The sequence below is a fragment of the Anolis carolinensis genome, chromosome 5 (assembly GCF_035594765.1).
Source record: "Anolis carolinensis isolate JA03-04 chromosome 5, rAnoCar3.1.pri, whole genome shotgun sequence".
NCBI classification, from domain to species: Eukaryota; Metazoa; Chordata; class Lepidosauria; order Squamata; family Dactyloidae; genus Anolis; species Anolis carolinensis.
In genome coordinates, this window is record NC_085845.1 from 154,437,275 (window position 1) to 154,509,363 (window position 72,089).

Here is a 72,089-nt window from a genome sequence, read left to right on the forward strand (position 1 = left end):
CAAAAAAGTAAGTGATTTCTTGATGATAACAAAATGACATGTGGCATTTTAAAAGATAATAAATGCATTGTTGCAGAAGCTTTTAGGACATTTATTATAATATTTTAATGGAATACACATCTGACGAAGTGTGGACCATATTCCACAAAAGCTTGTGCCATAATAAATTTGTTAGTCTTTAAGGTACTGTAGGATTTTTCTTTTTTCATAATAACAGTAATTTGTGCTGCTAGGTATCTATAGACCAAAGATAAATCTTTTTTCCCATCTTATGCTGCCTTGGCAACCAGAAAAAAGGAGGGAGCTAGCTTTCAAGTGCTACTCATTAACTCATTAATCAAATTTTTAGTTATGTTTCTTAAAAATATTTTTTCTTTCTGGAAAGAAACAAACAATCAGGACTTTGCTCTCTCTTACATAAAGAAGGCTGTGACAAATTCCATGCAATGTTTATGTTCAAATTACAGGTTGAGTTTTACAAATTGGGAATAAGATCACTGATTCACATAAGAACTAACTCCATTGTTACATTGTTAACAATTCACAAACTGTGATTAAAATCCTCTTGGTGACTGTTGGACAAAATAGCTTTCTCCCAATCTAGAGATGCATTGTAACCATGAATCTCCATTCCAAAAAGAGAAGACTTCACACAGCAAGTGCAAACTCTTGTGATTTATTGTGTTTATCTTTTTGTCATTCCACTTCCTCTGAGCTTACACCCTGTTTAAAGATATAAACCCAGTTTATGTCCTGAAAAAAATCAGGTGCTCAGCAAATTCTGGCCTGGAATAACAACAACAACAACAACAACAACAACAACAACAACAACAACAACAAGTTATTTATATTCTTCCCTATCTCCCCAAGAGGACTCAGGGCAGTTCACAGTACACATACATGGCAAACATTCAATGCTATTTGGACAGACAGAACAGAGCAGAACAGACAGACAGACAGAATGAGGTAAGTTGTCTTGAAGTCCAGTTTTTTTGGTGCCTTGGAGATTGAGCTCAAATTCAGTCACAGAAGGGTGCTCTTGCTCCATTCTCTATGACAAAGAGCCACCAGGGCTTCCTCCAACCAACTCCCTTTTGGTCACCGCATTCTGGTCTTGTTCTTTATGGTGTCATAAAATACCTCCCCCACGATTTGCGGTACCTAATTTCTCCACTTATAGCAAGAAGTTGTTTTTGAACTGCTTAGGTAAACAGTAAGCTGGGCTTGACGGTTGGGTGCTCACCCGGACTGGGCTTCGAACTGGCCATGTTTCGGTTAGTAGATCTTATTACTGCTGGTGATTTACCAGCTATGCTACTGGAACAGGTCCCCAGTTGCAGTAAGAATGATTGGGATCAGACCTGCAAAAGAAGCAAGAGATACAGAAGCAGAGCAGCAAGTCCCCTCAAGATAATGATAGCTTTTTTAGGAATTGACTGTAAGAGATGTGCTGTTTTGCAGATCATAATGGATGTGAAGGTTTTTAATGCCTTTCCTTTCTATAGATTATTTAATTACATTTTGATGATTATTTTGAATGTGTGTTTTATTTTAACTTTATAATTTCAAATTGTTTTCATTATGTGCATTTTAACTTTTGTAAGCTGCCCTGAGTACTGAGGAAAAGGAAAGGTACAAATGAATTCATAGGAACAAAAGTAACAACAATCACAACCATACCAGCCTTAGTGAAGATAAATTCCTTTAGACTGTATGTGTAATCTGTTTCAGAACTAAACTACCATTGCACCCAGCTTCTAGAAACTGCCAGTCACGGTTCAATGCAAATCGATACTATATGAAGAGGAATATGACAGGCATTTATGGAATCAGTGGGATTCCAGCAATAATCAAATAACTTTGACTCATCTTATTTTCTTCTGATTGTCTACAGATTATATCTTCTGCTGCTTGCTGTTTAATTGTGTCCTTATGATTATTGGTTTGGGCTGGTTATGGCCCATTAATATTTGCACGATGAGATGAGGTTTTTAGCTTACATTAGCCATCCATTAACTACAAGATAAGGAATTATAATAGCTCATTCAGAACAACAAATCTCTTTTGTCAGTATTATATCAAATTTGTTACTGCCTAATCATCTCTTTTCTTATCTTCATTGTTGGTTATTGTGAAACACCATGTCAATTGCAGTAAAGAGCAAAGATAGAGTTTTACTGTATTGTCTCAGTGTACTAGCTGTTATTTCAAAGCACTTCAAAGAAAATGTAGATTACATAGAAAACTTATGTCTGAATTTACAAGCTGCTAACAATATTTTTATAGCAGTATTTGTCAGTTAGAATTTTTTTGTTGTATTTAAATGAGGGGATATGTTGATATAAAATCATGGATAGGGTTAGTTTAGTTTAAGCTTAAATTCATACTTAAATTCAACCCAATGTTGTTTTTGTGGTGACATTGTAATATAAAGTTTCTTCAAAGAAAGTTAGGCTAATTATCTTTAATAATATGTAATGATAGTCCCAAAGCATTATTATTTTAGCCAGAAATAAAAGATGTTGTAAAGCAATGGTTTTGGGTTGGAGAAATTAGCTGTTTACACGAAACATTGCCCAAGAGATGCACAACTGTATTTACTCAGTCTTCGAGGAGGCTCTTTCTGTGAAAACTTAAAAACAGACTTTGAAAAAGACTTTGAAACAGTTGAAAACAAACTTCCTAATGCTCTAAAAGATCTCTCCATCTACTACAAAGATAATCACCAGAAGCCTAACCCTGCCAAGACACATGGGTGTGCTTTCCACCTACGTAACCGTGAAGCCAACAGGAAATTGAAAGTTACCTGGGAAGGCCAAGAGCTCGAACACTGTTCCCATGCTAAATATCAGTGTCACCTTAGATCAAACACTAACATTTAGGAAACACTGTATGAACACCAAGCACAAAATAGCTGCACACCATAACATCCTGTGGAAACTTAACTGGTAGCGCATGGGTTGCAGACCCAAAATTAATAAGAACATCAGCCCTGGCCTTGTCTTACTCAACTGCTGAGTATGCCTGCCCCGTCTGGCATAAATCTGCCCATGCAAAGCAGGTGACTATAGCACTGAACAAAACATGTAGAATAATCACAGGATGCCTCAAATCTACACCTGTTGATAGACTCTATAAGCTAACTGGCATTGCCTCCCCACTGCGCGCTATGTGATGGGAAGTTGCTGCCAATTGTGAGAAAAATAAGGGTGAACACTGTGAAAGCCACTCACTGTATGGCTATCAGCCTCCTCCCAGTAGACTTGAATCAAGGAAAAGTTTCATGAGAACCACCACTCCTCTTAATGTGATTCCAGCAACAGCAAAAAATACCCCTGTGGGCAGAAAAAAAATCAGGCAATTCCAACTGGATGGCCCCCTATGAGGGTCTGCATCCAGGGGCAAACCAAGAATCAGTAACTTGGAAGTCCCTGAAAAGTCTCAGAAGTGAAGTTGGCAGATCAAAAGACAACCTGGAGAATGGCACTACCTAGAAGAATCCTCCACTTTGTGTGGGAGTGGAGCAGAACAAACAACTTAGCATCTGTATGCCTCCCCACAATGCCCTTCCTCATGCACAGAGGAAGAACTGTTTAAAACTACAGACAATGTGGGCACTGTTGCCCATTTTTGGTCTAAAATAATTTAACCACTTGTGTTCCCTCTATTTTATCAGCTGTATATTTGTTTATTTATGCAATGCTTCTGACACGAAATAAATAAATAAAGCAATAAAAATGTGGTACTACTCCATTATTCGAGCGGAGACCACAAGGGGGTGCTAGAGAGAGAAGGATGGTTCATTTTATGGGGTAGGGAAGGGGTTGAAGGAGTTTAACTATTTCCCCCTGTTTTCCTGTTGTTTCCCCCATCCATGTCCCCGACATCAAAACAACCATCACTTATGATATGGGAAAAGGGGGGGATAACCAGTGAAAATATGGAAAATAGCTTCCCTCTTTCAACTCCCATCCCATAAAATTGACTATCATTCCCTACCCAGTTATTTGAGTTTTGGTTAATTGAGAGTCTACTGATTGACAAATTGAAACTAGTAAAAAAAAATAACAGATATTAAAGTCTTGTGCAGTAATTTCTCAAAGGTCTGTTGGAATACAGAGGTTGTCTTCTGTCTTCAGAAAGAGATTAGGGAGGGTGCCACTCTAACCTCTCCAAAGCATGGGGGGAGTTCCAAAAACTGGGGCAGCGAACAAGAAGAACCTCTCCCATGTTCTGTTTAGATGCCCTTCTCTCTAGCTCACCGTAAGGTAAAGGTAAAGGTTTTCCCTTGACGTTAAGTCCAGTTGTGACCAACTCTGGAGGTTGGTGCTCATCTCCATTTCTAAGCTGAAGAGCCGGCGTTGTCCGTAGACACCTCCAAGGTCTTGTGGCCAGCATGACTGCATGGAGTGCCGTGCTCAAAGGTATATTTTACCATTTGAACATGCCTGAATTTTGAAATCTACTGGGGAGGCCCTTCTCTCACTACTTGTCTCACTACTCTCACAGGTACATACCTTTAAAAAACTTGGGCCTGAGCTGTATAGATATCTATAGGTCAAAATCAACACTTTGAATTGAACTCACAAACAAACAGGCAGCCAGTGTTGCTGCAATAATTATAGGTTTGTCATAAGTAATACTCCCTCATACCTACACAAAAAAAAAGCAATGACAAGCCTCTTCTTGCCAAGAAGCCCTCCTGATAGGGAACCCATAATTTAAAGTTGACCTGAAGGCACTTAATAACATCTGCCTTTCAGAGTGCTTCTCCAGATGAGTCAAATCTGCAGAGAAGTTGCTTGATGTTGAGTTATTTCTTGATGAGTTCTGTGCCTTTTCCCCTTGTCATGGATTATTTCCAGGCAGCTCCCAGCACCAGTTGCAACTTTGAATATCCACCCCAGCAGTTTTTTTAAAAAAATGGAGACATATCATAACAACAAAAATGAAATTTGTCTTCCAATGTCCTTGTCTTGTTATAGTGATTTCACATTGGATCAGTAGACAAGTGAAATGGCACTTCTAAACTATAATATTATACAACTATATATATTTTTTTTAAAAAAACCAGACAAAATTATTTTTAAAATCATAATAAATTACATTCACTCTTAAAAATATTTTGGAAGACTTCTAGTATACTCAAGAAATCACTATAATACCCCACAAAAAAAAGAACAAATGGACATAGAAGCATCAACAAAAGGCAAAACAAAAGGTAAAATAATAATTCTATTTTCTACCAAAAAATAAGCAGTTTTAGTTACTTTATAAGAGACTGTGCCTATTATTACTGGATGACAGAGAATCCCTCTTACTGATGGCATTAGTATTTTTGCTACAATATTTTTTCAATGTTAAGTAAACTCATTTAATGATTTTGGCTGGTAGGTGGATGAAAGTAGGATCACAGTGATCTCATTTTCTTGAGTAGGATGTGGAAAATGAATCTTCCTCAGTTAAATCATTCTTTGTACTTAGATTTGAGAAGATTTTAAAGTACTCCTATAAAGTGGAACCATGACTTACGAGCATCCCAAGTTGCAAGCTTTTTTAGTTATGAGCCATTGCTTGTCTGGTTTTTTTATTTGACATGCAAAACAGATCCAGGTGATGAGCCCCTTCTGAGATGGTGGCCGCACTGGGAGATTGAGGTGGAGAGAGAATGGCCAGAGCATCGACTTCTCCATCCACCCGCTGAGGGACTCTGCCATCACTTGGGCCTGGGCCAGGCCATAGAAGATGGGCAAGGGAGCTTGAGGTGAGCCTACGCGATGGCAGGTTGAGCTGGAGACAGCCCCAAAGGCAAGCCAAGCTCACAGGGAAGGAGGGAGGAAGGAAGGGAGGAAGGGAGGGAGGGACGGAGGGGTCTTGGCATGGGTGACTGGAGGCCTCCTTTCTCTCTGTCTCTGAAGGACAGATGGCGGCAGGGAGTCCAAGAAGGAGCCATTCAGGGAGGGAGGAAGAAATGTCTTGGCATGGGTGACTGGAGGCCTCCTTTCTCTCTGACTTTACATCTGAAGGGCAGATGGTGGTGGGAAGATTGAGAGAAGCCACTCAAGGAGGGAGGTAGGAAGGAAGGTAGGACTGGCTAAAGCCCCTGAATCCTGCAGAGCCTTGATAAATGGGCTTAATTTGTTCTGTGACTGAGCTCTGGAATGAATTAATAGCATTTTAATGCACCTCAAAGGGGAAATTTGCTTTGACATACAAGCAAATTGAGTTACGAGCTTGGTCATAGAACGAATTAAACTTGCATGTCAAGGTATTATTGTATTTGAGTAGGAAAGATGCTTCCTTTGTTGGGAAAAGTTTTGTATCATTGGTAGGAAAACATGTAGCCTGAACAAATGAAATTACTGGGGCTCTCCACTCTAAGCCCAAAACCCTTATTTAAAATCATCCCCTAAGCTAAAAGCAGCCAAGTTACCATGAATAGGGGCCACAACAGTGAAATGATACACTTCTTTCCCTTTTGCTTGTTTGAATTTCTATTTGCCAGGCAGATCATAATGAAAGGCTAGTACATGATTCTATTTCGCTTTGATGAAACATGAATTCTGAAGGACTCTTGCCTATTTGTCAATCTGTAGGAACACAAACAATACAGAGGAGTCTATTTTTTCCCTCTCACTTTCCCCTTCATTTCATCCTTAGAATAAGACAAAAGGGAAATGATTTATTTATAGTTAAGACAAATGCTTTGACTAATTCCCTGGAGTGTGTCATTCCTGGGAACAGAGCTAGTCTAAACTAAATTTTGAAAGTCTGACATTAAAGTTGATACATGAGAGCACTCTTGTCTCCATACATTTCTTCAGAAGTTTTCTTGGATCTACAAGTATTGATTATCCAACTAGTTTATTTTTATCTTCAACATTTCTTTATTTTAGTTTCAGGTAAGTAGCATGATCCAGTATGCAATTTACCATTCCATTTCCACTCAAAGAAAGGGGATTTTCTCAGCAGAAACCTTTCTATCTGTAACTAAGTAATAGTATCAAGTCTGTCAATCTCCTCTGACAAAGAAAAGTTTTCTTTATATTAGTTGTTTAACGGTTCTTTGTTTGTGTGATTGTTTGCAAGGGCAGAATTCCTCTTTTCATTCTGCAATGCACCAGGGTTTTAAATCAAATAATTCCACATTAACCCTAATGACATTTCATCTCCTACTTCTTGTTAAATGTTAACAGGAAAATGCAACACATCAAACTCTCAAGGCAGCTGATTAATTCACACCTAATCTACTTTTCTGTCTTTTTCGCTTTCTTATATGTTTCGTATCTAAAAACAATTACAAGCATTATTAAATCCTGATTTTACACCTGTAAAGATGGCCAAACTCTACTACTACTTCTACTTAAATTCATTTAAAATGTTTTCTTGCTTACTCCTGTAGACATTGCTTCACTTGACTACAATGATGTCAAGTCCAATACTGCATAATATGAGCTATTTGGTAAATATCAAACTAATGCTTTTAATGTTAAGAAACTTTAGAATTACACTTCTTTGAAAATGTTATTATACTTTGAAGCAGATAAAGAACTTTACAAGATGGTAAGACTGAAAAAAAATAGTTTCACAATTGTGAAACTACAGTATATATGTATAGTCAATTTTTGGCTTCTAGCATATCAGAAAGCAGATTAATGTTTCCTCCACAAGCATGTAATACTTCCTGTTGTAAACATTTTAACACTAAAGTGCTCATATGATGTTCTGCTCTTATGCACGTTACTCTGCAATACAGATGTTGCTTCATATTTCATTTATGTTGTTCAAATATGTGACCCCACATACCTATCTCCATCCTGTGTGCAATGCGGTTGGCTTCTGAAATTCAGTAGACTGAAGCATTGCATGAGTTCATGTTACACGGTTTCAGTTTTACATGAAAAGCCACTCCATCAATGCAGGTGAGGGCAGCAGAGGATCAGGTTGCTCCAAAACACAGCCTTCTTCCCAAATGCCAGATCTGGTGGAACACCCAGCTACACTTCCCAAACTCCTTCCTCTGCCAAGGGAAGCAACAGAAGCATGGTTGTGCTTCTCTTGGGAGAGGAAGGACACAAAACTGGCACCTGATAAAGCTAAGGCAGCCTGCACGCAAAGCATGAATCTTCCCCTCAGCTGCTTGCCTTGCTACAGAACAGAAGGTCAGCAAGGGAGGGGGATATTTTGACTATATGCAGTATTTTCAACTTTCAGTAGCATATATAGGGAAAAAGTAATGAGTGAAATTTCTACCTGAGAAAAATGGTTTCAGATTTTACATGAAAATTCTATTATGGCTGTAGAATGGAACCCTTGTGTAATACATAGGCGGCCGACTGTATTTTTATGATTAGCGAGTTTCTAGAATGAGTGCATTTGTTTTGTATGATAAACTAGCTGAATAAACAGAATTCATCTTTATTGATTACACTGATATCTATCTTTTTCATTTACGAGCTCCCTATATATATGGGTCTATTATCTAGGCAGCTTACAAGACAAGATCTGCATTGTGTACCATTATTTTCTATGTCATTCATAGAATGACATAGAGAAAGGCAAGTAATGAGAAGATAATCCACCCAAGCCTTTTTTTTAAAGACTGTGTAGAATATATTACAGATAGTCCCTGGGTTATGAACACGATAGGTTCTGTAGGTTTGTAAGTTGAATTTTTATATAAGTTTTTATATAATTTTTATACAGGTACATTTCACCACACTTTTTTGTCCCTGTGGCAATTAGATTTTGAAAATTTTGTGCTGTCGTGGAAGAAAGGATTGGTGATAAAGCTTCAGTGGAGACACCCTTTTCCCATGATAACTCTTCTAGGGGTGATTTTCCTTTCCTAGGGGTAGATTTCCTCTCCCCTCCTGTTGTCTCACCCCTGTTTGTACCTGTGAGTCATGTGTAAGTCTGATGTTTGCAACCTGGAAACTGTCTCTATTGAGTGGGATAAAAGGTTTCCTTCTACCACGTCTAGGTAATGGGGGAGAGTGATGTGAAGGTCAGAAACAAAAGCTTATAAATAAGTAAGATTTTGGACATCATCACACATAAGTGGCAAACCATAATATGATTATCAGAAGCAGGACCCCTCTTGCAAATCTTTGCCACAGTCTTGCTCATTAGTGGTGGCGAGTTTTAAAAAAATATCCTCCTTGTACCTTACGTAGATGCTGGATGGACCTCCTTCTCCTGATCTAACTGCTGGCTTTCAAGGTGGACTATCCAAAACTGCCAAAATAAAACTAAATAAAACTAAGAGTACTTCTTTTTATCTTAATACTGTTGTTTGTTTGCCAGCTTCATGATTCCTGACAAAGATTTCTCAAAAGTCAAAAGTGAAAGAAAAATCTCTCCCTGTTGTTTTCTGCTCCAAATATGTGCTTGTAACAGGAAAAAACAGAAAGAAGAAAATTGGCATGAAATAGAACAGACACTTGTTTGTGTATAAAACAACCTTGGGGACATCTGTTGCGAAATACTGTATATTGCTTTACTTGCCAGATTTGTCTCTGCAAGCAAAATTGCCATTTGTTTTCTACAACTAAGCTGTCCAAAGTATTTTTCAACACACCCATTTTGGTGTATCATAGAAAACAATTAAAACATGGCATGTGTCCTTGTAGTGACTCAAACCCAGCAAGTTCATTTTATCCAAAGTTGCACACACAGAGTATCATCAAATATAATATAAAACCACTCAGCTCTACAATTCTTGCCACATCTTGGTAAAATGGGATAATGATAGAAGAGCCTGAAGTAACAATTTCCTTGAAAGTTACATTTACATGGAACATTTTATATAATTTTATCTCCTCTTTTTTGAGATTCTAGTTTCTGTCTTTATCCCTGAAGGGTCTTGGAATTCAGCAGCTATTCAGGGTTGCAGTTAAGAAAGATCAGCAGTGAAAACTGAGTGTTTGTGTTTCAGCATAGTAAGATGCAGAGATGCAGAGATAAATCACACTCAAAGAGATAATGTTAGCTTTCCCCACATTTGGTTAGGATTCAGGGTCTAACCATGTACACTCAGTCTCCAAGTTACAAACAAGATAGGTTTTGTAGGTTTGTTCTTAAGTTGAATATGTTTGTAAGTCATAACAGGTAAATATACCCAGCCAAATTATCAAATTATCACTTTCTGTCCCTGTGATAATTGGATTTTGAAAATGTGGCTTGTTGTGGAAAAAAGTTTGGTGATAAAGCTTCAGTAGAGACATCTTTTCCACATGATAACTCTTTCAGGAGTGAATTTTGCTTTTGAGGGGTAGATTTCTCTCACCTCGGCCCTATTTTTAACTATAAATCACTTGTAAGTAAAATGTTTGTAACTCAGGACTGCCTGTACATCATCCTACGAACGTGCACAACCACAGTAAAATACGCATAAACATAACCACTGAATTACCCATGTAGCAACTCTGTATATTAGGAGCAGAGGTTCTGTGGGCTGCACACGGGTCATGAAAATCTTATGCAGCCCCCTAAATACAATAGAATCAAAACATAGCAAGCCTCCTGGAGGTATGATTCTTGCAAAGACTAATGTGCATCTTGTTTTAAAAGAAACTGAATCCATTGTTGAGTGGTCAGGGTCCCCTACCCAAGGGACAGGGTGTAACAGACCTCTGACCACTTAGAACAGCTCAGCTGGGTGGTTCTTTGCAGATGCAATGTTGTTGTTTTTCATTGCTGTAAAATAGGCTCTTAAATAATCTCTACACCATGCTCAGTCAGATTTGCTGCGAGTTTTCCACCAACATAGCTCTATTCTCTATTTCACTTGCTTCATCAACGCCAGCTCTCTAGAAAACCAGGGAGCTGACTTGGCTTTGCTTTGTGAAAGGAGACATTCAGGAGTAATTGTGTCAACCATTCTGGTTACCTCCCGATTCCAGAGGCTCACCAGAGCTTTGACAGAATTACCTAGTGAGGAGGCAGGAAAGTCCCCAAGAGACTTCAGAAATCCATAGGGATCCATAAGTTTCCTAGGGCAGATCATCCTAATGGGTCCTCTGCCCCTGCAGAGGTTTGGAGCCCCAGTAAATCTAAACTTGACCAGATAGTGATAAGTCCATGACAAAGGAACCGTGATTATTACCTCCACAATACCAATGCCATCATCTTGCTCAGACCAAATCAAAGGTCTATGGCACTATGGATAGGTCCAGAAACCAGTAGAGACAGGCCCATGTTTGTCATGAATACCATGAACTCCCAAGCTGCACCTGACATAAACTGGCCTCCAGTGGTATGTTGAAGTCACCCAGAAGCAAAAGTTCAGCAGCTCAGTGATTTATCACACTTTGCCACCAGGGCTCCCTGATCAGGTTAAGAGGGTCTTTATAGACCACAGCTTCCACCACCACACTTTCCCTCACCTACTCACTGACATAGTATTTGGCTGGGAGGGCCTGAGTCCAGGCTGGCTCACAATCATCTCCCAGCTAAGTTTCAGTGAAGCATGCTAGGTCAATAAAGAGAGTTCATGTTTTATTGATGAAGTAACGTACCCCCCCCCCCCAAATCATCACTACCTTTCTTTTCATGAAGGACCACATCATTTGAGTCTATTAGTTTCCTCATATCACATCATACTTACATTGTAGTAATATGAAATAATTGTTAGACTATTATTATAATGATTTACCCAGAATTTACCTGTCAGTGTTGTGGTTCAATAGGAGCTTAATTCAAGTTTCCACGTCATAGCCTATGATAAAAATTGGCCAAAATAAATTGGAATACAATGTTAGGCTTCCTTCTTTCATGAAAAATCCAACCAATTTTAATAAAACCAGGATAACATGTCCATAAGGTTTCATATTGGTTTATTGTAGTTTTCATCTATATATTTATTTATTATTTATTTGTTTCTATCATTTCTACCCCGCCCTTCTCACCCGAGGAGACTCAGGGTGGTTTACAGACTGGCAATTTATGCCGATACACCATAGTACAATAAAATAATCATTAAAACAGTTAAAACAGTTATAATATACAATATACAAAATAGTGCAAAGTGCTTATGCCATTCATCCACCAGACCTTGTACAAAACCTTATTCCAGACCAAGTCGAAGCCAGTAAAGACTTATTCTTTAAACGCTTGAGTGCATAGCCAGGTGTTCAATTTCTTTCTGAACCCCAGAAGAGATGGAGCCTGCCGGATGTCGCTGGGGAGAGAGTTCCACAGCCAAGGAGCCACCACTGAGAAGGCCCTGTCTCGAGAGCAGGGCCTCCCCAGATGATTTTAAAGTTCTCATAGGCTCGTAGGGGGAGATACATTCGGACAGGTAAGTTGGACCAGAACTGTTTAGGGCTCTGTAGGCCAAAACCAGCACTTTGAATTGGGCTCAGTAGCATATCGGCAGCCAGTGGAGCTGGCTTAACATGGGAGTAGTACGCTCCCTGTTAAATCAGCTCCACTGGCTGTCGATATGCTACCAAGCCCAATTCAAAGTGCTGGTTTTGGAGTGTATTGGAGTGTCATCTAATAGATGTCTGAAGATCAAGGTCCAGGTGTAGAATATTTGGTGAACAGTGAATTTGCATGTGGATGGTAGTGATGATGGTGCTCTTGGGATGATTTGAGAAAGAACTGGGAAGAAGCAGGAAGGATAGGGGTTTTAGAAGAAGACATTTAGAGTGATAGTTCTCTGGAGGAGCATTTGGTAAGAGAAAAGGAGAAAGACTGTACATGTAGATTATATTTATATGGTTAAGACTTAGATTAGTCAGGGAGTATTGGGTGGTATAAAGTTCTACAATTGGAAAGATGGGCAAGGGAAATAAAAAAGAAACATAAGAGAGATAGAGAACTTACAAAATTTGAGAAGATGATTAATCAAAGGGGGGAAGGGAAGAAAAAGAAAGAACTAAAGGTATAACAAGTGATATTTACAAATTGCTAATAGATAAAGAGCAGGAGCAGGATCTCCTTAGAGAAATGTGGGAGTTAGATTGCAATAAGGAAATACACCCTCAAATCTGGAAAGAAACGTGGAATATTAATGTGTATATTATATATACTATACACATATATATACGTGTATATTAAAAAACATGTCTATAAGAATAAAAGAGAATTATTATAAAGTGGTTTGGAGATGGTACCTCACATCAATTAGATTAAATCAAATTAGTAACAAATACTCTAAGCAGTGCTGGAGGGGCTGTCAGGAAATCGGTACATATATACATATGTGGTGGTCCTGTAAATATGTTCAAAAATTTTGGGAGAATGTTTTTAAAGAAATAAAGGGAATCACCAAAACAGAAATAATAGGAACGCCTGAAATAGCACTGTTGTCATTTATGGATAATATTCAAGTATCAAAAGAGTTAAAGGAACTAATCGCCAACTTGGTAACAGCAGCAAGATTGTTAATAGCCAAAAAATGGAAAGGGAGGGAGGAGTGCCTATTGGAAGAATGGTATAAGGAGATTTGGGATATTGCGATAAATGATAAATTGACATGTAATATTAAAATTAAAAGAGGTTCATTAAAAAAAGGATGATTTTGGGAAGATATGGGGAAAATTTATAGAGTTTGTATACGTAGAAGGAAAGGGGGAAACACCCATAAAAAAAACAATGGAATTTTGGAAATAAATATTGTAATTGGCTGGTCTGGGGTGAAGGGATAGCACTAGGTGAAGGGTAAGGTAAAGGGTAAAGGTTTCCCCTGACATTAAGTCCAGTCATGTCTGACTCTGGGGGTTGGTGCTCATCTCCATTTCTAAGCCGAAGAGCCGGCGTTGTCAGTAGACACCTCCAAGGTCATGTGGCCGGCATGACTGCATGGAGCACCGGAGGTGAAGGGTAACAAAAGGTAAATAATATGAGTATGTAATATAGTTAGAGAGTGAAAATACCATAGGAGCTATGATATACATAACTCTGTATTGCAAATTTGTTAAAGAATGTATAAGTTTTAAGTACTGAATATGTAAAATTCAAAAATTTTCAATAATTTAAATAAAAAACTGAAAAAAAGACTTAGATTAGTAATATTGCCTTCAGAAGAAATGACAACTGTAACCATAAATACAATATGACCCACACATCCACAGGATCAGTATCTGTGATTTCATTTATCTACGCCCAACAAAATATGGCCTGTCTAGGCATTTCCTAAATCCTTTTATATGATGTTATGGGTATTCTTGGGCCAAAAGTCCTTCATTTCAATAGAGTTTACTATTATCTGTGTTTTTGCATATCCATGCAAAGTCCAGGAATTCATTTCCACAGATACATGGGTCATAATGTATTTGTGTTCCTGTATCATAAAGAGAAATGAATATATATCACCATAAATTCTCTTCATTAAAATTTATGTTTATTACTGTTCATATTCATATTTAATACTGGTCTCTATTACCAGAACATTGGAGACCTTGAAGAGCAACCCTTGTATAGAGATAATAGTAGAAATTGATCTACCAAAGACCTTCATGGTGCCAGTAATTTAAAAAAATGCATTTGTGTAGAGCAAAGAAATGCTTTAATAGGACTTAATTTATATTTTCAGGGACATTTTTATATATGTTCTGATTTCAAACAAGGGGGTAAAAATGTTAGTAGTGAACATCTTACTCTGGCTTCCTTCCAAAATATAGTAAAACTTACATTGTTGGGTTAATGTCATTATTGTGCTACTTGGGAAATCATGTGCTGCTGCTGTAAAGCTTGTTCCATGCGAGAACAGTGTTTTCTGTTCTTACTTTGAATTGTGTTCATGATTCATTTGGATCCTGTGCTGGGAGAAAAGTGGGATTAAATAAATTAAGTAAAGAATAATAATAATAATAATAATAATAATAATAATAATAATAATAATAATAATAAAGACTCTGGCAGAAACCAGTACAGGTGGTCCCGGTGGTGATGGGCACATTGGGTGCCGTGCCAAAAGATCTCAGCTGGCATTTGGAAACAATAGACATTGACAAAATTACGATCTGCCAACTGCAAAAGGCCAGCCTGCTGGGATCTGCACGCATCATCCGAAAATACATCACACAGTCCTAGACACTTGGGAAGTGTTCGACTTGTGATTTTGTGATAAGAAATCCAGCATATCTATCTTGTTTGCTGTGTCATAATAAAATAATTTTTATTTATTACCCACTTCTCCTGATGGCTTGAGGCAGGGACAACAAAGTCAAAAATATTTGAACATGAAATATATACAATAAATTTCATAGATAAAAAAATCAAAAATATAAAAAAATTGCACCAAACATATATAAATAAAAATAAAATAAAATAAACATCTGTTGGATAGAGAAATGAAACCAAAGCATTACCAAAGAAAAAAGCTGATATGAAACCAACTGTAAATAATTTTAAAGTATGTTGTGGTTTGCTAGGGCAATATTCCACATGCCCCCCAATCCTATCAACACTTTAACATCTCTATAAAATTCATTGTATCTAGATGAATATGTTGAAAGGGAGCTTCATGAATGTAATGAGAATGTTAGGATTATATGTTTTTCGGGTATCTAGATGAACATTACAAATTTTACAAGCTATTTAAGATCCAGAGTGCAATGTGTCATGAGTTCATAAACCCCTGAATCTTGAGTACAGATTTTAAAAATCCCCCATCATGTTACTGTAAATCAGAAGATAAACAAAAGTAACCCCTTCCCACAATTATTATTAATGATTATTCAACTTGTCACAGCTTTCACAAAATGAGTTTGTTTTTAAAAGGAATTTTTGGTGCCCAATAATTCATTCTATGGCTTAGTGCAAATCTATCATGCTAATTTGGTTCATTGAAACTATGATCACTGAGTAATGATAGTGTGGAAATTGAAGATATGGCTTTAGCACCCAAAGTATAGAAATAATTGATGTAATTAATCCAAGCCTAGCACGGAAGAGCTATTAAATCAATAAGATTTTATGTCTTTCATATTGGCATATATATATTAGGGGATTAAAACTCGGGATTCTAAGCAGTATAGCTCCATTTCTTTGATTTTTCCCATCTCATTATTTTTTTTCTAAAATGTCTGGGCCCCTGCCTTTACGGGTGATATTGTACTGTGTGCCTAGTGGCAATCAGGACTATATTTGAGCAGCATTTCCACTGAAGCAGAGAGAGAGAGAGAGAGAGAAAGAAAGAAACGAAAGGATAAAGATACACACACAAAGAGAATCTTGTTTACCGATTTGCATTCCAACCAATAAAAATAGGTTGTAGTGTAAAAATCACTCCAAAAATTAGAGGCAAATGGATGAGATGGGGTTGAGAATTTGAGTTTCTTTTTAACCAGAATATTTTAGAAATTTCAAATTTTCTAAGTTCAGTCAAAAATATTGAGTGTGCATACATGTGTATTTCAAAATGTGTATTTAAAAATCAGGAATTTGGTGATAACACTGCTGATAAAGAGATGTCTTTGAGTGCTTCGTTGTTAAGATTCTGGCTTCAAATCTCTGTATAGATTTATGTTTGCAGTATTAAATTACATTTGCTAGGGTATTTTTTTTCCCTGATGTGGTTCTCATTTTAAAAAGCTGCATAACTAGATGTTGGCCATATAGTTATTCTGGAGGTCCTAGAGATTCCTATGACCTCATAAAACAGATGATCCCCACCCCCCGGTGCCATTTTGCCAGCCTCCGTGGCAAAACAGCGGGGACGCAGGGCATATCTGTCACCCCAAGACCATATTAATTAAATCTGTGAATTTTATAACACTCACCTTTAGACTGTAAGTAACTGATAGACTTGTGCTTTTGGGGAAAATCTTGACCCATTTTGTGCCCCAGCTTTCGTTGGGGGCCCCAATCTGTTTTTTGGGATCCTCCTGAAATTGGGAGGATATATATTTGTTTTCGGTTTGGGGGGGCTTCCCACCCACTGGCTCCCCTTCCCTGCACATATTAAGGAAGCTTCCATTCTTCTTACCTGGCACCTGATGTTTCTACTCTAGAGTAAGAGTTGCTTGGCTGCAGGCACTGCCAGCTGAACATGCTTTCCGGTCTTGCTGCCACGTCACTCATGTGTGTGTGTGGTGTGTGGTGTGGCGGCAGACCCAGAAAACGTGCACACCTGCTAGTGCCTGCAGCCAATCACCTCTTAGTCTAGTGTCAGAGGCGCTCAGCTGCAGCCATGCTCTGGGACTGGCTGGACACCCCACCACACACAAACTCTCCGGGGCATGCAGGTTGGGCAGGCCTGGAGCACGCCTGCAACCAAGCTCCGAGCCTGCCTGTGGCGGGGTGTGCAGGCAGGCACAGAGCTCAGCTGCAAGTGCGCTCCAAGCCTGCCAGCACTCCCCATCACACATGATCTCTCTTTCCAAGGCAAGGAGGCAAGTTTGGCTGCAGACAAAAGCAGGCTTTTGTGCTGAGCAGATTTTGATGCAGGGAGGGGGCTTCCCATTTCATGCTCCTGTAAAAATGGAAGACACAAAATAAATGGTAGGAACAAATTCTGCACAAATGTCTAGCAACTGAGTCCATCTATGACTGAAAAGGATGGAGTGATAGTTTAGTCTACTAAATTAGTAACTGGGAGCAGAAATGTACTAATTTATTTTAATTGGGATAGGTCATTGTATTAATTTTTTACTTAGGAATTTCAGTATGCACACACACACACCAAAAATGAAAATAATGTAAAATGTTAGTACTATAGAGAATTATGCATTTGTGTTTTTTTTCAACTAATGTGGAAGAGTTGCCATTAATTGAAAACTGGTAACAATTTCATATTTGATCATTCTGTTCAATGCAATCAATTTATGGTAGGAATAGGATTTGGTCAGCAATTTAAACTAGACATTCTGTGGGCTTCTTGTAAATGGCAACAATGTGAAAATCTCTTTCTTGGATAGTCAGATTACTCATAACTATTTATACGGATATCTTTAAAAAATAATGCTGCCTTCTTTCTTTTTCCAGATAACTGACTATTCCTTATTAATCATCAATATAAAATGCAATACTTTTATCCTGTTTGTTTGTCTAGTTTCATTAATATCCCTTAGGTTCAAAGATACAGTGGAAAGGAGGAGAACTCTGTATGTTAGGTTGAATTTATTTTCAGAAAAAAACATATAGACAGAGTATATATATGTATATGTAGAGTATAATTGCAATTAATATAAATGTAACAAATGAACTGGATAGTTGATATGCAGCAGTTTGAATGTTAGAAGGCTGTAAGGAGCTGAAAGCTGTTGGAGAAAGAGCTACCCTGTGACTCAGAAGGATATTTGCCAATCTCAAATGAAGTAGAGACTATCAGTGTTGAAATAAGGTTTAAATGCCAATCTGTCCAAGTTTGCAGGTGGAATCATTTTTTTATTCACCTTAGATAGCAAGACATCTTATATAATGGATAATAAAATTTCTAATTCTAATAGGATACACTGTGGCATAGTGATTTGAGTATTGAACTAGGACTCTGGAGACCAGGATTCAAAACCCTGCTCAGTAATGGAAAACCATTGGGTAACCTTGTGTAAATCATAATCTCTTAATCTCAAAAGAAGGCAAGGGCAAGCACCCCCTGAACAAATTTGCTAAGAAAACTCCATGATAGGTCCTCCTTAGGGTCACCATCAGTTGCAAATGGGTGGAAGACACACAACAACAACAACAACAACAACAACAACAACAACAACCTTTTAAAAAAAGAATCAACTTGTTAAAAACAGAAGTAAATGGAATAATGATATTTTTAAAAGTATTATAAAACCCTGGGTTAATACATTTGTAAATACCACTTTTCTTTCACTTTATGCAAGATATAAAAAACATAGTGGCAGGCAATGCTTTAAAGCTTTTTGACATGGTTTGGGGAATGATAGTAACTTGAAAGTTGGATAAGTGCTTGTCTTATATCCACTCCCCATTACACTGATCAGCAAAATGCAGTAATTTGTTAGTGACCCAGAAACATTTCCGCAGTTTTCACATACCTCAGTAGCATTAGTGGAAATGATGTGCAGCACATTAAACATGATGTAAATCCACCAGTTTGCTTAGGAGAGGGTGTAGAATGAGTTGGTTTAATTTATTAAAACACTTTCAGTGGCATGTTGCTCTATTTTGCTCTATAACCTCTAGAATGATAAATTACTTTTTATGCATTTTGCTCAAAATAATGATAACTAAATGAGATATGACTGAGAAAATATGGGTTGATACAAATTCTTCTGCATCAACAGCTGATGGATATATTATTTTGAGGACTGTGCACCCGATTTGAAAGGATGGTTTCTTAATGGCAATTACATGAAAATGGGCCTAAGGTCAAGAGAAATTTCAGACCTGAAATGAAAGGTTTAAAGCCCATAGTTAGAAGTAAAATAATTTACATTTATAAAGACTTATAAAAGAAGGGGGCAACATAGAATCATAGAATCATAGAATAGTAGAGTTGGAAGAGACCACATGGGCCATCTAGTCCAACCCCCTGCTAAGAAGCAGGAAATCGCATTCAAAGCACCCCCGACAGATGGCCATCCAGCCTCTGCTTAAAAGCCTCCAAGGAAGGAGCCTCCACCACGGCCCCGGGTGGAGCTGTTTTACTTCACTGACTGATGAACAAGCTGTTTTACTTCACTGACTGATGAACACAGGTGCCCTTCCTTGGAAGAATGAAAATGACAAAGTAAAAGAGACAAATGGGAGGAGACATTTGCAATGACCTGATTTGAGTTTGGAAGTAATTCCATTTTTGGTTATCTGAGGGCTATCTCATTATGTCCTGTTGGTATCATGACTAGCAGAAACTATATATGTTTCTATCAAAAAGTACCATATTTACTTTAATCTTATGCTCACTTTTTTGGCTAAATTACATAGAGAAAACTGATGTGCTCATTATATTCAATGGCACATTAGAATCGTGCATGTAAACTGAGCCCCTCCATTAAGACAAGACTGGCAAATTTAGCAGCCACAGCCTGATGGAGGGGCACAGCTTTCCAACTGGTCTACTCCAGCCTGCCGGATCCCAGCTTGTGATTATCACCCAGAGGACCTTTTCATCGGCCTCCTCAAGATTGTGCAATGACCCGTTGGAAGAGATTTGACAGCTAAATCAGCTATCAGAAGTTAAGACTCAGAAGATTCATCTCTTCCAGCAGGCCTATCCAGTCAGTGTTAGCTTGTAAATTTTAATCTGCACTTATCTGTAAATTATAATCTGCATTTTAACTCTGTGTATCATGTTATATGTATTTTATAGTATTTGGTATCTTTAACAATGTGGTACCCCATCTCGAGCCACAAGGAGAGACAGATAACATTATTATTATTATTATTATTATTATTATTATTATTATTATTATTATTATTATTATCATTATTATTATTATCAGGGCCATAGTCAGAAAATTTGAGGGGGGGGGGTTTGAAAATTTTGAGGGGGGTTGAACCTCCCCCCCCCCCCCCGCTACAGGCCTGTCAATATTTGCTTGAGATAGTGCTTGTAGTTCTGGAGGGACTCTTATTTTTTTTTTGTGTCTCATAGACTTAGCATGGGGAGTTGGTTAACCAATTAAAATTCATGAGTAAACCAGGGGTTTTTTTAACCTGTAAATTTGGGGGGGGGGGTTGAACCCCTAACCCCCCCCCCCAGCTACAGCCCTGATTATTATTCATCATCATCATCATCATCATCATCATCATCATCATCATCATAGAGGGGCACGGCTTCCCCTTTGCCTGTTGGCCACTTCAAGGGCAACAGAACAGCCGAAAGACAAGGAGAAGCCACGTATTACATTCAACAAATCTTTTTTTTGCACTGCGCACCCTCAAATTTGAGGTGTGCATTACAATCAATTGCATATTATGCTCAAATAAATATGGGTACATGGTTCGCTAGCTAAAAAATAATATAATATAATAATAATAATAAAACTTTATTTATAACCCGCCACCATCTCCCCAATGGGGACTCGGGGCGGCTTACATGGGGCCATGCCCAGACACGATACAATATAACAAAATAAAACAATATATCATAACACAATATAATAGTACAAAAATAATCATATACATTACAACGCAAATCAGAGCAGACAGGGCGGGCCACATGAACATTTAATTAAAAACTCGGGAGAGAGAGGCATATAAATAAAGAGAACAGGGGTATAAGACGGAACAGTCCAAACAGTCCAAAGGATAGAATCCCAGGGGAGTAATCAAGAGGTATATAACATTTACTCCCCGAAGGCACATCGAAAAAGCCACGTTTTTAGATCTTTCTTAAAAGCCAATAAGGTGGGGGCTTGCCTGATCTCAGAGGGCAATGAATTCCACAGTCGGGGGGCCACAGCAGAAAAGGCCCTCTCTCTCGTTCCCACTAGACGGGCCTGGGATAGAGGCAGTGGCGAAAGAAGGGCCTCCCCGGATGAGCGGAGGGATCGAATAGGTTTATAATAGGAGATACGGTCACGAAGGTAGGTGGGTCCCAAACCGTTTAGGGCCTTATAAATGATGGTATTCACCTTGAATTGGGACCGGAAGGTGAACGGCAGCCAGTGGAGCTCTTTGAACAGGGGAGTAGATCTCTCCCTGTAGCTCGCCCCTGTAATTAATCTGGCCGCCGAGCGCTGGGGTGATAAAAGGGTTTGTCCAACTTGATTCTAGAGGTTTATTTGCTTAGGACTGCCTTTAGACTAACCCTGAAATAATGAGACCAGACTCATGAAGTTGGATGAAATGACTTCTACTTTGTTTGACCTATAAACTAATTATGAATAAATCCTTCAAAAATTTCTAGAGTGTAGGCCTTAGCCACCTGTGACAAACCTCCCCTGTGACAAATCTCCCCAGGCTCCCCTTGGGTGAAAAAACCTAATTTTGAGAATAATCCAGTTTTATGGGTTGCTCACTCCAGATGGTCATATTTTGGAAGGCAGATCTAACTGCATTTTTTGGGTGTGGACCAAAAATGGCTATTCAATTACCCGCCCATTTTCAAGAGGTGTGTGAAAACATATCCGGGGGTTTCCCTAATTTCAGTCAGCAGAAACAGATCAAGGTTCAGCTGAAATGCACAAACTTATTATTCACTGTGATTACATTTCAGCCTGCCTCTTCGCTCTCCTCAGAATATTGTACCTTATCTTTCTATTGTCTTTTTAATTGAGAACTTCTCAAAAATTGTTAAATTATTCTTAATGATGATGATGAGAAAAAGACATAGCTTTCATGAAAGTGTCTATCTGCTTATATTTTGTCTCTTAAAGTGTGTACTATTTTAATTGGCAGTAATGTTCCAATTTCTTCCTTACTCTAGTTGAATTGCTCCACTCCATTGTTTATCTTAGGCTGAGGCTCAGATGTTTCATATGTCCAAATGATTGAAAGGTTACTGTCAACTACCTGAATATGAACATATTAATAAAGTATCATGGGATAAACATTGGATGTTGTGCACGGATACATTTTGCAGTTTCCTATAGGCGTTATTTCTGGACTTTCCTAGAAGAATATTAAATGTATGAAGAGAAAAAAAGCACAGGGACTAGAGGAAAGATGTTCCACAAATTCCATATGAAGGAGGTGACAGGTGCCAGTCTTTTGGGAATGTGTGGGATTCATGGTATCAATATACGTGTCTAATGAGCTGATCTACACTATAACAGATCAGCTACTACTCCATAGTGAATTTCTACTATAACTTGTGATTTCTTACTGCATATGTAGATCTTGATTTCACAAATACAAACACTTCTTTGAGCACAAGCCATCGATATATCTGGAATTATTCTGTAATTCTTACTATGATCAGGAAATACTACCCAATTGCACAGTACAACTTTAGAATGCTATTGCATAAGAATTAAACAACAGTTTTCCAAGACTCACCAAAAATGATGAGCAACAAATTCATCAAGGCTATTTTGATGGAAGATCTGTCCCAGCTAACTGATTTAAAGTAAATAAGAAATATGAAAAAATCATTTAGGCATCAATCTCTCCTCCCATCTCCTATTTTGTATTAAAGTGTAAACTGATTGATAGAGTGCTGTGCTAATATTTTCTAAGCTCTTTTTTATAGTTTTGTTGTCAATATTTTCATCAACAAAAAGAACAACAGAATGTTGAACATCTTTTTAAAAAATTAGCTAAGATGAATCAATCCCAGCGATAGCCCCTTGTGTTAAAGCATCAGTGCAAGTAATTCTGAAAGCAAATGGAAAGGCTGTGAATTTGAGCATTGTACTTAAAACATAATAAAACAGCTAAAATCAATACTTAGTCATTGTTATTCCAAACTTGTTTCTGCAAATAGACAGTTGTTAAGCTCCTTTTAAATAAAACTGTGATCCACACTGCATGGCACACATTGACCAGAGTTTTTAATTTGGTAGAAGTGTTCTTCTTCTGGCCTAAATTTTATTTTTCTCTAAGCATAATCGAAGTATGTGATCAAAGAATTGTTTTATTTTGTACTAAAAGATACTGGAAAAGTATTTTATTATATTCATAATCAAGATTTAATGATACCAAAACTAAGTAAGAGATACTAATCTCTGAAAGCCTGATCTGTCTAAGGTTAATATCTTAATCTAAATTATTCAGAAGTAAACCCCAAAGTGATTTTCTTAAGGGTGATTAGAGTTGTATTATAAAGCATGAGGAAAAATACCTGCTGTTGCCTGGGTTGATGTTGATGCTTATGACTTCGCTTATGGTCTGAATGAAACACACATTTTACTGGTAACATTCCTTTAAAATGATTTCAGATTTATTTCCATACAGAATTTCAGAACAGTATTTTCCTAACAAAAAGAAACAAACTTAGAGTCAATCAGTTATTCTGTCCAAAATGTTTTGCATGTCAACATAATCCTAAATTTGTTCAAAATGTGTTCAGAAATGTGCATTCCAAAGGGAGGAATCTCACCCAGAAATTGAGGAATCCCACTCAGAATTTCTATTGAGGTGGTAACTCAATAGAATGACCAAAATCATTCTTCAATGTTCATTTTGGTCCCATGTTAGTGATTCTATGATCAAGCATTTGTATAGCATAGTAGAAACATACTTTAAACTGTAGTATAAATATTAGGCTTGTGCACAGATTCTTTTTGGCTGTTTGCCTTCGACTTTTTTGGCTTGTTCAGCTTTTTCGGACTCCCACCATGTTTTTTTTCAACTGAGATGGACCACATGGCTCTCAGTCATGGCTACCTTCTGTTCTATTTTGTTGTAGTTTAGCCTTTGATTGTCCCTGCACCTGAGGTCAGTGGGGATCCTGGATCTGTAGGCCAGCAGGAGAGTCAGCAAGAGATTTTAAGTCCTAAAATTGAGCAGTCTCTGTCTGAAAGCCACATTCCAGAAAGGCAGTTCTCTAGGGAAGGAAGATCAGAAGCAGAGAGGAGGAGATTCCAGATGCTCAGTCTAATGAGCAGTTAGATATGAGATTTACGTTTCGTCAACACAGGGCAGCTCAACAGAGTTTGCAAAGCTCAAGATGCTTGTTAGCCAAAAAGTTCTTATCAGTTTTTCAGGCGAGAAGGCATGATTTTCTGTCTATATTAGCAATTTGGTCAACATTGATTTTTGAGGATACATCTCTTGCCAAATCAAGCCTGCTAAGGGATTTCTAGTTCCATGTTTCCTGTTGCTCATGTTCTATGCTTCCAAGTTTTAAGGATTGTTCCTGAATCTCATGTTGTGGATTTATTCCTGGTTTTTGATGCTATTCTTGTACTTTAAATTCTGTGGACTATTTCTAACATTTTGAATTTGGTTTTTATTCTATTTTGCTGATCTGCTTTTCATATATAATCATCAATAAACTGCTTTGCTATTTCACCTTGGACTGGGGTGTGATGTTAAGTACAGAGATGCTTTCCAGCCTTGGAGTACAATATATTCAAGATGACATGGCTCACGGAGAGGCTGCCACATGCTTTCACGGGGTTTCCCTGTGAGCCCTGCCTGTTGGGCCAATCTGAATGGAAGAAAGCCACAACATGTCTTAATCAAGTTGTGTCTATTTAATGGCACAAGTGCCTCCATTTCACAGTTGTGTCATGACTCTAGAGTGATGTGCTTCAATTGGATTACCTTGCTGCTTGCTCTTAGCTTTAGCTTTTGGCTTGGCTTCTAGCATTGAATCTTTTTGATTTTCCTTTATTTTTCTTTATTTTCTTGATTCTTTCTTTAGTGGGACTGGGAGTTGAAAAGTGCTGGTGGGTGGGTGTGCTTTTCTTTTAGGGTGACTCTGAGCTTTTACCCTTTACTAAAGCCTTTTGCTTCTTCTCTCCCCTCCCTCCTCTCTTTCAGAAAGTACTTTTAAAAGATTATTATTAATAATTATTATAAGTATTCCAGCAAACAGCAAAGCCTCACTCTCAGAAAACTACCTACCTACCTACCTACCTACCTAAACTTACCACCAATACCTAATGATTTCTTTCATTTGCATTGCCATCACAAATTCTCTCTATTGTTTATATTTCTCCCTGTGCTCTCTGCCTTCTTAATTTCTTTTAATAATAAGAATAATTTAGCCATTGCTACCTAACAATAATAATAAAGCTATTGGGCTTGTGTGAAAGCTTTCCCAAGCCAACAGAACCCATTGTCTCTCTCTAACTCCAACCTCCATCAGGATATAAAAGACTATTGTTGTTAACACTCCTCAAAAGAAGTGTACCAACAGAAAACACCATCAACCCAAGTTCTATCAGCCTTCCTCTATAAGTCCTATCCTTTGCAATCTCTCTGCCTTCTTAATTTCATTTAATAATAATAATTTGGCCACATCAAGTCATGGCCAGCAGCCCCAGTTCCTATCTTCTCCAGCTGCCAGACACCCATCTGCCTAACCTGAAGTCATCCTTCTCCCCTTGTCCCATTGCCCTTATTTTGGGGCTGTGGCCACCTTGCCTTTCTGAATCAGTGAAGCTGATGGCCTGCTCTGAACTGCTAAGACTTAAAATAATATAATATGCTCAAAAATATTGTGTTTTTCCAAACATGCCTTTCCCGCAATACATTTTGAAAATGTTTTTCCAGTGGATCATACAGGAGCGTTTTTCTAATAAGAGGACATGCTTACTTGTGGATGGTGGACTGCTGGCCTCTTCCAGTGTGTTGTGAGAACAAGAAATGCAAAAGCTTTGGAAGAAGTTGCTGTTAGTTTTTTTATTAGTAAAGAAAGTATAATAGAGGCTGTATGATGTGGAAGTCTGCATCTTTCACATTTGGTAGGAATGGTGCCATGCTGCCGCTCCTGGAGAAGTTACAGGGTGGGGCCAGTGGGAATACCTTTTTGGGAATTTAAAGGAGATTTTATTTCTAGAAAGAAAAGAAATCCCTAAAAATTCCTAAAAATCCTTCCTATGTACTTAGAATTAGCAAAATACACAATGCTTTGCTTTTGGGATTTATGTGTATACAGGTTTACCTCAGGTTAGAGCTTACGAAGAAGTAGGCAGTTCAGTGAATTAATTATTGAATGGCTAGACTATTCTGGCCATGCAAGTCAAGTCACAATAGTATGGAAAATATAGTCCAAAATATCTGGAGAGTAAAAGACTCCTGACCTTTGACATAATACGTCTATGCCATAGCTTCCCTGTCTGCTATTAGTAAGAAAATTTAGGGGAAAGAAGAGGGGAAAGGCAGGAAAAGAGGATATATTTTATTGTACTTTTAATAATATTATCACTAGGACTGTGATTGAACTGGAATTTGGATTCAAACATACCCAAACTACTTTCCATTGTTTTGAAGAAGATTGCTTAATTTGCCAAGACCTGTTACAAAATCACCTGAAAGGAGTTTGTTAGTTATTGCATTGAAGGCTTATGAGGAAAACATTTCTTCAAAGCTTTTTTTCCCCTTACTTGTATAAAAATTTGGCAGTAACTTTAGGAGGGAAAAAACACAAGAGAATTAGCACAATACACAATGACATTCATTGCTAATCAATACCTTGAAATGCATGAGTCACTCTATGGCAGGACAGACTCTATAAGTTGCCATCACTGGCCATGCTAGCTAGAAAGGAGTTATCATTTTTGGAGACAAGAAGGTACAGAAATGGTACACATATCACTGCCACATATAACTTGTGAGTATTGCAATAGTCTTTGTTATAAAAGGAGTCAGTTCTAGGATTGTGTGAACATATGGTCATACTTTGTCAGACAATGATTACATTGATTTTTATATTCTTGGATTATGCCACTGCCAACTTCAGTTCAGAGCCAGTTTAACATGATACATCTCTGAATTAAAATACCAGGTTCCAAGGATTTTTTTGGACACAACTAGTTGTGGATGCACATGGGGAAGGTAGGGTTTTTTGTTTTTTGTTTGCTAAGCATGATCTTGAATCTGAGGATATAGCCCATTCTTGCCCTTTCTTCACCAAATGAGTCTTCTTCTCTGGAGGTTATTGAGCATATGCTGGGAGTGTTTTGATTATGTGTTCCTGCATGGCAGGGATTTGGACTGGATAGCTCTTGTGTTCTCTTCCAACTCTATAATTCTGTGAATTCTCTGTTTCTATGAAAGCATTCTATCCATCTTCCAAATGTTTCTTTTACCTCCTTCCATTGTAGTACTCAGAAATATGCTTCCCACTGTCCTGAACATCATACTCTGATAGTATCCGTGCCTGGTTGGTCTGGTGTTTACTTCAGCCCAAGGTCTTGCTTTTAACCAAGACTAATGTGCAATTGCTTAAAGGTAATATGGGGGACAGAAGCCAATTTGTTCCAATGGCATGAATATTTACTGTCATTAATGAAGACTGGTAGAAGATCAGTGCATGCTTTAAGCACTCGATGCAACAGTATACATTGTCTGGGAAACAGTAGTGCACAGATGAAGGTTCCTCCATTCATATTGGCCTCCTTCATTCAAGCAAGTGAGTAGTTTCACTGGACTTTGCTTCCAAATTACTTAGGGTATTCTGTGCATACAAGAGATTCATATAAAATTTCTGTGCAGATGACTATCAAGCCATTAATCTTTGATCAAATATTTAGACATAAGAACAGTCTAGGCATGTCTGAAATAGGAGTATGATAGCAGCACTATCTACAGTTTTTATTTATTTCTAACTATACTATAGACACAATAAGCCACCTGAGGAACAAATCAAACCTCAGTACTTTAGATATATGAAGGATTTTTATTTTAAACCCTTAGCAAAATGTATTTGGGAGTCCTTATATAGCATCTGTTCTTACATGACATCAGTATGTAATATTCCCCCTCTGTGCTGTTTATAAGATATATGTGTTGTCTTGCAATCACCAGGAACAAAGGAACAAGTCAGGATCAAGGAACTAGGTCCACTCCATTTTTCACCCAGAGCTCTACAGGCTGCTCCCACTGTATCCACCCCACAAAAGCTGAAGTGAACAAATTCACTCCCAGTTTTCACAAAGGTTATTTTACAGGGACAAAGAACTGCCTTAACAAAGAACTGCCTTTCCTGTGCCTTCTACAAGTGTGATTCTCGTTTTGAGGCTGAACATCTTGATGGAGATGGGGAAGTTCAGGACAACTTACTATGCTACCTGTGGTCCATGGTCTGCACAATTCCTATCCATGATTTAGCTGAGGCTCTTTCATCATAGATAGCAATAGCACAATTGCCTTGGAAACATATTATGAAATCCTGGGATTTGTAATTTGGTGTGGCATTACAGTTTTCTGCTTGAAAATCCTAATTATCTCTCCCCTAACTGCAAATCTCAGGATGCCATATTTTGTTGCCATAGTAGCTAAAGTGAAATATAGTGCTATAATTGTCTAATGTAAAATACCCTTACTACTGGAAGATAAGTTAAGAGTTCAACAGGATGGTCAAAACTCACTTGCATTGGGCTGTGGTACATAATACTTGTACTGGCCAAGGTATGAGAAAAGAGGAAGGAGATACCTCCTAGAAGGAAGTGGAAAAGGTAACACTCTTGAAATATCAGAGCTATCCATATCTAATGGATAATTGAAATAGTCATGGCAAATAGATACACAGATATGAGATTTATATCAAAACGTTAGTGGAGTGTAAAATGCATCTGGACACTACAGGGAAAATGAAAACCACATAGTGGCCTCAATGTGTAATTGGCATCTTACCATTCAATAGGACACATTGCAGAAAGAGCAATTAAATCCACTCCTTTTAAGATTGAAATGAAAATGAGTGGTTTTGCTTATATTTTTTGCTGCACTTGTGAAAGCTTTTCTGCTTTTGCAAATCACTTTTGAGTAAAGTTTATTTTGAAAGGTGACTAGTTTTTTTTTAAAGCCCTATGCAAAAGAAATGGAGGTTTATTTTCATTACAAGCCAGCAAACCTTAATGTGGCAATATTGCTTAGACAATAAAATCCTACGAAGTAAAAGATAGACAAGCTCATTTACCAAAACAAAACAAAATGCTTAGAGTGGATACTTTGTGAGCTTGATCATTAAAGCAAATTGGAGGAAAAGCACAAGCACAGGCTTTCCTCTTCTTCCTCCTCCCACATTTTCTGTAATACTCTTTTGTCCTTGGTTGCAGATGAACAGTTGCGGCATTTAATTAGCACTCTTATACTGACAAACAAGTGGTGTGTGTAAATGCACTAACTGTGCAGATTGTTCTTTAGCTTTGACATCCCAGAAGTCAAAAGAGAACAGCTCATAGAGGCCAGCCCTATCACCACAGACTAAGCTTCCTCCCTCCTTCAGCAATAAAAAAATCACAAGCAAAAACTGTCAGTAAAGCTAAAACTGTAATCCTGTATATACTCCATGTATCACTGTGTGCCTTCAAGTCTTTCTGACTTATGGTGACCTTAAAGCAAACCTATCACTGGGTTTTCTTGTAAGATTTGTTGCCATTACTCTCCTCTAAGGTTTAGAGAATATGATTTGCCCGTGGATTTCAAGGCCCAAGCAAAATTCAAACCTTGATCTCCACAATCATAGTCCAATACACAAACTACATCACCATGCTGCATTTTGTTTTATACACAATTTCTTCTGACATATACAATTTCAACCTACTACCATATTTATTCAAGTATAATGTGCCATAGAATATAATGTGCATCTCAATTTTGAAAGTGTGCATTAACAAAAAGAAAAAAGAGGATTTCTGTTGGAATATAATGAGGTGGTGGTGGTGGCCACAAAAAGGCTGGTAGGAAGGTGTGCCCCTCTGCCAGGCCTGGTGGGAAGATGGCGGTGACCATGCAAAAGCTGATAAGAAGCCAGTGGTGCCATAAAAAGGCTGGCGGGGAGCCAGCTTCCCATCAGTCTTTCCAGGCCACTGTCGCCTCTTCCTCCTCCATCCCCAATCAGGATGTCTTGCTCAATGGTGCAGATGGGTCTACATAACCGAATCTAACACATCATCAAATCTAATGTGCCACTCAATTTTGCCGATGTAATTTAGCCAAAAAATCTGAGCATTCGATTCGAGTTAATATGGTATGTAGTTTTCAAACGCAGAGACCCATAAATTGCAAAATTGAAGATCTACACACAATCTAAGGGATAATGGTCTTTCTATTTGCATATTAATCTAGCACATATTAAATAGGTTACATCATATCTTAAAAATACAACTGGCAATGCAGCAGAACTGTTACTTTTGATGATGGTCCTTGTGATGTCTTACTTGGCTTTCCTGCTCTTGCTTATTTCCTGGTTGCTGTTCTTGGGAGGACTGTTCCATTGGCTCTCATTTTGGGGGTGGAGATTGGGACTCCCCTGTAGGTTTGGATGAGATGGTTCAGCCTGCAGCTTGAGAGCTAGTCTAGAGGCTTTTTCCTTCCTTTGGGATTCCAGAGAAAAACCTCTTAGAGATAGGTTTTAGAATTTGGTCTGGGTTCTTTGACCTGGCAAATTCAAACAGGCAACATAAATCACTTACTTACCTTATAGTTCACCTCATAGCCATTATAGATAGTGCTTATCATAGCCTTGTACTTCCCTTATACAGTAGAGTCTCACTTATCCAACATAAATGGGCCGGCAAAACGTTGGATAAGCGAATATGTTGGATAATAAGGAGAGATTAAGAAAAAGCCTATTAAACATCAAAATAGGTTATGATTTTACAAATTAAGCACCAAAACATCATGTTATACAACAAATTTGACAGAAAAAGTAGTTCATTACACATTAATGCTATGTAGTAATTACTGTATTTACTAATTTAGCACCAAAATATCACAATGCATTGAAAACATTGACTACAAACATGCGTTGGATAATCCAGAACGTTGGATAAGTGAGACTCTACTGTAGTTCACCTCATAGCCATTATAGTGCTTGTCATAGCCTTGTACTTACCACATAGTTATTATAGCGTATAGTTTACCTCATAGTCTCAGCATAGCTTCATATACTTACCTATAGTACTTATCTTCAGCATAGATAGTATAGCATAGCTTAATGTACTTACCATTATAGAGAAGTACTTATCTCATAGATTATAGCTCAGTACTTACCTTGTACTTAGCTCATAGTTTACCTCATAGCCATTATAGATAGTGCTTATCATAATCTTGTACGTAGCCTATAGTCTCCTCATAGCTTGTGTGCTTATCCTTTATAGTCTTCATTCTCTATCAATATAATTTTATTTCTGTATAATTTCAGCAATTTTACCTCATATTCTTTCTAATACATTAAAAGGACTATTTCCTGTGTTCAATAGACATATTTTTGGCTATTTGTAACCAGCTGCAAGAGTGTTTACTTTGGGGTTTGAGGTATAATTAAAGGGTAGCCAGACCACATAGAGAGCCATCCCCCAGCGTGCCTTCACAGTCCCTATAACATGACGTTTGATACCTGATGCATATATGAAGCTATTCCAAGCTATTGACAGGCAAAGCTTGTGTCACAGTTCCAAAACTTATCTGGTGCAATGAGATCTGGGCTCTTCTGTGGCAGCAAGCAGGTGATGTCACTTAATGGGATTCATGAGGTTTCTTACAGTGACCTCATGAGTTTCAGAGTTTTCTTAGGCAACAAATATTCAGAGATGGCTTTGGCAGTTTCTCCTTCTGAAATATAGCCTACAGCACCTGGTGTTCATTTGTGGTTTGCCATCGTGTTCATGTTGTTGTTAGCTACTATCAAGTTGACTTCAACTTATTTATTTATTTATTGCTTAAATTCATACTTAGGTCTTATCTGCATGTGTAGCAATCTCCTCCTCTAATGTCCTCTCTTTCCCCTTACCATGACCGGCACTACTGGATCCTAGTGACTAATGATATTCAGTGTGGATCAAATCTGAATAGGAATCAGGTCCAAAGAGCAATGATATGTATTTGCTTGCATTTCCCATCTTTTAAAACCAAATGCAACTTCAGAAAATTGAATTCAACAGAAAAATAGAACTACTTAACTTTTTTCATCAACATTTTTTTTCCTGCTTAAAATAATTTACCTCCAGCTACTATTCTTCTTACAAAATATAGGTAGCTCCACCATCTGACATTACCCTGGTTTATCTTGCATGTATGCACACAGGGACACAGCATGCATACCCAGCTGCTATTGATTTTTGAAATGTCAAGAGAAAGTTACATAGAACTGCATGTCACTTTTAGTTTGAGTTTCAGTCATCCCATTTTGTAGATAGCAGTCACAGCCTGATAATGCATGGCTTTCGATTTCTCAGCATCAGCCGCAAACAAGTGATATTAAGTTGTGAGGTGACAGAGAGCGGTGCAGAGCCGTTTGCACAAATCACAAAAGGATCCTTGCCAAGAGCACTAATAATGTAAGTTTTATGTGAACTTTGCCTTCTTGCCAGTTTGCAAGAGCTAATTCCAGTACTCGTTTCCAAGAGACAGAGATTAATTGGTTGCCTTTATCAAAGCATTTAGCGATTAGGAATGCGTTTCTCTCATCCATATCTTCCATCGTGGACTCTAGTCGCTCAATAAAAAGATGTTCCCCAAACCAAGGCATTCATTTTTCAATATAGTATTATGTGACAACGAGTTACTGCTTTTGTAAAGCTATTACTTTTACTGTCAACATCACTGCACCGATGGGCTGTCTCATTAGAAAGGAATAAATTGGAAGTGAATAAGAAAAAACTTTCCCCAACAATAAATTGACCTCTGGCAAGTATATATGATTTTTCTTGTATCAGACATATCAAAGTAAACAATAGTTAGGTTGTTCCCAGCCCGTAACTTTCTCAAGACTTGTATGGAATTTATGGACAGACAAATTTCAAAGGCAGCAGCTCCTCAAATGATTAAGGAACTGCTGATCTTCTTATGTAGTAGATGTCATTTAAATATAAATGCTGAGCGATTGCTCTTGGGATGTAAAAATAAACTTAAAAACCAGAGAAGTAATTGATTTCCTTGAGAAAGCTTGTTTAACCATGTAATTTCCCCAATGACAAAGATGTTGAAATGTGAGTCTCTTTGGGAATATAGATGGGATAGTGAAAAGAACTAAATCTAAGTTTCCGGCTGAGTTTGTCACTCTTAATTAGGTCTAGTTTGATTATATGTTGAAAAATAATCCCATCTGTTTTAATTGTTCAGCAAAAAGAATATTTAATTTGTACAAGGGTTGAATACTAGCAGAAGTAGCCTTGCATTTGTAATCTGTTATTGTGAATAATTATTTGTTTCACTCCCAGTCAGTAAGGGTTGTAGAGACTGCACAGGATGTATTTTTAAAATCTGAGATACATCTATTTTCCTGAAAACACCTTGTATCTGCTTGCTGACACTTTTATGAATGTTGACATCTCAAAGTACACTGAATACACAGGCAGAAATACACATACTTTATAGTTGGACCCAGACTTGGGCTGACCAATTATGTCAGTTTTAAGCCAGTATTGAAGAAAATGGTTTCACTGTGCAGACAATTACATCAGAAACTTTGGAGCTAGTTTGAGGCTGGAAAATGTGTTTACTAGGGGTGGGGTGTTCAAATCTTCATTTTTAAATTGTTAGTCATATGTCATTTGTAAGTTTTGTGTATATGAACAGTTTTTAAGGAACACGGGGGGGGGGGGGGGGGACACAAAAACTTAAGAATCAAAACTCACCCAATACTATTTTATTTGAATTCTGTAATGCTCAAAAATTAGTTTTAGTTTAAATGCAAGCGAGGTGAAGCCAAAAAGGCTGCCATTCCTCTTTAAATTAAGACGAAATAGGCTGCCTCTCACCATGATGAGAGGAAAGCAGCAGGGCAGGATGAGCTAAGTGAGCTGGGAAAGAAACTGAGAAAGTGTTGTCGAAGGCTTTCATGGCCGGGATCACAAGATTGTTGTACCATCCTTTAAAAAACAATTGAAAACCTGGATGTTTGGGCTGGCCTATGGAGAGACAGCTATTGGATGACCAGCCTCATTATAATTCTATTCTGAATGTTATTAGGTTCCTTTCATTGGGATATTTTAATTTAATGATTTTATCTTATATTGCTGCTATAGTCCCCCCCCCCCCCCTCACCTTTGAAGTTGACTGAATTGCATTGGTGGTTGTTTGATATTATTATTGTTGTATAAACCTTTGTTTTAACTTCTGTTTTATCATCTTCTTGTGTTTTAAACTGTGTATATTGTTAATGTATTTGCGCTGTTACTTTTGTAACATTGTGAACCGCCCCGAGTCCCCACGGGGAGATGGTGGTGGGGTATAAATAAAGTTTTGTTGTTGTTGTTGTTGTTGTTGTATGTTTTCCGGGCTGTATGGCCATGTTCTAGAAGTATTTTCTCCTGACGTTTCGCTCACATCTATGGCAGGCATTCTCAGAAGTTGTGAGGTATGGAGAAACTAAGCAAGGAAGGTTTATATATACCTGTGGAAAGTCCAGGTTGAGAGAAGAACTCTTGTCAGTTGGAAGCCAGTGTGAATGTTGTAGTTAATCACCTTAATTAGCATTGAATAGCTTCATCTCCTGGCTTCTTCCTGCCTGGGGGCATCCTTTGTTCAGAGTCGTTAGCTGCCCCTGGTTGATTCATGTCTAGAACTCCTCTGTTTTCAGAGTGTTGCTTCTTATTTACTGTTTTGATTTTTGAGTTTTTTAATACTGGTAGCCAGATTTTGTTCATTTTCATGGTTTCCTCCTTTCTGTTGAAGATGTCCGCATGCTTGTGGATTTTAGTCGCTTCTCTGTGTAGTCTGACATGATAGCTGTTGGAGTGGTCGAGCATTTCTATGTTCTCAAATAATATATTGTGTCCAGGTTGGTTCAGACTGAGAAAGACTGAGAGAGCACTGAATTCTTGGAAATGTAGTTTGGGAAGGCTGAAGAGACATATGGCAGAGAATTCAAAATGCCCTGCTCTAAGCTGCAATTCACAGAATTCTGCTCAGCATCAGAAAGTCCCAATTAGGATAAGGAGGAGATTTGTCCTTCTTAGCAGCAGGCAGAGTTCCAATACATTGTTGAATCTGCAAAGAGGAGGACTGACTGATACTTCAATACTAGTAAGTAAATCGGTGCTGGACTGGGAAGAAATCCCTAAATTAAAGTTAGCTTGTGTCATTTCATAGAAAATTAAAGAAGACAGCTCTTGTTTAATTTAAACAAATGCTGTTTGTAAACACTTTAAAATTTCCCAAAAATCCATGGATGAGTGAAATATTCTAAAGCTTGATGGGGTAACAGTAGTAAATATGTTCTATAATTGTAGCAAGTTTCATGCCAATAGCATTAATAAAGAGGGAGAAAGGATCCCCTGAAGTTTTCCCATTGGCACAATTACTTAAAATGTAACAAAAATAGTTAACTCATTATAGTTACAATATGGACCCCATCCAATTTTGTAAACATTTCAAAAATGATTTTTTTTCCTCCACCTCATTTCATAATGAGTATTGAAATTTTTTTGTTGATTGCACAGGCCTAGAGTTTACACTAACCACAGAGCATTGAACCACATTAAAAGCTTGATTTCGAGCACTTTTATAGGTGTTAATTGTTTTGTCGTCACAATTTGAAGCTGATCTCAAACTACACTAAATTATCAGTGTAGATTGGGCCATAAACACACTGTGACGGCGCGAGTGGCGCCATCTATATGTCAAACTATAAGTTTCAAGATTTGAATTGTTGTATCATGCCTGATTTTGCCTTTACCCTGTAAATGTAGTTGGATTGGTTATTTATATCTGTCAATCAATGTTGTTTGTACCTGTTATATTGCTCACTCAGCTAAACTGTTTGGCTCCACTTCTTCCTGGAGTAGGACTGTGTTTCCTCCTTTTCATTCCACTCTATCGGATGGACGTGAAAGAGAGGCTTGGCTCTGAAAGCCCTTCAAAAGTTACCTCTCAGCACCAATTCTGAGGTTCTTACCCTTGGGACTCACACTTCATGTTCAGGGCCAACCTGAACAACGTTGAGGAGTCTCAAGCGCCTTCACATCAGTCCTTTGGCAACAGAGGAAGACTCTTGTCTTCAGATATAGGTCATTGGACTGAGGCTGAGTTTGCTCCGGCATTCACAGCCAGAGAAAGAGGGATCTGGACAAGCTTCATGGACTTAAACAATCAAAGACTGTAATGTATATTTTCTTTTACCCCCTTTGTGAAGAATAAACCCAGTTTTTGAGTTAACTACAGTGTTTTGGTCCTTGGGAGTTCCAGTTTCCCTAAAGGAGGGCAAGAAGCAATCCCCTGGGGAAAGATGTCACGTCCATGCCTCTTTCACTAAGAGTTTACAGCCCCAGGCGCGACGGCACAGTGCTGAGAGGACCCTTCTTTTCCAGCAGTGCTGAGAGAAGCCTTCTTTTCCAGAAGTACTGAGAGAGGAGCCTTCTTTTCCAGAACTGCTGAAAGAAGCCTTCCAGAAGTGCTAAGAAGGGAAAAGAAGGAGTGAAAGGGCCTTAAATTTGCCAAGCCCATAGTCTCCTAAAGATAAAGAAGTCAAAAGAAGCCTGCCTTTGCCTCCAGAGGGAAGCCCAGCCTTCACAAAATTGAGTCATTTGCAAGCTTTCCCGCTCTTTTTGCATCTCAAGCCACCAGCAAATTGCTACATTCAGCTCTTGTAGCTGCAGCAAGTTCAAGCCTTCTGCAAAGTGGATACATTTGCTAGAAGCCTAGCCTTTGCAAAATTGAGACATTTACAAGCTTTCCCGCTCTTTTGCATCGCAAGCCACCAGCAAATTGATACATCCAGCTCTTGCAGCTGTAGCAAGTTCAAGCCTTCTGCAAAGTGGATACATTTGCTAGAAGCCTAGCCTTTGCAAATTGAAACATTTGCTAAGTTTCCCACCTTTTCTGTTTCTCAAGCCAGCAAATCGCTACATTCAGCTCTTGCAACTGCAGCAAAATCCAGGTTTCTGCAAAGTAGATACATTTCTCCAGAAGTCAGCCTTTGCAGACCAACCAAGCCTCTTCCAGAACTCAGTTTGCAAAGCAATAAATTTCCAACCTTCTGCAGTTCCTGCCATTTCTTCAAAGCCTGCTACAAGTTTATGAAAGCCCAGGCTTAACTTCTCAGTTAAGCAGCTGTTTTAATTGTCTTGTTTAAAGTATTGCATTGCCCTTTTGTGTGCCTTTAATTGTATAGTTATATAGTATTGCATTTTTGTACTGTTTGAAACTTGGGATAAGTTTCCTTTTGAATTACAGAATGTCAAGTCATAGCAATGAGATTTTGCAAACAAGGGTCAAATCCCCCCGCCCTGTCAGAGAAAGGCACCCCACAGAGAAAACAATGCTCTGCCTTTTGCAGCAGGAAGGCCAGCTTAGGCAGAGGTTTAACAGAGCTTGGCAAAACCTGCCAACCATAGCTGATGCAATAAAGGCATCCTTTTGCCCTAAGGAAAAGGAAATTCTTAGGCAAGAATTTGTAAAGGCCTTCAATAATGGGAGTGCTATTGCAGAAGAAATAATCTATGTACTGAACAAAATTAACACTCCAGAGTCTTTAGATAGGGCTAAGGAAATTTCTTTTAGCCTACAAGAAGAGAGGAGGCGCTACAGCGCGGTTCTATCTGAACCAGAGCCCAGTTCCTTATTCAAAGGTGCAGAAGAAAGGGTTCAAGGCTCCCCATGTGTAAGCCTTAGATCCAGTCTGCTCAAGATTCCATCTAATGATGCTAGCCATAAATCCAAGCATTCATCTAGGCGTAGCAGTTCCTCCCAATCCACACACTCATTCATCAGTACTTCTTCCAAAGCAGCCCACTACAACAGAGAGGCTGTCCGTTTGAAAATTAGAAAAGAGGTTTTAGAAGCACAGGCATCTGCAGAAATGGCTAAGCAAGACTTTGCCTTCAATGAAGAGGAACTCCTCCTTCAACAGGCTAAAGCCAAGCAGAAACTGCTTCTAGCTCAGGCTAGGGCCCAACAAGAAGCTGACCTAGCGCAGGCTAGGGCCCAACAAGAAGCTGACCTAGCACAGGCCAAGGCCCAGAGAGAAATAGAGCTTGCAATGGCTGAAGCCAAGCAAGATGAGCTGCAACGCGATCTAGATCTGCTTCAAGTAAAAAGAGACACAGCACAAAAGGTAGTCAGAGCTAACGTTCTAGCCAAAGCCCTATCACAGGAACTAACCCAAGAAAACCTTAGTTTCCTGCCAACACAAGAGCCTACAGCAAAGGTTTCAGCACATCTGCAACCTGTAGTGCAGAGTCATATCTCCTTTCACCACCTTGAAGATCGCTCACCTGTTCCAGTGTTCGCAACTTCAAGGCCAGCCCATTCCTCAGAAGTACAGCAAAGCACGGCCGGGAGAGTGCCATCATCTCTGTCAGAGTCCATCCCTGCACTTAGGCCTCAGAGATACCACCTGTCTACTTGGGAACGAAAGGATGACGTCTTTCAACAACATCCAGATGTCCATCCACATTGGCAAGGCATGGCCGGGAGTGAACCACCACATTCATCCCTGCATACCAAGTCAATTCTCCCATCGCTGAAGATGAAGGCTTCAGAGGTGCTGCCTGCCAGCAATCTGCTGAACCCAGCATCGCCTACCATCGCGACAAGATGTGTTCAACCGAAGAACATTGACTTCGTCGGGCCACATCACACTCCTCAGATGTACCCTTACACACTGGAGTCTCAATTGGGTTCCCTCTTGAGAAATCCAAGAAGAGACATCAGAGACAAAGGCGTCCAGAAATTCACTGACCGACCGGATGACTACCTTCTGTGGAAAATCACCTTCATGAGGGCCATTCGAGATTTCAAGCTAGAAGCGGATGAAGAACTGTCCCTTCTTATGGCGTGGCTTGGACCCAGCTCAGCCGAGCAAGTAAAAAGACTTTATGCTGCTCATGTAGCAGACCCCCAAAGAGCTTTGTCCACAGCGTGGTCTCGCTTGGACCAGCGCTTCGGTGCGAGCACTGAGATAGAAGCGTCCCTCATGGATCGACTCAACAGGTTCCCATCACTGAAGATGAAAGATTGCAAACAGCTTTGGGACTTTAGTAATCTTTTACTAGAGCTAGCTTCAGCCAAAGGAAATCCAGAGCTGCCAGGTTTAGCATGTCTGGACCAGCACACGTCACAGAGTGCCATTCTCTGCAAACTTCCTTTTCCTCTTCGAGAAGCTTGGGGGAAACATGTGTTCAAGTACAAAGAGGAGAATGCAAATGTATACCCGCCCTTCACCTTTTTGGTGGATTTCGTCACTAGAGCAGCCCGTGAGAGGAATGACCCTCAAACAGGTCTTCTCGCTTTGTACCAAGACCTAAAGCCTGAAAAGACCTCCAAAGAAGACAAAGCCCAGGGCAAAGATCTTAGAAGGAACCTGAGTGTCAAGATGACAGACGCAACTCCTGCAGCTTCTGCTCAACCAGTCAGCAACAACACCATATCCTGTCCCATTCATCAAAGGCCACACAGCCTAGCTGAATGCAGAGAGTTCGCAAAGAAGCCTTACAAAGAACGACTCCAAATAGTTCAAAAGGCCAAGGTGTGCTTTAGATGCTGCGGCGCCACTATTCACTTCTCCAAAGACTGCAAAGAAAGGGTTAAATGCCAATACTGCAACAGCATCAAGCATTGCTCTGCAATGCACAACTTCGATTCTCCTCAATTCAAAGCAAAGTCAAATTCTCCTACCAAAGAAGAAACCAAAGAAGACCAAAAGCCTACAGAACCTCAGGTAGCCCTCAAGGCTCCTGCGGTTGCCTGCACCAAGCTTTGTCAAAATAGCCACAAGCCCAGAATTTGCCACCCAATCTGCCTGGCAGAGGTGTATCCAGACAAGCAGCCGTGGAATAAGAAAAGGGTCTAGGTCGCCTTGGATGCCCAAAGTGACGCATCTCTTGCAACCCCAGAGTTCTTCAACATGTTCAACCTTCATACCGAGACAATAGATTACACCATATCCACTTGTTCCGGAAAGAATAAGATGAATGGCAGAGTTGCAACAAAGTTCAAAATCTCGCCTGTTGGACAAAAGGTCAGGTACGATCTTCCTGACCTTATAGAATGCAGCCTGATTCCCAGGAACAAAGAACAGATAGCCACGAAGGAGGTGGTACAAGCCCATCCTCATCTCATAGGTATTCAAGATCTAATTCCAGCTTTGGACTTGGAAACAGACATCGTCATGCTTATCGGTGCAGATTGTCCCACACTGTTCCGTGTTAGCAACCAGATTGAAGGTCCTAAGGGATCACCCATGGCCCAGCAGTTGCCTTTAGGATGGACGGTGTTAGGCCCAGTCTGCCTGAACAAGATGTTCCAGCCTGTCACTAAAAGGGCTTTACTAATGCAAGGATGTGCCAGCCACATCTCAGTTTGCTGCCAGGGAGTAATGCCCGATTACTCTTCCATCATCGAAGTCACAGAGAGAGATGAGCAAACAGCCTTCTCTAAAAATGAACAGAAGTTCCTTGAGATGATGAACAGCCAAGTCACTCAAGTCTCTGAAGGTAATTGGATAGCACCTTTACCTTTCAAGCCGGAAAGACCATCTCTACCCAACAACAGAGATGTTGCCCTTCATCGTCTCCTGTCCTTAAGAAGAAGGATGCTAAAAGATCCGAAGGTAAAGACCCAGATCACCCAGTTTGTGGAAGACCTCTTCAGAAGCAACTACGCTGAACCAGCCAGCGTGTGTGCGGAGGGAGAAGAGCAGTGGCATTACATATCCACTTCAGAAAATCCGGCAGATGTGACATCCCGAGGAACATCAGCCGCAAAGTTGTCCAAGTCATCCTGGATCACTGGACCCAAATGTCTTCAAAATCCTTCCTTTCCAGAAAGCATTTCCGTGCTCAAAGACACTGAGTTGCCAGAAATTCAGTCCTGCAAATCTACCATCGATGGCCAAGACTTATCAAGGCAAGGTTTAAATCCAGCCAAGTTTGAAAGATTTTCAAAACGGACTAGACTTCAGGCAGCCATTGCCAGGCTCATACATTACATCACTACAAAAAACAGTGGTGCAATTCAGCCCCAAGATCTTTCAAAAGCCTCAACAGTCATCCTGAGATCCACTCAAAGACAGTGTTTTTTAGAAGAAATAGCTTGTCTAGAAAGAAAGGCATCCTTGCCCAAAAATAGTTGTTTAAAGGACTTGAACCCCTTCCTGGACAATGAGGGTCTCCTTAGGGTTGGAGGTAGACTAAAAAGAGCAAAGATTAGATCCTGTGTTAAAAATCCTTTTATTTTGCCACACCATAGCCACATAGCTCTGCTGTTGACACAGCATTTCCACGCAAAGGTCAAACACCAAGGAAGGTCATTTACTGAGTCTGCCCTAAGAAACTATGGGTTTTGGTTTGTTAATGCTCGTAAAGGTTGGGGATTTGGTGTTACTTAAACAAAAGATGCTCCTAGATACCAATGGGCTAAGGGTATTGTGTCAAAATTATATCCTAGCTCTGACAATAGAGTGTGCAAGGCCCAGGTTAAGATCGTCTCTAATGAAAAGGTTTCTTTGTTTGACAGGCCTATTAGCGACATGGTTGTGTTATTTTCAGAAGACAGTCTAAAGTTATAAGAGTTAAAGGTATTTAACTCCATTTTGTTTAGATTTCCGAAAGTCCGGAAATCTAGGCCGGGAGTGTGATGGCGCGAGTGGCGCCATCTATATGTCAAACTATAAGTTTCAAGATTTGAATTGTTGTATCATGCCTGATTTTGCCCTTACCCTGTAAATGTAGTTGGATTGGTTATTTATATCTGTCAGTCAATGTTGTTTGTACCTGTTACATTGCTCACTCAGCTAAACTGTTTGGCTCCACCTCTTCCTGGAGTAGGACTGTGTTTCCTCCTTTTCATTCCACTCTATCGGATGGACGTGAAAGAGAGGCTTGGCTCTGAAAGCCCTTCAAAAGTTACCTCTCAGCACCAATTCTGAGGTTCTTACCCTTGGGACTCACACTTCATGTTCAGGGCAAACCTGAACAACGTTGAGGAGTCTCAAGAGCCTTCACATCAGTCCTTTGGCAACAGAGGAAGACTCTTGTCTTCAGATATAGGTCATTGGACTGAGGCTGAGTTTGCTCCGGCATTCACAGCCAGAGAAAGAGGGATCTGGACAAGCTTCATGGACTTAAACAATCAAAGACTGTAATGTATATTTTCTTTTACCCCCTTTGTGAAGAATAAACCCAGTTTTTGAGTTAACTACAGTGTTTTGGTCCTTGGGAGTTCCAGTTTCCCTAAAGGAGGGCAAGAAGCAATCCCCTGGGGAAAGATGTCACGTCCATGCCTCTTTCACTAAGAGTTTACAGCCCCAGGCGCGACGGCACAACACTTAGAGGAGATACATAACAAATTTAAGCCCCACGTATTTTGATGTGTTTGCTCGAAGTATGACTGGGTCTCATTGAGAACTGTAGCTATGGGGATGGCGAGCAGACTTAAGGCATTGTTCCCCGATAAGAATTCCGCCCCTCTCATTAAATTTTCCTTTAGCCCCTGAATTTCTAACATTGAAGTAACTTTAAAAAATCACATAAGCAATAAAAAAAATGCTCAGGCATGCAAAGAAAAGGAGGGCAGGCAGAGTTACAAGGGGAAAGTCAACACAGCTAATATAGAAGTTTGAAATGTGAACAATTGTTAGTGTCCCATTATCTGCAATTTTGCTTCTCCCCAGCTACGCTCCTGGTCTAAATATATCCCTTTATTGTTTTTCCTGCCACAGACAAATCTGTCTACCCTTTTGGAAACTAAAATGAGAACCTTGTGGCACATTTAAAAACAAGCAGATAAGTTCATGTTGGGTGCCTTTAATTAACTATTGGCCATTTCATTTTGCAAGGAGATATTCCAGAATTATTAATCCATGAGTTATTCATTGCTTCCAATTAGTATCCTTTTTCAGAAAGAAGGCATAGGATTGCAGCCGGAAACTTTGGCTCTAGCTATTCATACTAGTAGAATTGTAAAAACACAAAAATGGGTATGACATGGTGGCAAGTGATTGTCCAAGCACAACCATTAGAATGCAAAACTATTACTGAAAAATCTGGACAGTTGAAATGTGTGGAAACTCATAGCTTTCCCAAATTTACCTTCGAGGATTGAGAAAATTCCTGTAAGTGGCTCATCACCTGGGGAAATGGCATGAACAAGTGTTCTATTTTTTCCATAGCTTACCTTTGACCCTCTGAAATTCACATCTTTTTATTACAACTGAATAGTTCACAAGTTCATAGGGAAACAATTTGCACATACAACACCCATTCCCAATTTACTCTCCACACTGTAACGCAGGAAAAGGAATAATTTGCTGCACTCAGCTTTTAGTTTCTGCACCACATGCACTGCTAGTAAGTTTCCGCAGGATGTTGTTGCGTGCAGCTACCTTGTGCTTGCTGTTCATGCAATGTTTCCTATATGCTAGTGTTTGATCTAAGGTGACACCAAGATATTTAGGATGGAAACAGTGTTTGAGCTCTTGGCCTTGCCAAGTAACTATCAGTTTCCTGTTGGCTTCATGGTTGTGTAGGTGTCTTGGCAGGGTTAGGCTTCAGGTGGTTATCTTTGTAGTATCTGGAGAGATCTTTCAAGGCATTAGTGAGTTGGTTTTCAACTGTTTCAAAATCTTTTGCTTGTGTTAGGCCAAGGTCATCAGCATATATAAAGCTGTGAGTGATTATTGTGGCTGATTATTCGTGAAGATGTTAAACAAGGTCAATGCAAGAACGCTGCCTAGGGGTAAACCATTTTTTGCCTCCTCCATCTACTTTTCCTGCCCTGAAACTCCACATAGAAGCTGCGGTTTTCCAGGAGGGTCTAGGCAGTTTTTGTAAAGTCAAAGTCCCAGGTAATATGGTAGACTTTATGCAGCATTTTTTCTATGTTGCACCATGTCATAGGCTGCCATAAGGTCCACAGACCCACAATAAGAACATCAGCCCTGCCCTTGTCTTACTCAGCTGCTGAGTATGCCTGTCCTGTCTGGCACAAGTTTGCCTATGCGAAGCAGGTGGACATAGCACTGAATGAAACATGCAGAATAATCACATGATGCCTTAAACCTACACCTGTTGATAAACTCTACAAGTTAGCTGGCATCCCCCCCCCCCCCCGATGTGCGATGGGAAATTGCTGGTAACTGGGAGAGAAATAAGGTTGGACACTGTGAAAGCCATCCACTGCGTGACTATCGGCCTCCTCCCACTAGACTCAAATCAAGGAAAAGCTTCATGAGAACCACCACTCCTCTTAATGTTCCTCCAGCAACAGCAAGAGTATCCCTGTGGGCAGTTAAACCAGACAGGGGCAAACCAAGAACAGACAACTTGGTAGTCCCTAAACAGACTCAGAAGTGGAGTGGGCAGATCAAAAGATAACTTGGCAAGATGGCACCACCTGGAGGAATCCTCCACCTTGTGTGACAGTGGAGCAGAACAAACAACTCCACATATGTATGCTTGCTCACAATGTCCTGCCTCATGTATGGCGGAGGAGGTGTTTAAAGCTATGGACAATGCGGTTGCTGTTGCCCACTTTTGGTCTAAAACTATTTAGCTGCTTGTGATTCCTTTATTTCATCACTTTTAAACTTATTTATTACGCAATGCTTTTGACACGAAATAAATAAAAAAAAGCTTTTCATTTTCTGTTCTGGTTTATTTTTGCCTAATCAAATTTGATAGGTCACAATGGTTTTTTGAAAAATAATGTTATTCTGAAAGCAAAGATATTTTATTTGGACTGCAATAGCTAAGTGTGAAAATGTATTCAATAAACATTAAAGTCGAAGCATTTCTAGTATAGTAGAAGCAATAGTGCTGCTGAAAAGACATCCAGATGTTGTTGTGGTCTGAGCTGCAAGGAAATATGTCAACAAATATGGAAAAATAAAAGAATGGGCCACAGATTGGAAACACTCAAGATATATTCCAATACCAAAGAAAAGAAATATCAGGGTTTGCAGTAATCATAGAATACTTGCATTAATTTGCCATGGAAAACAATGCTACAAATTCTACTTTTACTATGTACAAAACGAGAATTGCTAAATGTCCAAGCTGGGTTATGGAAAGGAAGAGACACCAAGGATTATACTGCAAACATACATTGGAAAATTGAGTGCAGCAAGTGATTTCAAAAGAAAATCAGGCTGTATTTATAGCAAAACTTTTGAGTAGATTATGAAAAACTATAGATTCCTCTTAAATGGGATTGTCCACAAGCATAACTTGTACTCAGTACTCAGGACAAGAGGCTACTGTAAGGAAAAAATACAAAGAAATGGAATGGTTTCCAGTGATCAAGGAGGTCAGATTAGACTGGACTTTATCACCCTAACTTTTTAAAACCTGATGACCTTATCATAAAAGCCCACGGATTCACCCCACATTGGGTCAAATCCATTGGCTCCCAGTGGAGGGCGTGGAGAAGCTGCTGCTCCATGCCCCGCATCGCCTATATTGCCTGACTTGCCATGACCCTCATCCCATGGGGGGGGAAGCATCACCACCTGGCTTCCCCCATTGAAGGAAGGGCAACACGGGAAGGTTCTCATGTGGCTGTGGCAGCAGTAGGTGCTACTTCGCTTCCCTTTTTGGCATAGAGTCTGGCTGGAACTGCCTGTATGTTGTGTGAAGGGCTCTGTAAGGAGCTGAGGTTGACGGGATGGAATCCCCTTTGAATCCCACCGCTGCCACCAATTAATGTGGAGACTTGATGTGGCAGAGGATGGAATCCCCTTTGAATCCCCTCAGCTTTGCCACCAATATTGTACAGAGGTGAGGTGTCTGACAGGAATGTGTGTCAGAGATGGAACCCTTTTTGATCCCACACACGCACACACAGATACCACCAATGAATAAAGATGTTTTGTGAGAGATGGTGTTAATTAATGATTTGTTTGATTATCTTCTTCGCTGCCACCAATGGAGACGTCAGGCAGATGGTACTGGTTCTTATAAGCTTTCTCTATTTGTTCCACTTCAGGTGTTGATGTTACTTAACTTAATATGAGAGTATGACAGAGGCTTGATTTGAATAAAATCAAAACAAGTTTATTGCAGGTACAGAGCTTGATGGTTTCAGATAACTTATTAAAGGCACTTCGCTTAATGGTTACAAACAGTTATAAGGTGGTTAAACTTTCAAAATACTTCTTTCTTTAGATTACACTAAACCCTGATCCTACTGGATCCCCTGGGATTAATTCTCCCTAATCCACAGGCTCTATAACTGACCCTAGACAAATCACCTAACTTGCCTAGTCTGGTCCAACCTAAATCTGACTCAAATCTCTCTATTTAAGCCAGCCTGATTCTCCACACAAGAATCAGATCCTTCTCTATGACTAGAGAATCACCAACTGCTGGGTTTTAAAATATTCCCCCTTCTCCTTTCCAGGCGGCGGTTGGCTCCGCCCCTGTTGCTATGGTAACCTGCTCTAGCACTCTAAGATGGCTACCTTCCCCCATACATATTGTCAACTTAAATACTCACCATTTTAACTTAGCCAAACCTGGCTGTTTAAACAAAATCAAATACACATATCATCTATAAACAAAATATAATTATACACTTCTTCACAGGCTCTATGCCATAAAGTGAGGTGAAGTGGTGTACGACGGGCAAATCGGCCCATATATTTAGGTTGCAAGACTGTCGCAGTTCTAACATATGAGAAGACATGACTTGCTAGTGAGGTAGAAAGCTATAGGAGAGCCTATAAGAATCCTGCATGACAGATGTATAAACTCAATCAAAGAAGCCAAGATCCTGAGTCATTACAACCTGAGCATGTCTGCTGATGACAGAGTGACCTTGAGACCTCTTATTAATAGGGCAACCTTAACGTAAAGTCAACTTGAGGGCTGTTAACAACAAAAGAAGCAATTAAAATAATTCATTTACTAGTGACACATTTAAGAAAGGTTTAGTGGTTCTACATTATTTTTATCAATTTAAACAGCATTTAGAGAGAGCAAACTTTGTTTCTGTCCTTCCCAATGGCAGCTCCTTAGTAGCTTTATAACTTTTGATATTCCTCTTTTCCCTGCTCATGAAAGTGGAAAATATTTATTTAGTTTACTTTCCTGGTCCAAAGTGGAAGAGGTATTAAATATCCCTATATTTTATACTACAAATTATGTACATTTTATATCTGGGTGAGCTTGGAAAGTTACTTTTAAAATCTGATTAGTTATTATTATTTTTTCAGATATATATATATATATATATATATATATATATTAGTTTTCAATCTTTAAAGAAATAATTTAAATGTTGCCTTGTAAGCTTCTTTTTACAATGACACTGAGCAGCAGAAAACAAGTTTGCTCCATCTTCAATCTGACATCTTTTCAAATATTTTAACATGGCTATCATTTTAACATGGCTAAAATGTTAAAAAAGGAACACCGGTGGCGAAGTGTGTTAAAGCACTGGGCTGCTGAACTTGCAGACCGAAAGGTCCCAGGTTCAAACCCCAGGAGCGGCGTGAGCAGCCGCTGTTAGCTCCAGCTTCTGCCAAACTAGCAGTTAGAAAACATGCCAATGTGAGTAGATCAATAGGTACTGCTTCGGCGGGAAGGTAACGGCGCTCCATGCAGTCATGCCGGCCACATGACCTTGGAGGTGTCTACAGACAACACCGGCTCTTCGGCTTAGAAATGGAGATGAGCACCAACCCCCAGAGTCAGACATGACTGGACTTAACGTCAGGGGAAACCTTTACCTATAATGTCTCTTCTCAGCCTTGTCTTCTGCAGGCTAAACATAACCAGCTACTCCTCATAGGGCATGGATTCCAGACCTTTGACCATTTTGGTTGCCCCTTCTCTGGATGTGTGTGCTCCCAACATCTGAAGTATTTCAAGTGGAAATCAGGAAGCAGTATTTTATGTTAATGGTATAAAAACTATTTTAATTCATTTTATGTCTTATTGCTGATTATTGCTGGTTATTTATTATGAACCAATCACCCATCCTGAGTTTCTAATGTGGCTTAACCAGATGTTAAAGCTTTATTCATAACTCCAGAATACTTCTGAATAAAGATCACATTTTATACTCCAGGGTGCATAAGAAAGATACACAACTGGTTGTGACTGTCCTAATTGTTTCTCTACTTTCCTTGGTAATTCCAAAAGATTGGTATGTATTTGTGTGTGTGAGAGATTCCAGGATTTGTATTGTAACCAATACCTTCAGAGTAAGTATGATATTTTCATACAGTCTCTCTGTCTCTCTCTCTCTCTATATATATATATATATGTGTGTGTGTGTGTAATATATGTCCAGTTTTTATTTGACACTTTTTCCACATTTCAGTATTTCGACCAAAAGCCCGGTGCATGTGCATTTAAGGCGATTTGAACCATATTTTTAAACAACCTATAGCAAGCAACATCTAATTTTTTAGTCCTCCTATTCTGTCTTTTATAAAAATTTATTTGCAAATCAAAACCAACATTGCTTACATACATAAAAGTGAGAGCTTTAGCCTAGCATCTGATGTTGAAGCCCATGGGAGGATTGTAAAATTCATTTCAAGTAATATACTTTAGCAGAGATCAGCTTTTTGACATGTAAAAAGATCTAAATAATTTTTGCAACCAGCTGCAGTTCCTATGGGAAGCCACGTATTGTGCAGCTAGCAATCCTGTCAAAGACATGAATAAAGACCTCTAATTTAATGATCTTATCCTCTCCTCAAAGCGCTACATGGTTAAACTGCTGGGGATAACTTTCAAAAAGCACAAATCTAAATCCAGCCAAGTTGTTTCTGCATATTCTAATAAACTGACAGGTGTTATTTACTAGAGGAAAAGAAAACATTTAGATCACTTTTAAAAACAGTCCTGCATTTGGAATGAAGATTCTCATTTGCTTCGTTCTAACATGAAAGAATAAGAAGAGACATACTGTAACTTACTCTCCATCTATGAGATGGAGCAGTATTTCATCATTTTTGCTGAGAGATCTCATGCTTGAAATAATACTCTGTGTAATTTTTGCACCAATTATGACTACAATGGCTATAATTGTTTATTGTTTAAAATGACAGTCTTTTCTATCAACCTGTATTTTAAGACATTTTCATCCATGAAGTCTTCTTCACCAGTCTGAGAGTTTGACTGGGCTTGGCATGAGTGTGTACATTTCACTTTTGCATAAGAACTATATTGTACAAATTATGGAAAGCCTGATAAATAGCAAAGCACTTCCAGAGACCAGAATTCAACTGCAGATTGGTGAATTCCTATTACACAGCCCTCAGCATCCTCGGAATGGTTAAGCCCCCCCCCCCACCACCACCACGTCAAGGTGGCACCTGCGGGGGGGTTGTTGTTGTTATTATTATTATTATTATTATTATTGTTGTTGTTGTTGTTGTTGTTATCCTACCCTATCTCCCTGAGGAGACATCTTGGTCAGCTGGGATTATTTTTCTTCCAAGAATAAAAAAGTGTGATTTTAAAAAACTTGATTCTACATACATATGTTTAATATAGATATAAGTATATAGATTTTAAAATCACAATCAGTATTTCTATATTGGCTAAGTTTTTCAAATAATTTGAAAAATACCCTCCCACTCATTAGTGGGAAGAAAACTTGGGGAAAATATGACAGATGATAGTGGGCCTCTGAAGCAGATATATTAATTGCGAAGTCAGAATCCAAACAACAACCAACCAAATCTTCTTATAAGATCAAGCAAAGAAAAGAAATAAGCCTAGTCTTCTTTGTAAAACATTTCAAAGTGACTTTATCTAGAAACACTTTTGAAAAATAAATCACATAGTCTTATGCAGAAAAAGAGAGGGTGTGGAAAAAACTAACAAACCTGAAGTCACTGTAACTATATTCTACTGTTCCTAAACTCCTTTAGCATAACATGCAAACTACCAATTAGTCAGTACAGTCACAGAAAAGTGGATTACTCTGAAAAAAACATTAAGAAGCACTACCTGTTCTTAATAAGACAAGCAGCCAGTTTGAACACTTCTTTCCACCACTATCACCCCTGAGACTGAAAAGAGAAAATGCTGATGATATTCAGGTAGAAAAACACTGTGTTTTACAATTACATGAATTTACAAAGGGGCACAACAGCTCCAAGGATTAAGCACCCATTATGCATATTGAATTAACGAGTAAAGCGGATTTGTTGTTGTGCTTATGATGGCAATTAGGTCTCTCATTTTAGTTGCTAAAATCCAGTGAACAAATACATTGATTCACTTAATCAAAAGTTCAATTAACAACGCATTGCTGGCAGTACTGGCAAGTTGCAACACAAAAGATAGCGGTAGAAAAAGGAGAAATCAGATTGTCTATGCAGTCACCTTTCAAGGTCTTCATGTTGTCAAGATTCCTTGTTCTTTGATGAAACTAGACAAGTTTATATCCACTTGAACCACAAAACATGTCTTCAGCTCTGTACCATCTTGACGGGGAAAGTAATATGCCTCCAAGGTTAACAAATACAATAACAATGTACAAGTTTGGTTTTGTCTTTCATTTTGAATCTCTATGTCAAAAAGTATTCTATGATGGAATAGGAAAGAAATATTAACTTTGAATCTGTGAAGGTAATAGAGACATGCTTCAAATCAATCAAACCAAACAAATGGATTTGTGCATTGCACATTTTTTCAACATGGGAGGGGGGTGCTTTTATGTTTGAGCATGTGACTGTTTTATTATACATTTCACAAATACTTTGGCATCTGCTGTATACAAAGAGATAAAAAAATATAAAAACGTTGGCTGAAATTTACAGACACAGTTACCTAGAGTTATAGATTCATGACTATTTTGTATTTACAGTCCATATTTATTTAATAGCATAGAGAATATGTAGGGTTTTTAAAAGTGCACAAGTCCAAGGTTACCAGACAGTAATCACTGCAAATGCTAGTAAATCTGTCCTATTGTCACCCAGAGTGCAAAAGACTGGTGTTTCTACCTCCTATTGTGAGTGATCTCTGGTGAAAGTCAGAATTGCAACAGAAATCCTCGTTCTGAGAGTCACACTGGAGGGGGTTGCAGGAGGGAGTTGAAATGTCAGTTAGCTGCATCCTGATTTACAGGAGAGCAAAGCTCTGTCACTCACAGTGACTGATGCCAGGTTACACCAAATATGGGGGGGGGGGGGGAGGAGGTAGGGCTGGGAAATTCTACATGGGAAAGAAGCAACATTATGAAACTAAGCAGCTGATCTAGAATATTAGCCACTATCCATTTGCAGCTTCCATTAAATATGTGTATTTATCATTTTTATTAGTTTTCTTTGGGTTGTTTTTTTTTTTACTTTTCAAAATTGATGAACCTATGAAACTGCTATGCTTTCAGTTTTTTAGGATTATTGGTTTATCAGATTTGATAGGTAACTTCTCCTTCATGCATAGGGCATTTAATGAAGTACATTTTGAATTGGGATGTTTATTTGGGACTACTACGAATGTTACTAGGTACATATGAGGTGGGAAACTATCCATGGATTTATCAACTGCTGTTATCCCACTCCTTTGGCTCCCTATGGTTATCAGAATTTACATATCATAACCCCCACCTCTGGGTTTTATGATAAAAACAGACTCAACATACAGGTTGTGTTTGTTTATTTATTTATTTATTTATTTATTTATTTACAGTATTTATATTCCGCCCTTCTCACCCCGAAGGGGACTCAGGGCAGATCACATTGTATACATATAAAGCAAACATTCAATGCCATACACATAGAACAAAGACAGACACAGACACAGAGGCAATTTAACCTTCTCCTGAGGGGATGTTCGATTCCGGCCACAGGGGGAGCAGCTGCTTCATCATCCACTGTGACAGCACTTCCTCATTCCAACGGCGGCTGGATGATTTTTTTATGGAGTCGTACATTAGTTAAATTAGCCTCCCCACTTTATAGTGGTACCTTAGTTTCCTACTTGATAGATGCAACTATCTTTCAGGTTGCTAGGTCAGCAACGAGCAGGGGCTATTTTTTATTTTTAATTGTCAGGTGCTCACTCCGCCACGGTGTGTTTGAGAGAAAGATTTGTATTTATTTACCTTACTTCATGAAATCACAAGTACTACAGAACCCTACAAAGACAGAGAGCAAAAGGAGATGTAATATTGAAGAAATAGTATGTAGCATTTGTAGTTTCAGTCAGTCATGGCTACTAGATGACTTTCTCTTCCTGGGATGAACAGAGGCTCTTACAATGTCCACCGCCTTTCTATTCTACCACATCATACTACATTGCTCATCACTGTCCACCAATGTAAGTATATCACCTGCTGATGTTCACCATTATCCCTAACCATGCCACATAGACCAGGATTATGACTTTAGGTTCTGAGGCTAATCTGTGATATTACCACTAGTTTCTCACACCTGTCATAACATACTCTCTAGATTGGATGCTTCATATGGAAGGGAAATGGCAGATTGCCAGGAATCTCCATCTCCTGATAACCATGGTTTTTTTTCTGAATTTGAATAATTGGAGTTGCAGCAGGGGGAGGCTGCTTCCCAGCAGGAGGCTGCAGATATTGAACACCCATTGTCATCAGACTGCAAAATGTGTTAGGATATCCCTGTTTTGCTTTTTCTGTAAATTGTTTGATTGACTTCAGCAACTGACATTACTCTGGTGTCTGCATTCCTTCTCAATCGTATGCTTGGTTTGATTCTTTGGTTACAGAAATCAGTACATTCAAATGACCCAGATTTTTCCGTTCCTGCATTTGTCTTATACTATCCTGTCTTCACAGTTTGATTTTTGGATAGATTTCTATAGCATTTGTAAAGCTTCATCCAAGAGTATACATCCCCCCCCTCCCCGATATCAGGCATCAGCTGCAAAGGTAAGGCATAATTATCTCAGATAGCTACAGAAACAATCATGCCACACATGATTGAGTTCCTTAAAATGTTGTTGTTGTGTGCCTTCAAGTAGTTTTTGACTTATGGGTACCCTAACATGAACCTATCATGGGATTTTCTGGGCTGAGTGTGTATAACTCATCCAAGATCACCCAATGAGTTTCCATATCCCTTTATTCAGACCTTTTTATTCAGACCGGCTTTTAAAGAAGGTTTTTAAGGTCAGTTCAGGGAGTACTGTGGATTTAATTCAGGGGGTGCTGTGGGAGGGATTGTGGGGGATATGAACTTTGAATGTCATTTTAGTATATTCACTGTATTTTATTTTTGTTTTTACCACACTGCTACTATTTAATTATTTTAAGTAGCTTTTTAACTTTTGCATTGCACCTTTTAAATTTGCCCTAATGCCGCCTTGGTTCCCCACAGGGAGAAAGGCAGGGTATAAATAAAGATATTAATAATAATAATAATAATAATAATAATAATAATAATAATAATTGTGCGGTTTTCTGGCATTGTTTATCTCTGCCGCTTCTGTGACTGTTCATTTGTATTTTGATTCTGTAGCCCACGTGTCGATGGATGTCCAGAATCAGCAGCATCCACCGCGGTCCTTTTTATCCTGGGCGATGACCAAGCCAGTATAGACTTTGTTTTGGTTTGATTCTCCATAATGCTAATGGGTTAGGTGCTCTTAGTTCTACTCCTCAGCTGAGACCTCTCTGGCTTGGTTTGACCTGCCGGTAATTACACTACCGCCAGCACAGCTCTCAGTCATCATTGGAGTAGTTAAGCCCCCACCACCACGGCAAGGTGGCACCTACGGGGGGGAAGACCTGGCTATGGCTATAGCTCACGAATGGGACCCTGAAGGAGGAGACAAAAGGCCTGATCCTTGCAGCCCAGGAGCAAGCCATCAGAACAAATGCAATTAAGGCCAAGATTGAAAAATCAGCTGATGACCCAAAATGCAGACTGTGCAAGGAAACCGATGAAACCATTGATCATATCCTCAGCTGCTGTAAGAAAATTGCACAGACATACTACAAACAGAGGCACAACTATGAGGCCCAAATGATTCATTGGAACTTATGCCTCAAGTACCACCTGCCAGTAATAAAGACTGGTGGGATCACAAAACTGCAAAAGTATTGGATAATGAGCATGCAAAGATACTGTGGGACTTCCGAATCCAGACTGACAAAGTTCTGGAACATAATACACCAGACATCACAGTTGTGGAAAAGAAAAAGGTTTGGATCATTGATGTTGCCATCCCAGGTGACAGTTGCATTGACGAAAAACAACAGGAAAAACTCAGCCGCTATCAGGACCTCAAGATTGAACTTCAAAGACTCTGGCAGAAACCACTACAGGTGGTCCCGGTGGTGATGGGCACACTGGGTGCCGTGCCAAAAGATCTCAGCCGGCATTTGGAAACAATAGACATTGACAAAATTACGATCTGCCAACTGCAGAAGGCCACCCTACTGGGATCTGCACGCATCATCCGAAAAAATACATCACACAATCCTAGACACTTGGGAAGAGTTCTTGTGATTTTGTGAAATGAAATCCAGCATATCTATCTTGTTTGCTGTGTCATACTACTACTACTACTACTACTACTAATAATAATAATAATAATAATAATAATAATAGCAATAATAGCCAAGTGGGAAATTGATACCTGGTTTACAGAATCCTAATCCAACACTCAAACCACTAGGCCATATAGTCTCTCTTCGTAACAGCATAGTGGTATATTATATGTTTTTCAGGGCATCCTCGCCTGCCTAGTCTATAAGCTGCCTATAGTTGGATGTGTTGCTGACTGTAATATTCATAAAATCAAATGATCTCTAACTCCTCCTTTCCCCGCCTTTACAATGATGGTGGTGGTGGTTGTTGTTATTGTGTGCCTCTAAGTCATTTCTGACTTATGGTGACACTAATTTGAGAACCTATTAGTATTTGGGGGGGGATTAGTGTATGTAATTTGCCCTGCGGGCTTCCATAATTGAACAGGGACTCAAATCCTGGTCTCATGAGCCATAGTCCAATGCTCAAACCACTATCATAGGTTCCCAAACTTATTTGGCCTACCGCCCCCTTTCCAGAAAAAATATTTCTCAGCGCCCTGGAAATTAATTTTTTTTAAATTTTAATAGCAATTAAACAGAAAGATATATGTACCTGTGGCCATCACCGCTCCCGTGGATTGCTGCAGCGCCCACCAGGGGGTGGTAACTCCCACTTTGGGAATCACTGCACTACATCATGCTGTCTCTTGCTTTACAATGATGCCTACAATATTCTCAAAACTTATGAACGTCTTGTGGAATTTGGATACAGTTGATTTTAAAACAGTTTACATTGTGTTATTGAAGTCCTTGGCATATAACTGCATTTTCCCCCCTCAAAATAGAAACACATCAATTTATCTAAAGTTTGCAAGCCTCAGGACTCAAAAGTCTCATATGTATACTTTGTTCTGTTGCCAGTTTCTCTTCCTTGCTTCAAATCCTTTTTCTCTCTCCGCAACAACTTGCTTGGCATAGGTTCATTCCTTAAGATACATCCTTATCAAATATATTCTGAATTGATCATTTGCTGCAGAGATCCTTTGCCATTAGGTAGTAAGACATTAAAGTGGTACCTAAAACTGGCAGAAACAAAATTGTCTTCTGGACCTTTCCTTTCTCTTTCTTTACCTGCTGCCAAGTTCAACTTCAAAAGCAAAATATTTTTTCTAGTGCAACTACATGCCCCAGAGGTGTGTGAAAGCTGAATATGAACTATCATGGCACCATGTTTTTTCAATGTGAAAAAGTGAAATTGTTTAAAAACTTTTCATTCCAAAAGATCAGAGACAGGGGAGGGGGAATTCTGAACAAACAGGAGAATTGCACATAGTAGAAAGCTTTTCATTCTCTTCATCCCAAATTTCAAAAGTCAGAAGATGACTAACAGTCTCTGCTATCCATTCGGCATGCACTCTCTCAACTGTCATTTGTCATGCACCCTCAGTTGTAGGGTTGTTAATGAAACTTGAAACTCCAGGATATAATGTGGATTTATCTAACTTTCCAACTACTGTTTTCATACTACACCATTATATCACTAGGATTCCATTTAAACCGCCGTGTCTGCGTCCTATACAAATCCTGGTGTTTGCCATTTGCTGAGCATTAGCTCTCTTTGAGAATTCGTAATGCCTAACTTGCAATCCCCATGATTCCATAAATGTTGTCATGTCAGTTAAAGTGGAAACACTGGGCTATTACTGCATTGTCTAAAAAGACCTCTATTATAGAATTATCTCTTCATGTCCCATCTTCTGATGGAAATATTAGGCACGAGAAAGGAAAGCTCTGCTGAGGGATTGTAGCCTCTCTTGGGGCTTTATATGCTCTCTAGGTTTATGACATATAAAGCCCAATGTGACTCAAGCAAGTTAGTTGGCAGATCCTATCTCCCTGTATGAATTTGGTCAGGCTCTGAGATCCTCAAGAGAGACCCTCTTCCCAGTTATACCACCATTGTAAGCCCAATTGGTGGAGATATGAGAGAGGGCCTTCCCAGTAACAGCCCTGGGGCTCTAGAACTCTTTGCCTAATGAGGCCAGAATGCCCCCCCCCCCACTCTGTTATCCTTTTGATGATATGTTAAAACATTTTAAATCAGGCTTTTAAAGGAAAAAAATAAGAATGGATCAGGGGTAATGCATGGTGTTTCAAGCATTTTAACAGTTTTTATCTGTTTTAAGAATTATATTTTTAATTCTATTATATTGTGTAGATTTTTAAATGGTATTGTTTTAAGGTTATGAGCTGCTTTGGGTCTTGATCCATGGTAAAAGGGGGGTACAACTTCTAATAACATTTTACTGAAACACTTTCTATTCAAGATCATAACAATATTCAGTGACAACCCCAAGATGTATGTTGTGTACAGTAATAGCCTAGTCTTGAGGGTAGGATAGTATGAGTGTTATTTGTCAGGTCTTCATTAGAGGAAAACAGTGATGTCATTTTCTTAATAGCTCTTCTGTACTATTGGGTCAAATTAACAAATCTTACATCCTTGCAAAAATGTTTCAGTCATTATGAGCCTCAAACATACATTTTTCTGTACAAGTATATACCAAGAGTAAACATGAGTTGTGGTGTGTGGGATGAATTCTGGTTTCTCTGTTTCTAAAGTTCAAATTTGGAAGGACAAATAGGGGAAGACACTGTGATTTTATTGCTTGCTCTTTCATTATTAACTATGGAGGAGCTAAAGAAAACAAGTTATAGTGCAGCTCATTAGACAAGTATATTGATACCATGAATCCCACACATTCCCAAAAGTCTGTACCTTTCACCTCCTTCATATGGAATTTGTGAAACTTCTTTCCTCCAATCCCTGTGCTTATTTTTCTCTTTAAACATTTAATATTCTTTTAGGGAAGACCAGAAATAACTCCTTTAGAAAACTGTAAAATGTAGCCATAGACAACATCCAATGGTTATCCCATGATACTTTATTAATATGGTAATATTGAGGTAGTTGACAGTAACCTTTCAACCATTCGGGCATTTGAAACATCTGAGCCTCTGCCTAAGATAAACAATGAAGTGGAGCAATTTAACTAGAGTAGCAGAGAAATTAGAACATTACTAACAATCAAAATAGTACACACTTAAAGAAACAGAATATAAACATCTAGGATACACTTTCATGAAAGCTCAGTCTTTCTCTCATCATTATCATTAAGAATAATTTAGCAATTTAGGAGACAATCTCCATTAAAAAACAAGAGAATGATAAGGTACAATATTCTGAGGCGAGGGAAGACACACGTTGAACTGTAATCCCAGTAAATAACTCCAGCTGTTGGATTTCATTAAATGAAAATAACTTTACTGTCACATTAGAAAAGAAAAAAAAGTTCATCTTGGGCAGCAGCTGAAGGAAGGGCAACCTATAGGATCGTGGTTATAGAAATGTGTGCAAAATGCAGGAATTCTGGAGCCTCTGAAAATGCATTATATTGTCATAAGGTCCAGCTAAAATTAAGTATGACACAGAGAGCTTTTAAAATGCATTTATGGATATCTTACAAAACAAATCTACAACTACAAAAGAATGCCCCAGAAGGGGAGATCTTCAAGGATACATATGATGAATGTGATATGCTCCTGAGTGATGTTCATTATCATGTTCACTCTTCACTTTACCATTTTCCTGTTTTTGTTGCTAGTAATGATTGCTAGGAGAATGCTGCCAACACTTGTCATATTACAGCCTCACTATCGTAATAGCTTATACTGAACTGTTCTTTAATTGCACCACTCTTCAGAACTATGTCCATACAGAAAGCTTTATGTGACATATTATTTGAGTTCTCAATAAAAAGCCTCTATCCTCTTTTGTGCCTCCACATCCAAATTGGAGCAAAAGAAGGAGTTTATATTCTTCACTCATCTTCAAAGTTGGCTAGACTATTGGGAACAACATGATGTCATAGTCAAGTGCATATTATAACTGTATACTGATGCATACAAGAAACCACTTTAGCATATTCTCAGTAGTTTGCCAAATAAATTTTCTTAGGAAAGCAATAAAGCAGTGGTTCTCAACCTGTGGGTCCCCAGATGTTTTGGCTTTCAACTCCCAGAAATCCTAACACCTAGTAAACTGGCTGGGATTTCTGGGAGTTGTAGGCCAAAACACATGGGGACTCACAGGTTGAGAACCACGGAAAACCTGATGGTTCCTGCAGATCTTTGAGCAGGGCTAATCCTTGGCCCTCCTGGCTATGACCCACTCCCACTATGACCCACTTTATCCACTCCCTGGCCCCATGCCATACTGTTGCACTTGACCCACCTAGCACCTTATAGTTGGTCACTCCAACGTTGAACCCTTGATCACTGTATCCTGGCCTGCTGATGGAATATTTTGTTAATAGTTCTTAAGCTTGTGGTTAATTGATTGATTTGTATGTTTAGTGTACTTATGCACATTATTGTATTATGTTTTATTGTTGTATGGTTTCCTTGCTATGTTGGAAACTGCCCTGAATCACTTGAGGAGATAGGGAGGTACTGTATATAAATAAAGTTGTATTATTATTATGTTATAGAGGGTCTCCATAAACTCTTTGGAGATAAAATTGTTAGCTGCAAATGAAGATGTCCTATTATATTTCTCACTATTATTTGATATTTTTATTTATTAAAGTATGTAATAAATTATGCTTCTAAATTGACTTAAACCAAGGGTGACCCTATGAATGAGAGATCTTCAAGCCAACCTTTTTGAAAATAAGAAAGCAGCATCTTGAATTCATGTGGGCAGCAACAAAGACTAAGAGCTAGTGAATTACCTAAGAAAATGTATTTTATATCTCCTGTTTGCCATCTAGGATGATGAAAAAGAAAGATGGTATAAACAAAGGTGAAATGAGAGGGCTGATGACTTACGGAGAGTAGCCTTCGGTGATCAATCTGTCTGTTTATTCCTACATGGGCTTTTCTAAACCCTACTCTGAACTAGTTGAGACATTTGTTTCTATAAATCAATGAAAATAAATGCAGGTGTCGTGTCTTTCAACATTTTATAGATGAAAACCTATGAATGGTTTTCATTTTGTGTGAACTTGTGATTGAGCAGCATCACAGTGTAGTCAAGACAGTAAAAGTTATTCATGAGGAAGGAGAGACAAGCTAAGAGAGCTTAAGGCCCCTTCTACACTGCCATATAATCCAGATCATTAAAGCAGATAATCCACATTATCTGCTTTGAACTGGATTATATGAGTCTACACTGCTATATAATCCAAAGCAGATAATATGGATTTTATATGGCAGTGTAGAAGGGGCCTAATAGTAAAGGCAAGCCTCTTTCCCCATTTCCCCCCTTCTTCCTACTGAGCTAATTGATTACAAACTGCTTTTCCACTTTCAGCTCATATTGCACTATGGAAGTAAGCTGATGGCAAGAGGGAAAATTGTGAGATTGGGACATTTTTTAAAGCAAAGGAAATTGTGGGAAAGCATAGCGTCAACTGGAAGTGTCACTGCCAGAGCAAGACCATTTCAGGGGAGGGTATGAAGTAAAAGTGGGAATTGTACGTTAATCCCCCATGGAGGAATCATGGTAGGATACTTTCAGTACTCATCATCTGGATTTTCTAAAATTATGGGCTTTATCAGCACTCTAGAAGAGTTAATGGGTTCCAATAAACACTTTGTGAAGGGTAAAGAGGATTGAGAAATGGAGGAAATCAAACAGTTTTGTTTCATCTTAAAAGCTTCATTCCCTCACCAGGCCCATAGCTAGGATTTTGATTCGGGAGGGGCTGGGATTTTGGTTCGGGGGGGGGGGGGAGGGGGCTGAGTCTGGGTGAGAGAAGATCTACCCTAGCAAACCTTTTGTATCATTACCCCAATACCCCAATGCATATGGGATCTATTGAGCATGGTGATCAGATCATGATATAAATAAACATAACAGTTTAAATAATAAATGTAAGGCCTTTACACGGACCACCCTGAGAATTTTTTTGGGGGGGGGGAGAATTTCAAATCTATTAATTCTGTAGGGTATTTATGAATGTGTGTGATAGAGAGGTAGGAGGAAGAAATATGATGCACTCTAAAATATAATACGTATAACTCCCCTCAAACTATTGGATTGTTCCCAAATATCCTAGTTTCTGAACAGCAGCGTGATATTGCTAAGCATTTTCTACACCCAAGCTCTGTGGTAGTTTTCTGCAAGATGCCAAGGTTTCAATCTACTTTTTGATTAACAATTGAACTCCTGTAGTTCAGATGCTGGCACCTTGCTATGCTTTTCAGTTTGTCACAAACAAAATCAAAATTAATACATCAGTCAATCTCTTCTTCTCAGGCTATTTATTATTAGAAGTATATTTCCCTCCTCACAATGAACTCCTAAAACAGAAAGGGAGCGTTTGCAAGATAATAGCGACAAAAGGGAGACTCCTACTACTTATACCACAGTATTATTGCATTGTACACTGCTATAGAAAATGCCCAAATGTGAAGAAGTTTCAAATGACTGTACAAAGGCAAATATAAATGCAAAAGAGTAGGCGTAACAGCATGAACTAGTCAAAGGAGGTAAATGGTTGTATAGTTGAAGAAAATACTTAAATATACAAATAGTCTGATTTCTGTTTATTCTGACATATTACTAAAAACACATGCTATTAAATGATATCAGGGAAGGAGTATCAAGCAAGATTATTAGGCATTCTGGATAGAGCTCAAAGGATTCAGGTTTACATTATGAAAAAAGAGAAAATGCATCACCAATATATAGGATGATGATAAAAAAAATCAATATTACATGTACAGTGCTTGAATTCTGAATATAGAGTCAAAGCAGAAGCATCGTACACAGCTGCTCCTTGACATAAAGTCTGTTTGTAATACCCAGAGGCAAATAAATACTATAATTTAAGTAGAAATATAGCACAGTTTACCACAGTAGTAAAAACAAACAGCCTTCTTGATTTCTGTAAGTAGAATCAGAGTTGAAGTATCATCCAGGGCAAGCAGGCTGTCCCTTCTCATAAAGTCTGCTTGTAATGTTCATGTTCAAAATTAGATAGAATTGATATCAGTGAAGCAGAAATACAACAAACCTCACTACAGTGGAGACGACTCAGTCTACAAAATCTGCTCTTGTAGTGCTAATAGTTGATAAGACAATTCAAGATTTCTGCACCACATTCTTACTAGATCTTTTTTTAAAGAGTCTGGATAACCTTAGACTGGATAACCTTTTGAGCCTCAAATGGATAGCTGCCCTTTGACAGCCCTTTGCAAGGACAATGTATGACCAAATCTTGTACCGCTTGGAATAGCACAATAATTTCCCATTTGGAATTATACAAGAGCTGGCCATTCACTACTAACCCAATTTGATAACATGTTTTTATTCATATTCATATAAAAACAAGTTCCTGATATACAGAAATCAGATTGTTTGCATATTTGAGTACTTTCCTCCGCTATACAACCACTTACCTCCTTTGACTAGTTCATGCTGTTACACCTACTCTTTTGCATTCATATTTGCCTTTACACAGCCATCATTTTAAACTTCTCTGTATTTAGGAATTTTCTATAGTATTGTGCAATGCAGGAATATTATAGCATGAGTAGTTAGGAGCCCCCTTTTGTCGCTATTATCTTGCAAAAGTTCTCATTCTGTTTTAGCAGTTTATTGGGCAAGGGGGGAATAGTCCTTCTATTAATAAATAGCTTGAACAGAAGACAATGACTGACATATTCATTTTGATTTTGTTTGTGACAAACTGAAATAGATAGCCAGCATCTGAACTACAGGAGTCCATTTGTTAATCAATGAACTGAAACATTGGGAAACCTGATCCATACAGTTATTACATGCCTGCTGGAGAATTGGGGTGGGGTGGAGGACCAGAGAAGCATCTGGCTATGCACACATCTACACTGACCACTTAATGTGGTTTGGAGGCAGTTTGAAAATGTGTATACAATACATGCTGTGAAGTTGTGCCACAACAAATATTAAAGGCTTTAATCCAAAATAAGCAAGGTTGGAGGGCACTCTGAAATAGTCTCTATGATGCTTATCAGTGCACTTCAGTTTAAACCATATCTCATGGCACAACCGATTAAGGGACAATGAATTGCATATGTGCAATTTGGGGGAGGAGGTGCAAAAACCTAATTTCTCCATGGCCATGAAGTCATGGATAGTGCAGATCCTAGAAATGGATTGAAGCTGTCCTCTGTGGACCTTGATCCAGTTCTAGGGCTCCATGTGTAATCACCCCCACATTGAAATTGCTTGCTTCCTTCTCTGCTAGCTTCACCTGCCTTAAGTGGATTGTATAGATATGCCCAGTATTCCTGTAACTGGACATGAAATTATTATACCATCTGCTGAGGACTGCTCTGGTCTTCCACAGGCCTCAGAGGATAATGTAATCTTTCATGTCTAAGTCTGTATATAAGGCCAGATGCTTCATCCATTCCAATATATATATATATGCCCTCTATTAGGCACAGATTCGTCTGGTGTGATTGTAATAGGTCTAGGGTTTTTTTGTGTCAGGAGTGACTTGAGAAAGTGCAAGTCGCTTCTGGGGTGAGAGAATTGGCTATCTGCAAGGACATTGCCCAAGGGACACCTAGATGTTTGATGTTTTACCATCCTTGTGGAGGCTTCTCTCATGTCCCTGCATGGGGAGCTGGAGCTAACAGAGGGAGCTCACCCACTTTCCCTGGATTCGAACTGCTGACCTATTGGTCAGGAGTCCTGCCGGCACAAGGGTATAACCTATTGCACCACCGGGGGCTCCTAAGTCTAGAGTGAGAAGAAGAAAATATCAGCCTCCTCAATGACCAAAGAAAAAGGCATATGCAGGTGTAATATGGCTTATTCCTATGCATTCTGCTAACAGGATGGCAACCTCTGTGTGCTGTTTCATAAAATGGGACATTGTGACCTAACAAGGACTATATACAGTTTTAAAAAAATGGAGTGGCTGCAGCATTTAGGAAAATGCAAGGTAGCAGTTAAACCCCACCTTGTACTTAGACTGCATGCTTATCCCATATAAGAAAACTATATCTCCTTATTGAGGAGGAAAAAAAATTAATCAGAATAAATGTTTACACATCTTTAAGACAAGCTAAAACAGGACATATTCAGAAGCACATTCTAGGGTTTTACTAGTAATCTCTACATACCCACACTGCAAAAAACACAATCGCTATATCTCACATCCTAGGGAGTGAATATTGGGATTGTCTTATACATGAGCTATAGATACCTAAACTCTACTCTCTTCTCCTTAAACAGCCCTATTAGTGTTTAACAAAATTGCATTTGTTTAACTGACTTGTGCTTTAAAGTAAAACAAGTATAAATTCTAGACAAAAGTCAACCTCTTTTCTGAGTATCACTGAACTGGAATCAGAGTTTGGACATCAGTGGTCGCAAGCACTAGTTATTTCCAAAAGCGAGAATCTAACTGCAATGCATTAAGACATTATTTAACAAGGGATAACTCCATTTTCTTTGAAGCATGATCATAACCTTTTATACCCTGTATGAGAAATATTAATGGGACATGACAGGCAGGAAGAGTATGATTTTTTTCTGCAAAGTGTGGATTATAACATTCAGATTTTTTTAAAAAAATATATCTAAAAGCAATATTCCAGACACTTTTAAGAAATGAAGAGCTGTAAAACACTACCCTGTTATAGGACTGTATTCAATTTCACCTGTCATGGCAACATTCTCTGGAATCCTGGGATTTTCAGTTTAGGGAGGGGCATTTACAATTCTTCACACCAAAGAACTAAACTATAAAACCAAGATTTCCACAAGATGTTGCCATGGTATTTAATGTGGAATGTAGTGCAATAACAGAGTAGTGTGATAAAGATAAAAACATAAAATAAATGGCTTGCTCTTTACATTGCACTTATAACATACTAGCTCCTTTATGGATCTTTGAACTGTAACAAAGTGTAACTAATTACTTTTAAAAAGTAACTTTCCAAACAAAATGAAATCCTGAGAGGCTGATTTGCGGGATAATTGCTGTGAAAGGAAATGCAATGCTAAAATAATCTAAAAAGAATAGTCGTCTGAGAGCCTAAGTCCATTTGGCTTTGAAAACTGCACGTTCCTCCTTAGCAATTATTAGAGCTCTATTAATCATCCTATGTGTCTTTCTTGGCAGCAGAGTCATGGCTTCACAGCCTTTAGTTAAATAATAGCGGAACTTTGAAAAAAGCATAGATCCCAGCAAGTGTAATCTGCAATCCAATTTTTTTTCCATCTCTTCCTTAATTACTTCAGCCAGCACTTTCAGTCCATCTGACTATGTGCTGGAAAGTTTAATTGAGCTGCTATACTCCTGTGCTAATATTGTAGTAACTTCCAGAGAGCTAAATACATAAGTTTATATATATATAAAGCAATTCAGCTGAGAACTGCATATTTGGAGTTGATTGGAGTAAAGTGTAGGGGTGATGCAGGAATTTGATCTGGATCTGGACCCCTTGTAAACAGCTTGTTTATTTTAACTTTGGATGTAATGTTGGTTGTATGCTGTATGAGTATGTGTCAAGTGTGTTTGTCAAGTGTTTTGATATGACCGATGGGCTATTCAATAAAACAAACAACAGCAACAGCAACAACAACAACAACAACAACTACTACTACTAAAACAACAATGCATCTTTATTTATATCCCACTTTTCTCCCAAAAAAGGGACCCAAAGCAACTTCCAACATATCAAAACCAGTATAAAATCAACAGCAATTACACACACAACATATGAAACATCAATAAATTATAACATGAACATAGACATTTTAAAACCATAAATAAACATTTAAAAACCATATGCATTCCAATGGTGTCTCATCAGGTCATACTGCACTTTGCTCTGCTTGATAAGAGATAGCCTTTCTGCCACCAGTCTAGATTTCTTCACTGAAGGCTTACCTAAACAGAAAGGTTTTCAGATGTTTTTAAAAGGATAATAGAGAGGGAGCTGTTTTAATCTCCTTAGGGAGAGTGTTCCAGAGGCTCGGGGCAGACACCAAGAAGGCCTTCTCTCTATTTGCTGCCAACCATGCTTGAGATGGCGAAAGCAAGAGTAGGGCCTCTCCTGGTGATCTTAGTGATCTGGCAGGTTGGTGTGAAGAGATGCGGTCAGATAGGTATGTTGGACCTGAACTGTTAAGGGTCAAAACCAGCACCTTGAATCAGGCTCAGAAACAAATTGGCAGCCAGTACAGGTGCTGTAGCAGGGGGGTAGTATGCTCCTCACAGGTAATCCAGTACCTGTGAGTAACCTGGCTGTGGATCTTTGGACTAGTTGAAGTTTCTGGGCACTCTTCAGGAACAGCCCCACGTAGAGCTTGTCACAGTAGTCTAGATGTAACCAAGGCATGGACCACCATGGCCAAATCTGGCTTCTCAAGGTATGATCACAGCTGGTATACAAGTTTTAGTTGTGCGAAGACCGTCCTGGCCACCACCGACATCTGGGCCTCCAGGTTCAGCGATGAGTCCAGGAGGAACCCTAAGATGCAGACCTGTGTTTTCAAGGGGAGTATAACCCCATCCAACAATCTGCTTTACAACTCACCAGGAGGATCTCTGTCTTGCCTGGATTCAATTTCAATTTATTTGTCCTCATCCAGTCCACTACAACTGACATGCACTGGTTCAGGGTCTGAGCCAATTCCTTGGCTTTTGGTGGTAAGGAGTAATAAAGTTGGGTGTCATCTGCCTACAGGTGGCACCAAACTCCAAAACTCTGGATGATCTCTCCCAGTGGCTTCATATAGATGTTAAACATCATGGGGGTACAGAACAGTACAGAACCCTGCAGGACCCCACAGGAAAATGATCATGAGGTCGAGCAGGCATCCCCCAATACCACATTCTGGGTCCATCCTTCCAGGAAGGAACAGAACCACTGTAAAACAGTGCTTCCAAGTCCCATCCCAGCCAGCTGACCCAGGAGGATACCATTGTTGATGGTATCAAAGGCCACTGAGAGGTCCAGGGGAACCAACAGGGACACACTCCCCCAGTCTAGCTCTCTGCATAGATCATCTACCAAGGCAAGCAAAGTGGTCTAGTCCCATAACTGGTGCTAAAACCAGACTGAAATGGATCTAGATAATCCGTTTCACCCAGGAATCCCTGGAGTTGCAAGGGCACCATGCACTCCAGAACCTTGTCCAGGAAGGGGAAGTTAGAAATTGGGTGGTAATTATCCATCTTGGAAGGGTCCAATAATGATTTCTTTAGTAAAGGTATTACAACAGCCATTTTCAGACTGGATGGAAATTTACCTTGACTAGAAGAGGCATTTGCCACCCTCTTCAGCCTATCACATCCGTTTGATTAACCAAGAAGGGCAAGGGTCTAGAATGCACATGGTGGGTCTCGCTTCTTCAAGGATCCTGTCCATATTCTTGGATTGCACTAATTGAAATGAATCCATTGAAACTTGACAAGCAGGTACTTGAGTTACATCCTCAGATACTGTATCAATAGTGATGTCCAAGTCAGTTCGAATCTGAGTGACTTTATCTGCAAAGAACCTTGCAAATTCTTCACAGTGAGCTCCCAAGTGGTCATGGGACCCCACCCAAACATATGATGGGCAGTTCCTTGCAGATGCAATGTTGGTGGTGAAACATTTCTCAGCCACCTTCATTGCCACAGAGTAGGACTTCCAATACGCTGTCTCAGTGTTTGGTCAGATTCGGTACGGGTTTGGTGCCAACGTCACTCTAGTCTTCTACAAATTTGCTTCATTTCTGTCAGCTCTGCATTATACCTTGGAGATGATTTGACTCTGTTCTGTGTAAGGGGACATTCAGGAACAATTGTGTCTGTTGCCCTGGCTACCTCTGTATTCCAGGATTCTTCCTAACAGGGTTTCTCTAAACATGTTTTTCAACCATTTAAAAATATTGCCCAAGGAGACCAATGGGTTTCCATAGCTGAGCAATGATTCATACCCTGGTCTTCAACGTCCAATGCTCAAACAACTATACCATGGTTGTTCTGCCCCCATGCTATCTTAACTATTTGGAAGGTGAACTGGCTGGACAAGGAACAGATTGGAGACTATATAGTTAAATCAAGCAAAAATGTATTAACTGACAATAATTTTAGGCTTTCTCTTCTCCTAAGTCTCACTACAAGTTTTATGAAGAGAGGTAAAGTCTTTGACACAGTTCTGGCCGAACTGAGGTTCTTGAATCTTTATTTCTTCTTATTGTTTCTTTCTTGTATGGTGTTCAACTGTCTCTAAGATAGTCTCAATATTTAACTGTGACTGGACTTGAATATAACTCATACAACTCTGACCGGATGTGCTATTTTGTAGACCTACTGGCCTCCCTCCTCTTCACCTTCCAGCCACGAAAAGGCTGACTCTTCCAAAAACCAGAAGTGCTTTACCAGAGGCTCCACCCCTAAGGGGATTTTTAAAGGGGCAGGGCAACAAAGGCTTCAAATGCAAAGAGGCTGTCTAGACTGACCCCTCAGAAACTGTACATAAAATATTAATCTCTCTAACTAAAAAGGTCTTAACTAGGGGTAAACAGTGAGGGTCTTCTTGGGGCATGACAATGGCTATACCAGTAGTGAATTGTTTCTCCATTCAATTAAAAAAAATGGGTAAAACTGCAACTGTTTTCTGAATATTCAATATAGGCAGGATTATTATTTCTTTAGACAAATGGATAACTTATCGATTTTACTGCAAGCACAGTTGGTGGGGACGAGGGAGAGGGCCTTCTCAGTAGTGACCCCCTGGCTCTGGAAAACCCTCCCCAGGTAAATTAGGCAAACCTCTACACTTTCAATATTCCGGAAGGAATTGAAAACCTAGCTTTATAAACAGGCCTTTGATAATGGTTAAACATAATAACATACAATGGCCAGATAACCTAAATGGACTACACTTTCTAAACTGGAACTTGATCTCAGTAACCTGAGCAATGGCGGAGATGTTTTAATTGTTTTATACGATATAATTCTGGTTTTAAAGGATAATGTCTGTTGTTAATTTAATATGTTTGGTTCACTTTTTTCACTTTTATGGATTGTTTAGTTACTTGTGTTGATTCTATTTAAATTGGTTATTGTTTTATTGTTTTATTATCATCATTTAATTTTGATTATTGTTGTGTTATTTACACTGTTGAAAGCCACTCTGAGTCCCTTCGGTGAGATGGGATGGGGTATAAATAAAGTTTTATTATTATTATTATACTGTAGCACAACATATGACAAATAGTGAAAATGAATAGCTGCCATTACAACTGCCCAATCATAGCATGAATACACAATAAACTCTGCACAATGTACTCTAATAGCTTGTGTGAATGCCAAGTGGACAGTCTGGAAAAAAATAAAGAGTAAAGTATCTTCCTTTTTATCAGTAGTCAGAGGATTAATAAATTCTGTTTTTCAAGAAACTGAGAACACACATCTGTATTCTTGGAACTATATTTATATAAACTCTGTGTGCTCATTCACTAATGAAGACTCATTAATTTAATTCATAAATTGATAATAAGTATAATGGTCAACTGCTAGATGCAAATATTACATTTTGATGTTTTTCTCCCCTAATGCTGAGCTTTTAAAGTGTACAGTCTTTAATATCCATATACAATATTTATTTTAACAGAAACTATAAAACTGTTTTGTTTTTGTTTTTTTTTTTAAACTGACTAAGAACCAGAAAAATCCAAAGGGAAATCCCAGGGCTGTATTAAAGAAATGAGTGTGCACTTGTGGAACTAAAATGTTTCATGGGTATTATTTATTTATTTATTTATTTGCCCTTAGCATTTTGGAAGCAGACATACATTTATATATACCATCCTGTCAGCGGTCTCAAGTACTTGGACTTTGCTATTAGTTCTGTTTCTATGCTTGGATGGGTTTTAAGGATTTCAGTTTTCGCAGTGTAGCTCTTAATGCAGACTCAACACACCACTGAAGCATTCGTTTTAATACTTAAGTCTTCAGAGTAGAGCAAATATTTGTATTAAACACCCCATCTCTACAGCATTAAATCTGTGATTGGTGCTCATTAAGCACTAAGGGATAGCATACATTTGTGTGTGTGTTTTAAAAACACACACGTTATAGCTGGTTGATATTTATAAAAATTCTCTCTTAACATTTCATCCAAATGGAAAAAGAATTTATTTTTCAGTCACTTGCTACTCTCCACATATCCAGGCTCAGTTGGAAAATAAAGAATTAGAAAACTTTGCTAGTTATATCCAAGCTTGAAATTCTTTGCCTTCTTGGTTTTTGTCCTTTAAAATCATTCAATATAGTCAACCATTAATGCATGTGACAAATTCTGATTGCATTTTAAATTATATCAATTTGACTTCAAAGTAGCTCTACAAACCCTGTTAGAAACTTATAAATGGGTTGCTTCCACTGAACATAGGCACTATAGCAGTGTTCTCAATAATAGCATAAACCATTTTCCAGGCCACATAACTTGTGACTCCAGTGGCCGTCAAATGCTTGAATCTCATCACCATGAACAACAATCAACAGTGCATGGGAGAAAAGTTTCAAATTAGCCATCTCCTCAGGGTTGAATTTTCTATGTGATGGGATTTCTTGGAAATTTCTTTTAATACAAAAAAAGCATTTAACAATGTCAGTCCTTGCCTGTGCTCTAATGTGATATAATTTATATGGGTATTTATTAGACATATGCTTAAGTTTATGCTTATGAAAATAAGATATCAGGTTTGTCTGACAACTGATGCACTTTTGCATGTATTTTTCCAAACTATATGCAAATTATATCCAAGTTTAGGCATGATGAGCTTCAACTACTGTATGTTTTCAAACAATTAGTGATGCAAATGGTTCAGGATGCTATATTCAGGATTTTAGGGCACTGAACATATGCACTGAAAAATCCCAAATGATGAAGTGATGCCCTCTTTTCTCCCTTCCCAAACACAATGAGATGCAGGAAAATTGCATTATATTTTATTGTGGCATTGTTCTAGTAATGGAACTCTAGTTTCTAATTTTCCTAGTGTGACAGGCCAATGTTGTTAGTGTGACTGACAGAATATTGAAGTCAATAGGTCTGTTTATAGATGGTATAATTTACTTTCAGTGCAGATGTACATTTATCAAATTAAAATGTAACTCATTTGCTTTACTTCATTTTGGATTGGGAATAGATTTATGGTGGAGGGACTGTCTTCACACTCAGGTAGCATTGACTTCCCATATGCTTCATGGTGACTGCATTGCTGAATAGATATTTGTATTACTCCTTTAATTATGAAAAAGACCACCTTTCATCAAGACCCTAATTAACTCTCTTAACTTCCCAAGACAATTTAGGATTCATCCAACAGTTCAATACTAGTATAGTCACAATTTATGCTACCACATTGTGAATTATGAAATGATGCACCTTTGTGGATTTTTGCCTCTTAGAGTCAACAATAGAACCTGATTGTGTATGCACATGATTACGGACTATGAACCAGAGTTCTCATATTCAGCTATCTTTAATTATCTAAAGGGTTTTCTATTATTTTCTAAGGGACAATAACTAGACTCTATCTTAAATGCCTCAGAAGCTGCCTCAGCTCTATAATTTTGGCACTTGAAAGTCTATCAAAGATAATGAGATAGAAATGCATCCAGCTACTTGAAAATAATTCCAGAAGCTGTCTAGCAGGCATAACCGCTACAATGAAATTCAGTATGAAATGTTCTACTGAAGACAACTTGAACAATTTGGCATGGCTTTTAACCCAACTTGTTGCAGTGAAAGGGTCTGAAGGAGTACTTTGATGAAAGCACTTAATTTGAGCAACCCCCCCCCCCCCCCACGTTCTCTTTAAAAGTTGTTTTATGAAACTGTTTGTCCTGTTAAGAAAAAAAGGTGGAGAATTCCTACAGTCAATTTTCTGTTTAAAGAAATTTGATTCTGTCTATTCTACAGTCATAAGTATTTAAGTGAGAAGAAATTGTTATAACGTGCAACAAGACATTGGCATCTAACTTACAGTTAAGCATTCCTGAGATCAGTGGGCGCAAACATAACTGAAAACTGGGCATAACTGAAATTATAGGATGAGTCCTATAATTAGAATGTAGTAATGGAGGGGTATAACTTATTTCAGAGAAATAGACCAAACAGGAAAAGGAATCAAGGATGTTCACATCTGTGAAAAGATGCATGACTTAAATCCTAGC

At 38.8% G+C, this 72,089-nt stretch overlaps 1 long non-coding RNA gene across 1 annotated transcript; it reads right to left on the reverse strand.

The window, feature by feature from the left end:
• Positions 1–660: 660 nt before the first annotated feature.
• LOC134299537 (uncharacterized) lies at positions 661–31,763 on the reverse strand. The gene is made up of 6 exons (XR_010006756.1): positions 30,645–31,763; positions 23,651–23,783; positions 22,867–22,926; positions 14,641–14,770; positions 11,668–11,719; positions 661–1,361 (listed from the first exon to the last, which is right to left on the reverse strand). It is a non-coding gene; the product is annotated as an uncharacterized LOC134299537 (long non-coding RNA).
• Between the last annotated feature and the right edge of the window lie 40,326 nt (positions 31,764–72,089).